The sequence below is a fragment of the Papaver somniferum genome, chromosome 2 (assembly GCF_003573695.1).
Source record: "Papaver somniferum cultivar HN1 chromosome 2, ASM357369v1, whole genome shotgun sequence".
Lineage (NCBI taxonomy): Eukaryota > Viridiplantae > Streptophyta > Magnoliopsida > Ranunculales > Papaveraceae > Papaver > Papaver somniferum.
In genome coordinates, this window is record NC_039359.1 from 117,900,753 (window position 1) to 117,972,841 (window position 72,089).

Consider the following 72,089-nt stretch of genomic DNA (forward strand, 5'->3'; position numbering starts at 1 on the left):
TGAAAACAAATTTGATGTGTCTGATTCCATACCTAAGTCACAATATGCTATTTCTTCTGATGTTGATTTGAGTACTTCGGACAATCATGATACCGAGCTAGGTCTTGATATTTTGTTCGATGAATGTGAGCATGATTCACCTATTTCTGATTTAAGGAAAGTATGTGCTGGTACTATTGGTCCTATACATGAAAATAACTTAGAAGTACCTACTTTCTTTCATAAGTCACAGATTGAGATTATTCCACCCAACCTAGATTTGGTTTGTCACAAAAATTTTAAACCAACTATTCTGAGAGTCCCTAACCTAGGATTGGAACTGTGTTCCTCCCAAGTCCTTTTGGACTATTTTGCATCAAAATACAATACTTTTTAAGGAGCCACAATTGGAATACATTTCTTTGCCCATCCCGCAAAAAGTCCATTTTGAGTTAGACCTGGTGAATCCCGAACCCCCAAAATTGCTAGATTTTGTGCTTAAAAATAAATCTGTTGAAAAATTCAGGTTTAGGGGTGATTCATTCGGTTTTTCACTCTCACTCGCATTTCGGGCCAACTATAGTTGTTTGAAACTGTCTATGTTTCAACATTTTGTCTTTTGGGTTGATCCTCAACTCTTTAGACTGTATGTATATAGTGAATTGTTTGTATATAATCTAATAGGTAATGTTTAGTGGAATCATATGTTTCTTGTATATATTGTGCTAACCCAATGTGAATTCAATTGAGTTACTGTTGGGTTTTGCCTTGAATAATGGAGTTCAAAACTTGCTTTCGCCAATATCCGGTAATCTCTTTCCTTTTTCTACACTTAGCATCGTTCTCATGGTATGTGTTATAATCATGTTTATCTTTTGAAACATTGAGGACAATGTTTAGTTTAGGTTTGGCGGAAAGTAGATACTTTGATAACATGCTATAATTGAAAACAGAACTCTTTCTTTTTGGAAAAAAAAAATGAAAAAATCAAAATTAAAAATTAAAAAAAATTCGAAAAAAACATAAAAATGGAGCTCATTTACCTTGAAATGTTGACTCTTGTGCATGTATGTAAACATAAGGATTCTTAGTCTAGATATTTAGGCACCCTGATTCTAGCACAATTCACATAGTGATAAGAAACTTGCACGCGCACGATCTACCAATACATGTATAGCCTCATCCTTGAGGTGTTCTATCGGAAGTCACAATTTCCATTCACTTTAGAATACTGAACGAAACTTGACTAGGTTGTTCTTTGGTTGGTTGGGATAGAAGGTGGAGGTTACATTAAGAAAGACAACCATCGAATTTAACTGGGTGCATCAAAAAGGGCCACCTCTTGCAAAATGTCATGTAATTTTTTTTGTTTCTTTTTGCTTATGTATCAAAAGAGTTACCATGTTGTAAATAATGCTCTCTCAAAAAAAAAAATCAAGTATTTATCAATTCCATCCTCTCTTGTTCCAAAAATAAAAGAGAGTAGTCAATGTAAATAAGAGTCATGTAAAGAGTCATCTTTTGTGTTTTTGTGTTATAAGCAAGGAAGGGTGTATGCCATTGATTTACAACGCGAGTAATTGTGAAATACCTCCAACTCATTCACAATTCACGTAAAGTCCGGACAGCTAGCTAGATTTCGACCTCGGTTCTTAGCCTGAGAAACTATCTCTTGGTGATTAGTAGTCATAACATCCTATCTTTCTTTACACATGTGTAGATACACTTTACACTCTTATCACATGTCTTTATTTGTTATCAGTGCTAGGATTGTGCCTTTGATAGCTAGATTGACATCTCCATTTTGCTGTGAGCTTCTACTGTCTTGCACATGTCACATTTCATGGAATCTGAGCTTATATTGTCCTAGAACTTTGTAGGTACGTTCTAAGCAAACCTTCACGAGACATCAACTCGTACACTAGGGACACTTAGTGGCTTAAAAGGCTTATTGCATTCGCCAAATGCAATCGAGAGACCAGCGACAGTGGTATAGGTAGGATTTCCTTAGTTTTGTTTTACTTGAGGACAAGTAAAATTCAGGTTTGGGGGTATTTGATGAGTTCCAAATATTGTATATATTTGCACCTTTTTATTGGCATTTAACTCATCATTTGTGCACTAACGCTCCATTTTATCCCATATTTTGTGTTTTCGTTGTTTTCAAGAATAAATACTTTTCTCAATTAATTTTGCATTTTTAGGTACTAAATAAAGCCTGGTTAAATCACGGAGCGAAAAGAGCAAAGACACGGGAAAAAGCCGAAGGAAACTCTAGCGGAAAAGAAGTGAAGAATGCGGTATGGAAGACTCAAGGATGAAAATGGGCTTAACAAGGAAGAAATTGTTCTTAAAGAAGAAGTGGGCTCAAGATTACCTAAGCCCAAATCCATTTCCTAAACCCAAACCCATATCCTAAACCCAAAATCCGAACCCAAACCCGCTTCTCTCCTTAGCCGTCAGATTGGATCTATTCCATCATCTAACGGTCGCTTCATCAGAGTATATCGAGCTTTGATGTTCCTGTCTAACACTATAGCACCTAACTCCATCTTGGACCGTCAGTTTTGATGCATTCCATATCCGACGGTCGCTCCACATCCACTTCCATCGCGCCGTTGGATCATTCTCTCATTTTTTCATCCAACATCTTCCCTTCGCTGACATCAAAATTTGATGAGCCCGCTCAACACCATAACCTAGAATACATATACCCCAAAACAAACAGCCCCTAACCCATTCTTCTCTCGAGCTCTTCTTCCCCTTCTTCCCAAAAATTGCAGAGCCTGCAAATCCCTCTCCCCGACACCACTAGCATCTTCTCCACCATCTCCCATCCCTCGAGTTCCACCACCACAACCACCCGACAAAAACCCATCTCCCTAGTTTCCCCCTCTCTCACTCCTAGCATCATTCCTGGATGCTATGAATTAGGCAGTGAGAAGCTAGGGTTAACTAGGAGCGTAGAGAAGACCAAGAAGGCATGGGTTCGTAGCAGAAGAGGAAAGGAAGGACGATCAAGAGAGCAGAGGAGACAAATTCAGAGAATCAGTGAGTGAATTCTCGATTTTCAAAATTCGGGTTCTTTCAAAATTAGGGTTTAGAAATTAGGGATTTCATGTAAAACTATAAATAGAAGATGGTATTGTGTGTGTGTCAGTATGCCCGGGCTAGCCGGAGCACCAAGCTCTTAGTGTTCTGTAATTTTACTATTTCATCTGTTTCATCCAGTAGTATAATTTGATCATGTTTTAGTTCACTAAGTTAAGGTTGAGATGAAACCATAGCTTTGTACTATGTTATTTATGCTGTTTGTGTGATTCTTGAATGCTTAAAATGTTGTATGATAGATTTAATCTCAGTGCATCAATACTCTGCTCTCACAATGTATGTCAAGCATCCATTGTAGTTAGGATAACATTGTGTTGATTGAACTGCAACTCATGTTTGATAGATTATTGTTAATCCTTTGACTAGTTGTGCTTGATTAGACAATTAGTGCTCCGGGTTAATACTTTAGTTGCGATTGAACTATCCATTGGTGAAACACCTTAGGTAAGTGATGGACTTGACACTTCTTCCTTATCTGTTACAAGGACAAGAGTATCATACTCAGTTGAATGCTTAGTATAGGGCTAGAGGTGGATTCAAAGCCTAGCAGTCCCTCCCATATCCCAAATTCCTTAGTCATTATCATTGTAGGTTAGAAATTAGTTAGGAAAATATTAGAAAAACAACATCAGTTCCCTCCTTGTCCCTGAGGACTTACCCTGCTTATTTACTAGCTATAACAGCCTTGTATACTTGCAGCAATACTAGAACATAGTTTTAGGTATAATTTCTTAGTTATCAACCGAGCAGTGCTCTAACAATATATGCTTCTCAAACCCGATCCCTCAATCTATAATAGCAAATCCAATTAAGAACCTGGGAATATAAAAAAGTTTATCGAAACCAGTATTCGTAGGTTCACAGCATGTCTTTCTGAAAAAGCGGGGGTACAACAACCACACCCAATATTTCGCTTAGCAATCTGTATGGAAAAACTCCAATATACTTTTAAGAGGATCAACAAGACTCAATCTACAAAATGTATATCATAGAGTTTTATCTCTCTTTCTCGATTCAATTCTTTCTCAAGCAAATAGAAATCTGCGAGTCTAATTGAATACAAGAGAAATAACTTGAATGGTACCAAAGACCAATGTTCAAGAATCAATCAATTTCAATCAACAACCAAAGGTCGGATTTCCAATTGATTGATTTAAACGCACAACTTGTGATATTTCAATTATATAACAAAATGTAATGCATAATAGAAATAACACAGACCCCAGAATTCTGTTAATGAGGAAACCGGAAATGCAGAAAAACCCCGGAACCTAGTCCAGATTGAACATCACACTATATTAAGCTGCTACAAACACTAGCCTACTACTAACTAACTTCGGTCTGGACTGTAGTTGAACCCCAATCAATCTCACACTGATTCAAGGTACAGTTTTGCTCCTTATGTCTCTGATCCCAACAGGATACTACGCACTTGATTCCCTTAAATATAATGATCTTGCCCACAACTAAGAGTTGCTACCACCCAAAGTCGAAGACTTTAATAAAAAAATCTGTATCACAGAGAAAAGTCTACAGAATAGATAAATTTGTCTCCCACAGATAAACCTACAAGTTTTGTTTTGTCTTTTGATAAATCAAGGTGAACAAGAACCAATTGATAACCCGGACTTATATTCCCGAAGAATAGCCTAGTATTATCAATCACCTCACAATAATCTTCATCGATGCCGCGAAAGAAGATATTGTGGAATCACAAACGATGAGACGAAGATATTTGTGATTACTTTTCTATCTTGCCTATCAGAGATATAAATCTCAAGCCAACCGTTACGATTGTACTCAAAACGATAGAAGATGCAAGATCAAATCACAAACTACGAGAAAATAGTATCGGTCTGGCTTTACAATCCCAATGAAGTCTTTAAGTCGTTAACCTAGTTTTTAAGAAGAAACCAAAGGTTAAAGGAGAATCGACTCTAGCTAATACAACTAGTATCACACATGAGGTGTGGAGATTATGCTTCCCAGTTGCTAGAGTTCTCCCTTATATAGTCTTTCAAATCAGGGTTTGCAATCAATGTTAGCTTGGTAACAAAGCATTCAATATTCACCGTTAGATGAAAACCTGATTAGATTCAAGATAATATCTTTCAACCGTTGGATCAAAAACTTATCTTGTTACACACAAATGAAATGTACTATTTTGGGTTTATGTAACCGTACCCAAACATGAACATTTGTTGGTTCAACAATAGTTAACCAAATGGTTAGCCATATGAGCACTTTCATATCAACCATGTTCTTCTTCACCATAACTAATTCAAACGACTCAAATGAACTAGTTAGAGAGTTTTTCAATTGCAAGGAAATCTTATGTAACTACACAAGACACAATCGAAGCAAAAACGATTTGATTCACTCGAATCGGTTCATGAATTATATAGCCACGGTTTGCATTTAGCATTCCTTAGTTAATATAAAAGTTCACACACAAGCGTCTTTAGATATAACTAGCTTAAGTTCGCAGACTTAGTTCGCAGACTTAAGTTCCCGGAAGGAGTTCTCAAACTCCAGCAGATTTTCTCGGGTCGAGAACTTCCGCCAGTTCGCGGACTGGGTTCGCAGAATGAGTTCGCGGACTGAGTTCACGGCTCTTGTTCCGGTTCTCTTGATCAACAAAGTTCGCAAACTTCGGTTCAAGGAAAAATGACTTATCCATATATGTGTTGCCACACAATTCTTATATCCATCATTGGTTATTTAATCTAAACTCTCATTTCAACAATTGAAACATTCTTAGAGGACATTTCATCAAAGTAAGCAATTTTCAAGGTGATTGAAACGTGTCATGACTTTCGTCACTAGTTAAAGATGAACTAGGCCAAAGCAAAAGCTTACCAACACATATTTCGAGAAATAGATAGGTGGGATAAACTCGGCTCGAAATAACAAATGTGTATAATCAAAGTTTATATAGCAAAACGACTTTTGTCTCAAAATAGGAGATATAGTAGATAGACTTTTGAGCGATAGATAAGTTCAAGTCTCCACATACCTTTTAGTCGATGAAGATCCACCAGTTCCTTGAGTAGTCATTCGTCTTATATGATGATTGCCATGGAGTTCTTGAGCTCTGAAAAAGCGGGGGTCTAACAACACCTCCCAATATTTCGCTTAGCAACTGTATGGACTAACTCCGAAATACTTTGCTAGAGAATCAACTAGACAGTCAGACTCAATCTAGATAAAAGTATCTCAAGGATTTAATATCTCTCTCTTGATTTGATTTTTACTCAAGCTAAAAACAATAGCAAGTCTTTATCAAATACAAGGAACACTTGGACCGTACCAAAGACCAATGTCCAAGGATCAATCAACAACCAAAGGTTGGATTTCCAATTGATGATCACGAACGCACAACTTGTATTGTTTCAATTATATAAAATATAATGCGGAAAAGAAATAACACACACACCAGAAATTTTGTTAACGAGGAAACCGCAAATGCAGAAAAACCCCATGACCTAGTCCAGATTGAATACACATTGTATTAAGCCACTACAGACACTAGCCTACTGCAAACTAACTTCGGACTGGACTATAGTTGAACCCCAATCAGTCTCCCACCGATCCAAGGTACAGTTGTACTCCTACGCCTATGATCCCAGCAGGATACTGCGCACTTGATTCCCTTAGTCGATCTCACCCACAACCAAGAGTTACTGCAACCCAAAATCATAGACTTGATAATAAACAGATCTGTCTCACACAGAAAAGTCTATCAAAGGATAAATCTGTCTCTCACAGATAAACCCTAGGTTTTGTTCCGTCTTTTGATATAAAATCAAGGTGAACAGGAACCAATTGATAATCCGGTCTTATATTCCCGAAGAACAACCTAGATTAATCAATCACCTCTCTAGAATCCTTCCTGACTACACAAGCGGATTGTCGAGGAATCACAAATAGTGAGACGAAGATGTTTGTGACTTCTTTATCTTGCCTATCGGAGAACTCTCACGATCTTAAGTCAATCAATCGACAACTACGATAAAGTAGTATAGGTCTGACTTCACAATCCCAATGAAGTCTTTAAGTCGTTAACCTGATTTTAGAGAAGAAAATTAAAGGTTAATATAGATCGACTCTAGCGGGCGCACTAGTAGCACACGGACGTGTGGGGATTAGTTTTGCACAATAATAGAAGTCTCCTTTATATAGCCTTCAAATCAGGGTTTTTCCTTAGTTACAAAGCAATCCTTATTCACCGTTAGATGAAAACCTGATTTAGATTCAAGCTAATATTTCTCAACCATTAGATCGAAAACTTATCTTGTCACACACACTTGGGTAGACGTTTACTGGGTTCGTGAAAACCATGCCAAAACGTGTACGCGTATGTTGGTTCAACATAGTAACCAAAAGGTTAACCATATGAGCATTTCATATTAACCTTGTTCTTCTTCACCATAACTAGTTCAATTGACTCAAATGAACTAGTTAAAGAGTTGTTCAATTGCTATGAGATCTTACGTAACTACACAAGACACAATTGAAACAAAGATGATACGATTCGATTGAATCGGCTCATGAACATTATAGCCACGGTTTTCATAAAGCATTCCTTAGTAATTTAATATTTCATGTTCAGAGCACATCTTTAGATCATAACCTCTTAAGTTCACAAACAAGTTCGTGGACTTAAGTTAATCGGTTGAGTTTTCCAAACTCAGCAGAAATTCTCGGAAAGAGAACTTCCGCCAGTTCGGGGACTGGGTTCGCGGACTTAGCACACAAACGAGTTTTGTAAAATCCAGCAGAAATTCTCGGTCGAGAACTTCTGACAGTTCGCGGACTGAGTCTGCGGACTCGGTTCGCGGACTTGGCAAGCCAATTCCACAATCCTCCCGATTTCTCTTGATCAACAAAGTTCGAAAACTTCGGTTCAAGGAATACATGGTTATGTAATCTAAACTCTCATTTCAATCACTGAGACATTCTCAGAGGACGCTATGTAGACGTTATTCACAGACCGATTCACGTCAGAGCAATTCTCAAAGTGATTGAAACTTTTCATGACTTTCGTCACTAGGTGAAGATAAACTTGATCAAAGCGAAACGCTTTACCAACACACGATTTCGAAATAAAAGATAAGCAATGAATGCTCAGCTCGAAATGTCAAATGTGTATGATCTAGTCTATATAGCATATGACTTTTGTCTCATAAGAAGTAGGATATAGAAGAGATAGACTTTTGAGTGATAGATAAGTTCAAGTCTCCACATACCTTTTTGTTGATGAAGTTCCATGGTTCCTTGCATAGATCTTCGTCGTTGTATAATGAATCACAATGAAGTCCTTGAGATCAACTACACTTTTCTATCCTAGTCCGAGACTTAGCTATGTAGGCTAGAAATCAAGACTTATAGTTTTGATCACTAACCTTGACAAACATGCTTGAGATAGCAACGCATACGAGGTTGACCGAGCTATGCTCTAACAAGCTCAACTCCACTTTATACCCTAGTCCAAGACTTAGCTATAGTAGACTAGAAATCAAGACTTATATTTTTGATCACTAACATTGACAAACATGCTTGAGATAGCAACGCATGCGAGTTCTACCGAGCAATGCTCCAACAATCTCCCATTTTGTCAATTTTAGTGACAAAACTATCAATACATATGGAATACAAAAATAAATGAATTAGCTTTTGTAGCTCCCATTCCACATGCCTAATATTCAACATTACTCGAAATCTTCGTCACTTCCAGGTACTCCAATGATCTCAAAGGTTGTAAGTTCAGCATCATCGTTGTTGAAAATCCGTAGCTATAACAACGAGAAAATAAGAGTTCTCAATCATTGTTATACATAGCAATGTGTAATCACAATAACGACTATTCCAAACTCTAGTTATTCTTCTTAAACAAAACAAGAAAATAGAAGATTTACTAGACAAATAACAAGCTAAAACAGAATTAGACTCCTATGCCAAAGCTGGACACGAACTGAAGTCAAATAGATGGTTCAGAATCCTCATGAGTCTTGAGGTCTTTGAGCTTGTGAACGACAACATCCTCTGCAACATTGGAGAGAATATCCTTATTGGGAAGTTCTTTAACACGGGTCTTCATGAGAACAAGGTCAGAATTAAACTTTTTCAACTCAGTTCTTACCACATCAAGACACTTCATTGTATCAACAAGCTGTTGTTTTGCATCCTCAAAGTTTTTGAGAAAGTCAAGAACTACTTCAGACGAAATCTCTTCAACCTCCTCAATATCCGAATAGGAATCAAGAGATTGAGGAAACGATCCTTCAACTTCAACAAAGGTTCCCTTCTCTTTATCGAAATCGAAATATACCGTATTATCAACGAAGACTTCAGGTAAATCCCAAGAGCAGGAAGGAGAAGCCATTGTCAACAGAAATCCTGAAGGAAATCGGCTTTTTCCTGATATTTTGTTCACATTAAATGTATCATTAACTTCCCTTTTTAAGATCGAAAGATTCTGATCTTCTCTTAGATTGTTAAGACATTTGTTCTGAGTCAGAGCATTTAAGGAACTCATAGAACTGCTTTCCTGGTAGGATACACATGATTAATATTGAAACCAATTGGTTTAGACATATGCAAGTCAGTTATTCCTTTGAATATTACATCAAAGGTGGTTTGAAGATGAACAAGGGAATTGTTACTCAACCTAGAGTTTCTTATTTGCCTGAACGGTCCTTTTGAAACATGACAAGGACATACTTTATGAATGTTATAAAGTCCTATCTTAACACTCTGTGAGGATTTCCTCTCTTCATGTGATGTGCACCATTTTTTACAAGAGGTTATAGGCACGTCTTTTACACAAGAAGATGACACTGATTTTTCTTCTGGATTTTCCTCAGTTACAGTAGTAGTTGATGACGAAGGTCTAGAGAACTTTTTGAAACATCCTTGAATTGAGAGCTTGTTCAAGCGATGTTTAATTTCCAAGATATCCCTTTCAAGATTTGACTTAAGAAGAGATAAAGGCAAAGTTTCAGAGTTTTTGGAATTATAGTCTCTTATTTCTCCAAGAAGAATTTTGACATGTTGTTTCAACCGATCAGCTTGAACTTTAACATAAGTTCACATTCTTTGGTTGTTTCCCATTCAATTAGAGAGAAGGACTCTTTTGAAGGGAAATCGGAAAAACACATGTCAGAGCCTGTTTGTCTAGTTTGAATACAGGGTTCGTCTATATTTGAGATTGAGGAATCTTTCTTTTCAATAAAAATAGACGAGATAGAACTTTTATTTCTGGTGACGCATTTATCAGAGATAGTACTCTTGTCCATACAGTTAGATCGCTTACAAACATAGACTGATAAGGTCTTTAAATGTGTTTGTCTGCTCTGATACCAATTGAAAAAGCGGGGGTACAACAACCACACCCAATATTTCGCTTAGCAATCTGTATAGACAAACTCCAATATACTTTTAAGAGAATCAACAAGACTCAATTTACAAAAAGTATATCAAAGAGTTCTATCTCTCTTTCTCGATTCAATTCTTTCTCAAGCAAATAGAAATCTGCGAGTTTAATTGAATACAAGAGAAATCACTTCAACAGTACTAAAGACCAATGTTCAAGGATCAATCAATTTCAATCAACAACCAAAGGTCGGATTTCCAATTGATTGATTCAAACGCACAACCTGTGATATTTCAATTATATAACAAAATATAATGCGGAATAGAAATAACACGGACACCAAAATTCTGTTAACGAGGAAACCTCAAATGCAGAAAAACCCCGGAACCTAGTCCAGATTGAACATCACACTATATTAAGCTGCTACAAACACTAGCCTACTACTAACTAACTTCGGTCTGGACTGTAGTTGAACCCCAATCAATCTCACACTGATTCAAGGTACAGTTTTGCTCCTTATGTCTCTGATCCCAACAGGATACTACGCACTTGATTCCCTTAAATATAATGATCTTGCCCACAACTAAGAGTTGCTACCACCCAAAGTCGAAGACTTTAATAAAAAAATCTGTATCACAGAGAAAAGTCTACAGAATAGATAAATTTGTCTCCCACAGATAAACCTACAAGTTTTGTTCTGTCTTTTGATAAATCAAGGTGAACAAGAACCAATTGATAACCCGGACTTATATTCCCGAAGAATAGCCTAGTATTATCAATCACCTCACAATAATCTTCATCGATGCCGCGAAAGAAGATATTGTGGAATCACAAACGATGAGACGAAGATATTTGTGATTACTTTTCTATCTTGCCTATCAGAGATATAAATCTCAAGCCAACCGTTACGATTGTACTCAAAACGATAGAAGATGCAAGATCAAATCACAAACTACGAGAAAATAGTATCGGTCTGGCTTTACAATCCCAATGAAGTCTTTAAGTCGTTAACCTAGTTTTTAAGAAGAAACCAAAGGTTAAAGGAGAATCGACTCTAGCTAATACAACTAGTATCACACATGAGGTGTGGAGATTATGCTTCCCAGTTGCTAGAGTTCTCCCTTATATAGTCTTTTCAAATCAGGTTTGCAATCAATGTTAGCTTGGTAACAAAGCATTCAATATTTACTGTTAGATGAAAACCTGATTAGATTCAAGCTAATATCTTTCAACCGTTGGATCGAAAACTTAGCTTGTTACACACAAATGAAATGTACTATTTTGGGTTTATGTAACCGTACCCAAATATGAACATTTGTTGGTTCAACAATAGTTAACTAAATGGTTAGCCATATGAGCACTTTCATATCAACCATGTTCTTCTTCACCATAACTAGTTCTAATGACTCAAATGAACTAGTTAGAGACTTGTTCAATTGCAAGGAAATCTTATGTAACTAGACAAGACACACTCGAAGAAAAAACGATTTGATTCACTCAAATCGGTTCATGAACTATATAGCCACGGTTTGCATTTAGCATTCCTTAGTTAATGTAAATAAGTTCACAAACAATCCTCTTTAGATATAACCAGCTTAAGTTCGCAGATTTAGTTCGCGGACTTAATTTCCCGGAAGGAGTTCTCAAACTCCAGCAGATTTTCTCGGGTCGAGAACTTCCGCCAGTTCGCGGACTGGGTTCGCGGACTGAGTTCACGGCTCTTGTTCCGGTTCTCTTGATCAACAAAGTTCGCAAACTTCGGTTCAAGGAAAAAGGACTTATACATATATGTGTTGCCACACAATGCTTATATCCATCATTGGTTTTTTAATCTAAACTCTCATTTCAACCATTGAAACATTCTTAGAGGACATTTCGTCAAAGTAAACAATTTTCAAGGTGATTGAAATGTGTCATGACTTTCGTCACTAGGTAAAGAAGAACTTGGCCAAAGCAAAACCTTACCAACACATATTTCGAGAAATAGATAGGCGAGATAAACTCGGCTCGAAATAGTAAATGTGTATAATCAAAGTCTATATAGCAAAACGACTTTTGTCTCAAAATAGGAGATATACTAGATAGCTTTTGAGTGATAGATAAGTTCAAGTCTCCACATACCTTTTAGTCGATGAAGATCCACCAGTTCCTTGAGTAGTCCTTCGTCTTATATGATGATTGCCATGGAGTTCTTGAGCTCAACTACACTTTATATCCTAGTCTAAGACTTAGCTATAGTAGACTAGAAATCAAGACTTATAATTTTGATCACTAACATTGACAAACATGCTTGAGATTGCAACGCATGCGAGTTCGACCGAGCAATGCTCTAACACTTTCTCCAGATACTAAACCCTAATTTACAACACTAGATTGTAAGGTATAAGTGCAGTATGGTGAAAGACCTTACATAAATAGTGGCGCAAGTAGTAGAGTGGTTCGCCGCCTCAGGTATTAGTATAATATCATATCGGCCTTACAGATTCATATACGATGATATTAGTGACATTGAGCGATACTAACCAAACCTAATCGATACTAACCATAATCAACTGATACTGTGGATTTCTGTCAAATTTAAATATTGTTGTCCTCCATCATATGGATTTACATATATTAAACGTTTAATACCATAACAATATATGATTGAACCATTGAATCCGAAAAATGTTGTATCTCAAGTACCGCATTAGATATGACTAAGCATATCTCATTGTTCCCATTGGTCATAACAATAATGAGAAAAGATATATTAAAGTTATTGTTAATTTCTTTTCCAAAATTTGAATAACTACAAGATGGTTGGTTTCATTCTTTTAGCTAATATTCGGTTGTAGAGAATATGTGCACGAACTAGATAAATCTTCGTATGATCCTTTTCGTCTATCATGGCACTCATACATTGGATATTAACACTGTTGATTGAAATTTCCTCAGGTATTCCATTCTGAAAAAGGATTAATCCTTCATAGCGTGTTTGGATACAATTCTGCTTCTGACTTCTGCTTCTCCAGAAGTAGAAGTCATAAGCATAAGTCAGAATTCCAAATATTTTGCTTCACAAAAAGTCGATTTTTCTGCTTCTAGAAATCGTTCTGAAATTCTACACCCAAACTGACTTCTTGCTTTTTGACTTCTAGAAGTCCAAAAGTTACTTTTGGATGTATATTCAAACGCGCTAGTAGTATCAAACTGTCAAATCTTGAATTAAATTCCATTGAGATCCCATTTTGAAATAGGATTAATAATTGAGCAATATTATATCCATTTACTGGATTAAATTGACAAATATCGAATTATATTCATCATGCGGATAATGAGACTATGTATCATCTTGTCAAATCTGGAAGAAGAATCTATCACATGACTCAAATTTCTATGTCAATTTGGATAAAGATTAATGCGGACCAAAATTGGATTTTTGTTAAGGGGAAAGCTGACTTTTGGTCAAACGAAGTTGACTATGTGATAACTAGGGCAGAAATAAAATAAATTAAGAAATGACTCGATTGTTTTCCATCCCGATACTTCAAAAAAAATAATTTTTATGTTATACTTGGGAACCACTATACATGATGATGCACGGCATCGACATGGTCACATGAGCCAAAAGGGAGAATACGAAAGTCGGGAAGACCGAGGAGTATTTCCCCTTTGATTGTACTTTCTATGTGTAACATGAGGCCTTGATACCATGAAACTAACGGAACTGGTTACTGGAAAGCGAAGAATCTCTACGTCAATTAACAGAGATCGAAGAATCATCACGACAATTACTAGAGAGCTAAGAATCAATCATCAATTTTTGTCCACCATTTAGGTATGTGGGGCGACATTTAAACGATGGCGCGATCATACAATATCTAGGTTCAACCATCTGATCAGTTGATATAAATTAATTATTGTGGTATTAATTTATCTGGCTAAATTGGGGCCTAGGTTAATTAATTTGGGCCTACACTACATGATAATTTTTTTTTATTAAGAGATGAAATTACCAACTTATTCTTTATCAAATATTAATACTACAAATGTGTCCCCATTAAATCCAAATCATAAAATTAAAAATTAAAATCAAAACAATTAAACTCAAATCATAAATTTAAAAATCAAAATCAAAATCATAAAATTAAAAATTAAAACTAAAATCAAAATCAAAATCAAATTTATTTTCATCTCCACTTCAATTGATTCTTCTTCTCAATCTAAAGACTAGTTTGGTATTGCTGTGAGTTTTACAAAAGTGTTTTTTTGTTGTGCTGTGCTGTGCTTTCAAAATAAAGTAGTCAGACGTTTGGTAAACTATAATATGTAAAGTGTCGTGCAACCAACAAACAGTAAATTCTGTTTGGTAAATTATCATGTTGAAGTGCTTAGGATGTGGCTAATGACGAAAACAGACATGGTTTAATTTATTTTTTTAAATTAAATCTATTAATAATAAATTATTTTTTTTATTTTGAATATTATTTAAATAAAGATAAAAAAAATTCTTATTCATATTTTAATCATTTAATATCTTAATTTTATTTTAACTTTTACCTTTAAATACTATTATTATTGTTGTTGTAATTATTATTTTATAACAAATTAATAAAATTTGATTAGTGAAATAATTGTACATAAATAAACATTTAAGGGTAGATTTTGTCTTTTTAATATAATAACAAGGTTAAAATAGAGAATCAATTAATTAAAATTGAGTGGGTCTTTTACTGCTTTTAAAAGCTACTCCTAGGTAGCTTTCAAAAGTTGGACTAAAACAGAAGTGCTTTTGGAGAAAAGCGCTTTGAAAAAAGTTTACCAAACACAATTTTCCTAAAAAGTTTGTTACAAGTTGGTTACAAAGTGCTTTTGTAGGAAAAAAACAATCCCAAACGGGGCTTAAACTAGGTTTTAGTATCATGCAATCGCTCAAAAATTGAAAATTTTGAAATTAAACTTTTCCGGGTTTCCCAGAATCGGTTAACGTTAATATACATGTGATCCGATTGCAAATAGAAACGGTTTATGTTCATGCCCACAAAGACCAATTGTCTTGGATATGTTTTGTGGTTCGAGAAATTTGAACATGTTAATGTCCACATAGCCCGATTGTCTACCATTTGAATTCATAACTGCTTAGCCCATGATCGGATTAAATTAACACTTATAAAAACTGATTATTGATGTATAATGCTAGAATCATATTTTATATGTGTGTCGAGTAAACCGATTGTTATTCACAATTTTTATGGATCTTTTTTTGTTAGAATCGGATTACATGAGCACTTTTATAAACCGATACCTGTTGTGCAATGTCAATAATCGGTTTTTATGTGTGTATCGTGTAACCCGATTCTGATTATACCCAAATTGAAAATGAGTATGAGTATGATTTTAAACAATTTCAAAACGAGTATGATTTCATACTCGATCTCAAAATGAATATATAAATTTATACGCGAACTGAAATCAAGTATAAAACCATACTCATTTTCAGATCAAGTATATCATGTTTGATTTTTTTCTTTCCCATAATCGATTTTTTGTGTACATTTGTAAAAACCGATTCTGTTTTTTCTTTTCTTTTGTGAATTGAAAAAAATCAACCCATAATCGATTTATAAGAGCACGAACATATACCGATTCTGGTTTGATTTTTTCAAAAGAAAAAAAAAATGAAAAATTCACGTTTTGATGAAGAATCAAGATTAGTTAATTTTAGTGTAATTTGATTAAATATCAATTAATCACCCGATTAACGCTAATTAATCAATGAATAAATTAGCCATTTTTTCAAATATTTGGATAAGAGGTGGCTAATTAGCCACCTCTTAGTTAATTTTAGTGTAATTTTTTCAAATATTTTTCACTGTTCAATGACCTTTTTTTGTCATCTAATCATAGGCCTAAATTAATTGGCCTGGGCTCCAATTTAGCGAGGTTAATTTAGCTTACATGGAATAAAACTTCAAAATCCATATTCTTGCAAGGAATGGGGATTGGTTTTAGTTATTCCAGCATTCTAGTGGTTTACATGTAACTTGATCCAAATGGGTATAGATAAAAGTGGCCTTGTTTCAATATATTATTCATGAAAGATCGGATCACTAGTGAAAAATACTATTAATTCACGAAGGAGAAATGTATGAAGATTTCATCATGGAAGAGAAAATATATGCGAGAGGAAGAGGAACACTGAACCACGGGCGGTGATTAAGATTGACGATATTGAGATTTTTTATTTCTGTCCCAGTCAATATTGTTTGACTAGAAGTCTACTTTCCCCTTAAATGATTTAGCTTTCCCTATAACAAAAATCCAAAATTGATACCGGGTTGCATAAACATATCGGCAAATACGGCCACCGAAATTTGTTGCCTTGTACCAGCGCTAAAAAAACAGCGTATTTTTCCCTTTAATACAACGATCCATAAAAATCTTGGTTAAACCTCTCTTCTTAGCTCAAAACTCTCATTCCTTCTTCAGTCGCCTCTTTCTTTCCGCCACCACTATTGCTTCATCACACAAGGTACCTATCTTTTCGTTTCAGCATCTCTACTGCATCAATTATCTTCTATTTTATGTTTCAATAGATTTTTCGAAGCTGTAGTTTTGATTAGGGTTTTGATAATTGAGAAACCCTAGTTTATTCAAATCTATTAATGTCTTTTGATGATTGTTATGACTTGTTTAGATGTATATAGAATCTTAACAGTAGGTTATAATCGTTTTATTGTAGTTAGGAAGAAGATAAGGCGCCTTCGCAATATATTGCCATGTCTGTAGAAACTGATATGATAACCACAAGGAAAGTTCCAACGAGGCGGAAGGCCCGTGTTAACAAAAATGATAAGGGGAAAAAGGGAGGAGGGAAAGTGTTTCGGGGTAGTGCTGATAAGAAAGTTAGGGTAGACAAGCAAATGCAAAAACTATTTCGTAAAAGGGCGAGACAGTACAACTCAGATGAGGAGGAGGAGGAGGAGGAGGAGAAAGAGTACGAGAAGCCTGCACATAAGCGAAAAGCTTCGCCTATGGATAGAAGACCTGTTAACAATGAAGTGGCAGCTTCAGATGGGAATTCTAGTGGAGATGAAGGTGAAAATGGTTCAGATGCTGATGATGAGGTGAAAGGGGATTCTGATGACGAAGGCGAAAATATAGAGCCGGGAATTACAATGTTCACTGATGGTTGTAAAGCTTTTAAGATGGCTTTCAGCACAATCATTGGGAAGAAAGTTTCAGACCCTGAATTGGTAAGAATTGAGAAGCTTGATCTTTTGGAGTTTCTTCTTGGTAAAAGAACTTGTCTAAGATTTAATCTCAATGCAGGGCCCTGTTTTGTCAGGGCACAAGGAGCTTGTTGCTATGAAACTTGCTGAAGAGCTAAGCGAAAGAAAGGCCAAAGGGGAGGCCAAGAAGGACAAACATATGGTAATTTGCTGGTTGTTTTTCAATTATTCTGCTTGAAGGTAAATGACATGTTTATAGTTGGTCATTCTAATTTAAAATTGGTAAGTTTAACAGGAGCGGGAGAAGGGCCATGCGAAGCTCGCTGCATATTTAGACTCACACGACAAGTTTCTTACAAGTGTTGCTACTAAAGGAGGTATTGCTGTGTTACCCTAATTTAGAAATTCTCATAAAATGTAGTTGGCTTCATTAACTTTCTGCCTTGCACTAATCAATTCCTATTTCTCGTGTGCGCTATCAAATTTCAGTGATCAAGTTATTTACTGCGGTAAGTCCGTTTTCTATGCTTATGCGACGTTTTTCCTCTCCCTTCGAATCGAAAAATTTATGTCTGTATTTTGCGAACCAACTTAGTAGTTGCATATGAATTTGTTGCCTGTTGTTTTCAGGTCAGCAAAGCGCAAAATGCTCAGAAAGGACTAAATCCATCAAGGGCTAAAGACGCCAAAGGTATTTCAGTTGCGCTTACAGTAGATGTTAGTCTTGTTGAGCAATTTTGATATTGCATACAAGCTAAGAATCGGGTACTTATTTAAAGTAGGTTCTTCAGAACTTCTTTTGGAATTATCCGTCTGATGGGAAACCTCCCTGGGAATTTGAAAAAACTTCCATAGTTTAGTTGAAGGAGAAGTCATGTTTTCCCGCTCTTGTCATCATAGTATTTCAGATTGTCATCATAGTATAGTTTATGCTCAGCTAGATCTATGTGCTTATGTTTGTTCAACCTTGATAACACGGGAAATGTACCATTCTTGACAGCAATTGCTAAGCGTAGGAGACAGACATTCTTATCAGAAATACGCAGGAGAAGTTCACAACCAGCTGAAACTTCGTCCAAGGTGGTGTGTATCTTTCTTTTGTTTTGTTTTCTCTATTCGAAGGTTTTATCAGTGTGTAAGAATAGAGAAGAATTGAAAAAAGCTGGTGACGTGTGTGGCATAAGTTATTGAGTTGGGCAGAGAGACAATCAAAATCATCCCTCGCCAGCATGCTGTTCAAGCTTTTGTAAGCTTGTATTTACAGAGTTATGAGATAGATGCTGTTAAAACAAACTTGCCTGTTGTGTAAATGATACCACCAACTAATGTAAATCGTAGGTCACAAATACTTGTTTTTCGTTGGGGAGATTGGGGAGATGGTGTAGGAAAGAAGGGGTTTAAGGAAGTGGTCAGTTGGGTGATAGGTTCACTTGGAATGTATGGACTATGACATAAAGCATCTGATGTTGCTTGGTGTAAGTCATAAGTGGATTTAATGAATGTTTCTTTTTACTTTCCCGTTAAATTTGTTCCAGTAAAAACTGAATATGCCATAAGATGCACCCAAGGACAAGCATATTTGAAGATATATCTATTGAGTTTTATTCATAATTCATAATCTCCAATCTAATTTAATTTCGTTTGATGGTGTTTCATTCCTTCAAAACAGAACAAATAACCTTCTATGCTAAGAAAACTTTGCTCTCATCTCAGTCGTGTCTATGTTTGTTTTCCTCTTGGCAGGAATTGGTACATTTCATAGAATATCTTATTCAGGATTTTAAGTGTTTTTCAGGCTGACAATGAACCTGGATGGGCTCCATTACGTGATAGTTACATGCTATCAAATTCAAAGTTGAAGAACTGGGATAAAATGGAGGTAAGAGCATGTCTCGTGTGGTACTTCTTGTTTCTTTGCTTGTTGGATTTTTACAACTCCGAACTTTGCAAATACTTCTATTATGTCCTCCAGGATTCAAGTATGGCACGTGATACCGGGAATATGACTCAAGAGAGTTCTGATGATGAAGATTGATTTCCATACGCCAGACCCTATTTGGTACATGTAATATTTTTAGCTCAGAAATTCCTTGAGAATTGGGAATCTTCATGTTGTAGGGCCTTCTTGCCCAAGGCATGCTAAATTTTTTCCTGTCTGAATCTTTCTGTTTCAGGTATTTATATCATAGTTTTAATCAATTTTTAGATGTTTCAGTAATGAGTTATAGATAAAAAGATTATATCATAGTTTTAATCAAATATTTAGATTTGCCAGTAATGAGTTATAGATAAAAAAAGACAGTCTGCGTGTTATATATATTTTTCTTTCTTTCTTTTTCCCTTTTTCAATTGCCCCCAACAACTGTTTTCCAATGAGTAACTGACAACATATCCTAAACCATGCTTCAAATGAAAAAAATTCAAAGGAATTTCCAACTTTATTAATGAAATTTTCAACTTCGTTAACAGAACCATGCTTCTCAACTTCATTAAACAAACATCTGCCCCTCTTCCTTTCTGTGCGCCAAACTCCTCCGATTCCTTCATTTACATTGAAATAAGTACCCGCAGACTACTGAATCTTCATTTTGAGATAAGACTGGAGGAGCTCCTTGTCCTATCAGTCTCATCAAGTTAGCAATGTCCATCACAGATGTTGGGTTTTTCTTGTATAAGATGTTCCAGCAAGAGCTGACAATTTGATCCTTAATTTTTTCCTTCTTGATGATTGCCAATATTTAGACTTCAAGGAAAAAGTTCTTTAGAGTATCAGCTGTTGCCCACTTGTCTAACCAGAAATGAGCCATCGCCTATGTTTGTTGTTGAAGTCTTTTCCACTATGCCTGTGCTTTTGAATTCCTTTCCACAAGCCTTGTCCTCGAGGTTTTGGAGAATTTTTCACCCAAATATCACCCACTTGCCTTTCCAATTTTTCTTGAATGACCCTTCTCCAAGGTGTATGTCTCTCTGTTTGGAATCTCCATGTCCATTTTGCCAACATTGCCTGGTTGGTGATCTTGAGATTTCTTAAGGCCAACCCCTCGTACTCTTTGGATCTGCACATTCTTTTCCGAAACTTGCTGATGATGTACTCCAATATGACAGTTTTGTTTTAGCTCTGTTGCGTCTTCGAGGTCCTTAAAGTCTGAATTATATTTAATCGGAGATTTTATAAGGCTATTTGATTGAACATGGAAGTCCTGGATTACATTCATAGTCCGTACTGAAGGAAAAAAGATCCATGAACAGATACCATAAAATTGGTAACTTTTTTATTGTCAAAGTATTTTTGTTGGACATTCTAGTTTTCTTGTAAGGTTATTTGAGAAGCAAAACTAAACTATAAGACCTTTAGCAACTGGACCTCAAACACCAATGGCTCATTTGCATGAGAAAGAAGGCTTCGCCGAGGCCCAAACTGCAAATCAACACCCAAAAAAACATCACTAATAGATGTTAGAGAATCAATTTTTTCATGCTTGGCTTAGTGCCACCGCGATGTGTAGTTTATAAAATGAAAAAACTAGCAAAACCAAACCTCCTCAGGAATTGGTTTTAAATTTTCATTAACATATCCGGCTGATGGAGGTATCAATGCCCTTCTCTTCCCTGCAAGAAATACAAACTTACTATCAGTTATGATGTTACATTTCGGTTTACAGGAGAATAATTACTAATAGGGCAGTTGTTTCATCCTAATTTTGTTGTGGCATCATACTACAGTATGGATTATGAACTGATAGATAGAGCTTAGAGATCTGTAAAACCCCTTGAGTTACCTCCAACCTTCATACCAATCAGGACCTGCTTCAAGCCTCTAATAATCTGTTTGTTTCTTGTAAAAGAAAACAGAAAATTAATGAAAATGAAAACATTTGTGTTTGTTAAGACACTCAGCTAGAACTATGAAAAACGAAGGAACATGAGTAAACCAACCTGATTATCATCAAGGGGGAGTATTACAGGTTTGCTTTCTCCGTTGAACTGATCCACGGTGCTAAAATTTGGAACACACCACCATATAATAAGTTAAACAAAAAGCTAGTTCCCAGTCTCCGTAATTGTACCTAATGCCTAATTACACACCCTTGCATAACTAAGAGACAAAGGGGATGATTGCTACTTTACCTGTGAACGAAATAGCCGTTGGAACTTCGACAGACGTAGTTAAATTCAACTAGATCACCATCCTGTGCTTCAATCCCTATTCCGTCAACCACATCTTGAGGTACATAATATAAGACGGTAAGTTTATTTTCTACATTTCAGATTGAACTTCTAGCGTAATTCCAAAGTACAGGAATTCAGTAAGATGGTTGCTGTATTTTGATTTGCATCCTAGGAAAAGAAAGACAAACCTTGAATTATTAGTCCATCAGCCTGCCTTCGAGTCCTGTGTACTCCAAATTCAAAAAGTTGATTGTTCAAACATATAAAATCGATAAAGAGCTTCACATCACAAAAATTACCTGACTAGTCTCAAATATACAATTCTAAGAAATGAGGTAAACAAGCTGTCTAAAGATCTAACCTCATCCACATTCCCGATTATGAACTTGTACTGATTTCTTTTCGGTTTTCTCCAATTTCAGAAATTTAAAGGCAGAACAACTGATAATAATTGAAATATGACATGCCGTAATCTTACCGGAGTACTTCAGGTTCCATTGAATCCGGCATCGGTGCAGACAACAGGATGAGCCACATATAGTAATGCAGTAGTGAAACCTATAGTATCCAAAACTATCCTCCTAGTCACTTTGCTCTGGAAATCGAATTGGATGCCCAGCCTGGTGTTATTGTCTTGCTGCTGCTTATTTAAGTTTCCAGATGTGAGAATGCATTGACATTGAGTTAAGTTTCTGAAAGTGCAGGCTGCCATATTCAAACTGAGAGAAAACAAGATAAGGAAAAGGCTTTGTGTTGTTTGTGCTTTCTGGTAATAAAAGTAGGAAAAGATAGGATTCTGTATTTCTAGGATGATGCATTTCTGTGTACATCACAGTGCAAGTGGTACTCTGACTGTGACTTGAATTGATTTGACTTGGAGTCTTGTACTTTTCAAAGAGGTGCTCCACCATTTTTGCCAGCTGCAACATCCTTATACTCCCCAAAAGCCACGGTTTCATTAAAATTCGGATCTCTTCTCTAAATCCCTACAGGTGATGTTTTCATTGTCAAGACCCGTCTGATACCTAGTATGACACTCCTCGAGAGTTTTTAGTTGAAAAGATTATGGAAGACAATTTCTCTCTTGTTTTAATTCTATCTACAAGGTTTTTGGAATCTCTCCTGCTAATTTCACATTTTCTCTTTCTTTCTCGCCGGCTTAGTTCATTAAAACCCTAAATTTGATTTGATTTATTAAAAACACTCAGCAGTTCCACGCCAGGAACAGGTAAATCATATTGCCTTTCTTTTAGTTTTTTTAAAAATTAGTAAAATAACCTAGTATACACCAAGGTGGAGCAAGACTCCAAGAAATACAAAGATCTTGGACTACATTAACACCCACACATATTCATACAATTTACTAATGGACTGTAACAAGATACAGGTATTGATTCAACTAATTTTAGGCGACGTATCAAAAAGAAAAATGGGTCTTTTACAACTGGAAATCAGAAATTCTTGACAGCTTCCAAAATTGTGGAAGCTAATTGGCATGCCTTAGGCGGTAGGTCTGATCCAGGTAGTCTCTGACGTATTAGTGTTTCCATAATAAACCTCTTTTGAGGATACATCCCAATATGCCTGCATTTAGAAAAAGCATAACAATTAATGAAACAACCCACACAGGAATTGGATGTCTTAAGGCTTAATGAAGTCTGACAAACAGATGTGTGAAATAATGCTTTATATCATTAAAGAAAACTAGGAAAGATTTTTCACAGGGTGAATTCTTATCCGGGCTGAGTTTAGCTCATATTGTTGATATTGAACGCAAGAGTTCCTTTTTCTTGTTCTTATTTGTAAGATACCAGGGGGTTTTAAGTTTGCAAACTCATAATTATAGTTATCATAATAGAAACCTCAAAGAAAGTTAACTACGTGACTATTTGTGCAGACGAAAGAAACAAAGAGTGACAATTAATATACCTGCCATCCAGACGGTAGATCCCTTGAAAGTTCCACTAAATCAGGCTGCTGTTTTCCATTCGTAGGCGCTGCTGCAGTTTCCACAGCTTCCTTCTTTGATAGCGCTCTCTTGCGCTTCACCCGTTCACGCCTGCACAATATAACAAACATAATTTAAGGTGAATATCATAGATTGGTTATGAAGAACTTATTCTTTACGGTCATACTCTTCATTATTTATAAATTTTAAACTTTCATTATGTTTCTTTTCATCAATATGGGCAAGAAAAGGATTTTCTCAGAATGATTTCAGTAGCTTGAAAACATTTGACGGCCAACAACACCAAATACTATTAATTAATTACCAAAACTTGAAAAACATTGATCAAAGTAACCAGTCTAATACTTGCACTCATTGAAAGACATTATACATCCGAAGACATTCATCAAAATTACTAATCTTATCATTTTATATGTAGAAAAGCAGATCAAGGTGACACAAAATAAACTATGAATCTAGGTAGATCAATGAACCATACCAATCACCACCCAAAGGCTGAAAATTAGCATTATCTTTAGCTTCTCCACTGGCAATTTGACGTGCACGCCATTCCTACAAAGAAAAGTTGTAAATGCAACAGAAGTAGGAACTCAATAATAAGTAGGATGAAAGTGGAACAATTGCATTCATGCACACCTCTATTTCTCTTTGTTTCTTCTTCTCCAACATCTCATAAGCATTTTCGGGCTCATCTTCATCATCCTCGTGTAACTCCTCTTTTGCAGCCTTCCACTGATAACAAAATATGTTAGAAAATTTATCCTAAGACGATAGATAGGTATAAGAAAACAATTAAGGACTAAAGAAGGAGCATTTGGAGTTGGCTTAGTGCTAGTGGTTGAGAAGAGCAAGCGGGGTATTACTTTGGATTTATTTACGTTTTGGAATTGGAAAATTTAATTATAAGTGGAATTCAATTTCAAGTCCAACAACATGGGAGCCCAATTTTCATTCCATGTATACATACTCCCTCCATCCATATTATAAAGGCGGAGTTTGTAAATTTTGTAGTCCCATTAGATAGGCGGAGTTCCAATTTCAAGGTTGTTTTTTCCTCATATGCCCCTATTTATGATGCATGGTTATCATACAATTTAGATTAAATGCGAGATGGAGATTTATAGATTTATTAATATATAATATTTGTATTGGGAAAAGACGAGGGTATATTGGGAAAGTAAGAGAAAATTTATGAAAACTAAACTTTTTCTTATTCTAAAAAATAATCATTCTCCGCCTATATATATTGGGGACGGAGGGAGTATAAGATAAATCATAGTAAGAACGTACCTTGTCTACTAGACTGGAGACCTTCTTATTAGACCGCAATGTAGTTGCAACTGCGACTGTTTTTTTCTTGCTACGCGCAACTGAAGCAGACAGATGTAAAAATCAGGCAGTAAAATTAAAGAGAGAAGACGAATGGGGAAGCATAGGTAGCCTGTGCTTAATATATGTATCTGTTTTAGGAAATCATAAATCAGGAGCACATTTTTGGCACATTAAAAAACTAAATGGTGACATTGATATGATTGTACCCATCTATGTGTGCTAAAATCTGCTTACTGATAATATACCTTTAGTTTGAGCTTTAGACGCAGCTGTTGATAAGGCAGCCGGTGCTGTAACAGTTGCTGAGGTTGCCGGTTCATCATCTTTCAGCGCAACAGTGGCTGCCGCTTGGACTGTTGCAGAACAAGGTGGAATCTGTAATGCCGCGATATCAGACTTTCTGGAGGAGGAAACATCAAGCTCAGCATTTATTACTGGTAATGAGCTGTACTCAGACTTTCCACTGCCCTGATGAGATTGATCAGAAGCAGCTGTATGCGCGTAATTTGAAGCACCTGATCCGGCATACACATTTGAAGGCTGGATAGTGCTAGTGATAGAGGGTACCGTTCCACTTGGATCATAATAAACAATAGGCTCGACAGGATTAACCATTATCGAAGCACATTCAGAAAACTGATTTGACACAGATTCATAACATTGAGATGGTTGTGACACATCGATCTGGTTACCTTCAGTATGCGTATAATAGTTAGTGCTTGAAATTGGAGGAACAGATGGTCCATAATACCCATAGCCGGAAACAGGATAAGAGAAATTGTAATGCTCTGTGAAAGAGAAAGGTGGTACACTTTCAGGATATGGTGGGTGAGGTGTATAAGAAAGGATAGGTTCATCTGGTGGGGGTGGAGGAATAGGTTCATTATCAGGTGGGGGTGGAGGGATAGGTTCATTATCAGGTGGAGGCGCAGGAATCCAATCTTCATCTGGAGGAGGGACATTAAATCCTTCTTCGTGCTCGGAATGTGGGCACTCCACCAGAGGAGAAGCTGGATGAACAATATGATCTCCATTTGACAGATCACCAGAAGTTGTATGAGTTGCAGTAATTTCATCATCAACTTCCATATCCACATCCATGTCCATTTCTTCGTCAGTGTCCGGCTTGAGTTCAAGAACAAACTCAGTTGGATGTGCAGTCTCTTTGATTTTCTCCATGTTCACTTCACTTCCGCTGACATGTTGAGTAGGATATCCAGCGGCCTCTTCAGTTTCGTCTTTTTCGCTATGTAGTAATGTACTGTTCATCTCTGCTGACGCAATATGTCCACTCTCAACTTCACTCATCTGCTCAGATTTAGTGAGTTGAGAAATTTCATATCCAATGGCTTGTTCAAGCGCTTGAAGTTTCCCCTCAGAATGTACCCAAAATGGAAGCAGAGAAGATTCACAATCCATTAATGATTTGAAATCAGAAAGTCTAATCTCAATTTCCAGCATACACTTCAGTATCCGATCTTGCCCTTGATAGTGGTAGTCGTTTGACCTAATAGAAAACATCATCAGAGATGAGTTTACAAGGGAAACTCAAGAACAAACAGATAAGATTGCATAAAGTTACTTCCTAGCAAAACAAAAATTGCAATCATGACCTCCAAAAGAATACATGAGAAGGCAAAAACATGCATAAGAATATTGTACCTTTCTACAGCTTTCAGTCTCTCCAGCAAACTTTTGCCATACTCAACAAAACGAGTTGTAAGAGCTGCTTCATGTTCATTGGCTATCCTCTTGTGGTCATCCTTCTCATCATGACCCGAGGTAGTTGGAACCCCAGAATCTGAAATGACAAACTAATCAGTACAAAAAAAAGAAAACACACAAGGAGCGATCTTGCACTCTTTATTTATCTATAAGACATCAGTAGCTAGATACCTCTTGGTTCCATATGCCTAACTTCTAGTTCCAAATTTTGAGCTTCCTGATCTTCATTTGCATGTCCTCCACAGCTCAGTTGGTGCCAATTGTCGTACTTCTCGGCAGCACGTGTCATATTTGCTGTAGAATCAACAATGACAGGAATGCTTGTATACACATTGGCTATAGCAGCACTCCCGTCTTCAGTACCAGAAGGAACTTTCTGCCCTTTAGCTGTCTCAGCTTTCTGAACAAAAACGCCGGGTACTTCCCATGAAGTTTCCCCTGTTAGTGTGTTCCAGTAATAATATTGACCACTCTCTTCATGCATCACCAATTTCCAACTAGAGCTTCCATCACCACTTATTTGTGTTAAGGAGCTTCCGGTATCAGGGATTTGTGTGGTAGGCTCTGCTTCATCCGACAAAGAAGCGCTACTTTCTCTAACTTCATCTCCATCCAAGTCCTTGGGAGCTTCTGAAGAAAGAAATTCCTTCTCCAACTCCTCCAGGGTGGTCTGAAGAGCATCAGACTCATCTGCATGTTCTTCCGCATCCTCGCATCCTGTACTTACAGGCTCCTGTACAATTCAGAACCATCACTCAAATTAAGATACGAGGAATTTCCAGCAATTCATGTAACTATTCTAAAAACCTTACACGTATACAGCACATGTCTATCTACATGTGACCCAGTTCTCAACATAATCACCATATGCAACAAGAAACAGATCGCATCTACTCTCGATGACTTAAGGCTGGAAGAAGTGACAGACCAAAGACCAAACAAAAAGACAAGTGGACGATACAAACAGACATATGTTAGCCTATGCAAGATAGGCTTCAACCTCAAAAGCATGAGCAGTTCCTAAGCATAAACATGAACATAGGGAATAAATAGGAGCACCTGGCACTTTTGTTCGATAGAAGAACTCTCTGAAACGTCATGCTTGAGCCTCTTATGCTCCTCATCATTTAATTCATCGTCACTATATTGCCCAAGTAACAGCAAAGGATTGTCCTGATGTTTGCCTGAAAACAAATATCAGCTTGTCAGATGCCATATTTCCAACCAATAACAGTATAAGTGAAACGAAGACAATGATAATATTGCTCACACAAACAGATGTGATAATAACAGGCAATATATACGTCGCCATAATCAATTTTAATAACAAAATTAGTGGCTGAGTGAATCTATAATTGCATTCTACATAGAGAAATCTGAGCATCACTTCGAACTTGACCACCTGAACACAATGAAGAGAAACGGTTAGAAGCACAAATCAAATAAAGACAAAGACATACGAACCGAGAAAGAAAAATTTATCCTGCGGAGACCTCCGGAATGCTTAGATGCTGTAGAAACGGCTTAACAGGTTGGGAGTCATTCAATATATTTCACTGTGGTCCAGCCCAACTTGATCTGAGCATTGAATGTTCCCAAGACCTCAGCCATCCTACAATCTGAAAAACCAAATTCTCGGGAAACAAAACATTTTCTTGCACAATATTTCCACCAAATTAATGTTGTTCAGGCATGTCGTCTCTACATAGTCCTTTCATGCAAGAAAATGACGGAACCCACCTGAAGAAGATGGTAGATTTGTATCTCCAGCACTCTTGTCAACACCACCATCAACTTCGTCATTTCCAGAGAAGGCTCCCAAATCTCCTATAAAATGTTAAGGAACTCTATGCATTAATGAAACCACTATAAGCTCCACAATCCCATAGGAAACACATAAGCTCTCAATAAAAGAAGTGGCTGAGTTGTGGCAATTAGGTTATCGAAAAATTTATCCCCCGAAAAACAATTTGCAAGGTCTAGTATGAGGAATTAAGTATTGATTGTCATGTTAGGTTTTACCATGGAGAACTGATTAGAACAGTTAATCAGATGCTTATAGACAAAAAAGGAATTACGAAAGAAAAACATAGATTGGAATATCTCTAGGGGTTCTAAGTGTTCGTTAATAATTTGTAAATCTAAAACCAAATTAAGCAGCAACGGAACCCTAAAAAGAACAAATAAGTAGATTACCAGAGGGTTCCGCAAAGAGATCTAGCTTTACTCTTCGACCAGTTGCGTTTAAGGCCGCGAGACGACGCTCCTTTCTTTTCCCCATTGAAGAAACCAGAGAAGAATCTTAATCCAAAATATGAAACTAAACCCTGTTATTACTAATGCCTAACTTTGATATTTTTCTTTATGGTTATTTAAGAACCCTAGTTTACAGATTTTCGAGTAGGAAACTAAGTGGTGCACGATATATAAAGATTCATGGATTCACCGCTTCGGAAACCAGAAGAATTCTTTTTGATTTCTATGGAGCTTGAAACAAATTTGTTTTTGTTATGATACATTCAGCTGGGCTAGAAAACCTAACAAAAACAAACCTCAAGGCCCAAGGCCTAACCCAACAAAAATACACTTCCTTATTCTCATCATTTACCAAAATCTGCTCAAACTCAGGAGTCAGCACTAAACTGCCACCAACCCGATCTCACAAAACTTTGGTTATGAATCTTATGATGCAAACCGGCAAGTACATCAGCAGCTTGATTAGTTTATTTTTTTATTTTTTTTTTGAAGCATGCATTTTATTATAAGAAATTAGTTTATAATTTGTCGTGGGTATGTGGTACCCACGGAACATGAAATAAAATTTGGCTAATAATAAATGGGATTGCCTGGTCCCAGATTTTGGTTGATGAGTTTCCTGTTTGACTTTCATCCGCTGCATGATTGGCCAATTCGTCGGTTGCTTGGTTTTCTTCTCTGTAGTTGTGCTGAATAGCAATCTGCGGGATCTGTTGAAAACTAATTTTTATTTCCTCAATCATTTATGCTATGTGCCAAGGTGGAGGAGCAGAGGAAGTGATGAAGCGCAATAAGTTTTCTGAGTCGGTTTCAAAGAGAACTCTTGGCCATTGTCTTTCTGTTGTTGTTCTTGAAGCTAAAAGCATGGCCCAAGTTTCCGCTGTTAAGGTAGTTGCAATTCCTAGTGGCTGAGATAGAGCCAATAAAGTTCGTGCGTCTGAATCTCGGCAGATGAATCATGCCCCTGCGAATCCTGGATGTCCTCTGGATGCTCCATCAGTGTTAATCTTGATCCATTTGATGTTTGGAACGGACCATTTTACCGAAATTGTTGATATCCTTTTATCTCTTATTGGATGGTTGAATATTGGTGTATCTCCTGGAATGATTGGTGGTGAAGAGTGTAGATCCCCGTAGTATTCTTGTTGCACTTTTTGTGCCCAGACTAGGATTTCTTCCGAGGTAGTTTGTTTTTGTTGGTATATTATATTATTCCTAGCCAGCCATAAGGTCCAAAAAAGGAAACAGAAGGATGATATTACAGATGTTGATGTAGGTTGTTGGAGGATTTGGGAAATGGTTGTTTGGGGCGTTAGGATGAAATTTTGGGTGGTATTGGAGTTTGGTGAATTAGTAAGTTGATTGAATAAGGTGTTCCAAGAGTTAGTTGTCGTTGGACAATGAATTAGAAAGTGACTTGCCAATTCTGGATCTGTGTTGCATCTTGGGTATATGTCTGAGTTGGTCAAATGAACGTGATGTAAGAGAGAGAAGGTTGGTAATCCTTCATTGATGGCTTTCCACAAGAAAGGCCGAATTTTTGGTAGAAACGGTAGAGTCCATAGAAATTTGGTTGGTGGTAGAGGGGTATGATATGGTTGACCCTAGGTTAGACATTTGTATCCTGAAGAGGCAGTGTAGTTTCCAGTTTTTGAGTGTGGTCAGATAACTTTGTCCTGGGGACTATTTTGGGGAAGGTGGATGTTTATGATTTTTTGGATAATAGGATTAGGAAGGGTGTTTAATTTTTCATGGTTCCATGAGTGAGATATCGGGTCGATGATATCTGTTACCATTCGGATTGGGTAACATTGTGTTGGGTCTAGGTTAATTGAGTGTGGAATCCAATTGGCTTCTATTGGGGTTGATAATCCATTTCAAATACGATGAAAAATTAGATGTTGCGTGGTAGGAACTATTGATGTCAGTTGTCTCCATTGAGGGCTGGAGGAGGAGGGTATCGAATCAATGCCTTGTAGAATTGGTTGTTGATCATGGTATTTTGCACTGAATATACTTCCGCAGATAGAGTTAGGTTGTTCATGTAGATTCCAGATTCTTTTCATGAGGAGTGCTTTATTATGATCCTTGCTCTTCCTTATTCCTAATTCTCCTCCTGATAATGGTTTTGTTACTTTATCCCGTCATATAGGGTATAATTTTTTGGTTGTTGAGTCGTGTCCCCAGAAAAAATCTCTGGTGATACGATCTATTTGTTTGTGAATATTGGTAGGTAGGTTTTGTGTTTGCATGATGTGGTTTGAGGTTGGAATTAGGGAGGTTTTTATTAGAGTGAGTCTTCCAACTGGAGTTAGGCATTTTGTCATCCATCCTTTAGCTTTTCAAGCTAATCTTTGTAGGAGGGGGGAAAAGGTTTGAATGGATGTTCTTCCATGTTTGAACTGGACTCCTAGATAGATTGGTGGTTTTGGTGTAGCCGACATATTGGAAAATTGTTGGAGATCATTTATCTTGGTTGGGTCTAGGTTTGGGTGATGAATGATTACTGATTTGGTAGTATTGATTATCATCCCAGGAGAAGTGCTATAGGAGTGGAGTAGGGTTTTTTTGGTAGTATTAGTTTATCTATAACAATGACTAATATCAACCCTTTACAAATGCATTGCAATAGAGAGAAGACTTTATAAAATTTTGGTTATGATACGAATCGGCAAGAGCAAGAATATCAACGGCTCGATTAGTTTATCTGTAGCAGTGACTAACCTCAACCTTTACAAAATAATACAAATGAAGAATAAACTTTCCTTCAAATCCGGATGATATTCCAGGGGTTTAGGATCCAACTTCTTCAGTGTCCCAAATTAAATATGGATGGCCTCTAAATTTTAAGCTCCATAACAAGCTTCAAATCTAACTACACCCTGCAATTCGTGAGTAGCGACAGAAATGGTTTGAAATTGTAGAAATTAGGTCAAGTTCTATGAAAAGAATTATTACCAAAGATAAGTTCAAAATTTCAAGAATAAAAAAACTAAACATTTTAACCAAGGAATTAGCTAAGATTTAACAACTCGCAAGCGTGTAGAAAGTTTGCCTTAAAATCCAAAGAAGAAGAACCAATGAGCCAAAAGATAGTAGAGTTTTGTACTAGCTCATTAAGCTTTTAGGTTCATAACCAATAAGAGTCGTCAAGTCCATGAACCAAATAAAGAAAAAAAAACTTTGCCTTTGTAGGTTCACAAACCTAGATGCTAAAAGGCTACATGATAACATTATTATCGTTAGGTTCGGGAAATCACCACTTTAGGTTCACGAACTCAAATATTCAAAAGTCTCAGGAGCACAAAACTTTGTTAGGTTCGCAAACTTAAATGCTCTCAAGTCTCAGGAGAATTTTCTTTACTAGCTTCACGAAATCACTTATATAGGTTCGCGAACTTAACTGACATTCAAGCTTAGGAGAAGTTTTTCTTCTATAGGTTCGCGGACTCAAAAGACAGATAAGAGAATTTCTCTAGAGTAGGTTCGCGAATTCACCATATTAGGTTCGCAAACTCAAAGACTTTATTTGCCTTATATTTGAGTTCTACAAGCTTATTGATTCATAACTTAGTTCATAGTTTGCGAAGTCAAGTGATTGAAAATCATTAGTCGTAAATTACCGAACAAAACCTTAGAAACTCAAGAATGAATTTCTAAGCCTATAAATTTTCATTAACACTTGTGTTTTTTTTCTCAAGCTTAGTTTCAAGTTATAGACAAGCAAGTGCTTGGAAGTCGTTATATCACTAAATTTACCAAGAAGATGATATGTGATATGGTCTTCTTCGAATTATGATCATCTACTAAATTCTTTGACTTTTGCTACGATTGATGGATGAGTAGATATGTACAAACGAGTTCAAAAAAGAAAGACTAATCTTTGTTATTACCTCGATGAAGCTTATTCAAATTTGATATTTTCATGTGATCTTCAATTCTTCATTCGTGTTTCACACACATCTGTTTAACTTCCTTGTTAGAGCATTGCTCGGTTAAACCCACAAGCGTTGATATGTCAAGTTTGGTTGCAAAATATAGTTCCAAAAATCGAAGCTGCTTGATTTAATCACTAGAGTCAATTTTGTTAGGTTAGGTCAGGAACATTGAAAATGTCGAGACTTGTTCTTGTTACTCGTTAAGAACCTGAAGACATATCGGCGTCAAATAACACATCATCCGTCAGTTCAAGATTAGTAACAACAAACTTGACTTGTTACAGTTATATCTTTGTTATTTCAAGTCAGAATTTATTAAAAACATAACATACGAAGTAAGGTTTTTTTAATCGACTACAGTATTGATGAGTTGGTCATTACTATGACCAAAGTATCAAGGAATGATATACTACTTGTTTTATACAACTTGAGTATATGGAGTTACGAAGTATAGTTTATCTATGGAGTTCGTGAATTGACATTACACTAGTTGGTAACTTGTTGTTATTAAATGTATTGAACTTTCAGATGAATTCAAACCTTGTAATTATGTCTGAAAGTAATTTCGTAAACATAGTTTAAGGAAGGGGACTTACGACACTTTTTTGTGTGGTTAAAAGTGGATTGAGGACCGATCTCAGGACAAATCTTAGTTTTAGGACCGATCACTAGTAGTAAGGACCGATCCCAGGACGAACCCCAAGTCACGACCGATCCTAATAGAGTTCAGTCTAGTTTTTATATTTATGATATGTTTTTTATCTTCAGTTTTCTGCAAACATCGAGATGTATTATAAGTGTTGGCATGGTGATTTGAACATGTTCTAAACTTAATGCTTTAGTATTTTCCTTTGGTACTCAATGCAAGATCCATAAACCTAAATTTCAATATCTTTTAGATATTCGAAAATATATGATTACCATTTCGCATAGGTTTGCATATTTCTAGTTACTATATTAGTAAAGTATATGAAAGTATGCTAGCTAATATTAGTTGTCAACTAAGAGTGAGTTCGGTTTATGAGTTAATTTACAGTTGGTGTTTGTTAATTTCGGAAATAATGTACTTTGAAAACTCATCCCTTGACATACTTCTTAACCGTTTGTGTGGGAAGACAACTCGTTGATATAGGAGAGTAATCTAATTAGGTGAAATCTCTTGTGTTGCCTTCATTTAAAGTCTTATTTAGATCAAGAAGCTTTTAGTAGTACCGTTGGTGGGAACTATATTGTATTATTTTAATTTCCAATTATGGATTTGGTTAACTAACGATATAGTTATCCTCGAACTTTTAAACTTGTTTATTTTATGGTCCTTATCTTCTGATATAAGGACACTCAAGTTTGTTTGAGGATTGACTATTACAGAACTAGTGATTCAAGATCTATATACAAAAATATTGATCACTCATTGTTAACAAACTGCGTTCTGTGTGTGATTGATCATTATGAGAAATCAAGTTTTCCATGCAGCAGTTACTTTGAAGATTGAAGATTTTTCTTTTTGGTATTCTGATCTTTGTGATTCTTCTTGCACAAGTGATTCTTTGGGATCCAAACAAGTAGCTTATTTAGATAAACTTAAGACTTGTTTCAAGGATTGAACAAACTTTTAGTTGTTTGTCATTGTAGAGTTGCTTGGATAGAACTTGTTCACTGAGATAAATTATTTCGTTAATGTTTGTCCTTTTTTGATTTTTGACCAAAGGAGTTTATATTGATCAAATGGAAGATCATTTGTACTAAACTTTATCTCTAATCATTGTCGGGTTTGGGAGATTAATATGTGAAATGGTTACCAAAAAGATTTAGTCCTTTGCTATTTCAGGTTACGATCCAAATGAGTTGAGAGTGGAAGTCTCCACAACAAGTGAAGCGACTTAAGATAATGGGTTTTGTCTTGGTGCGAAGATACTGAGGGGACTGGGTGACTAGGATTATTTTACTTGGTATCAACTAGACAAATTTTTGGTTGTCAATTTGTTTACCGGCTTAATTCTAAGCGTATTCAAAACTGGACAAGGACCCGAGTTTTTCTGTCCAGCAGTTTTATTCGTTAACAAAATCTTGTATATATGTGTGATTACTTTTATTTCTAGAATATATTTGTTATTATAATTAAGTAATCATACTCGTATATTAACCAAACTTGGTACAATCCCAGTTGGTTCAATCTTGAACTTATATTATATACCAAGTTACACCTTATTGAAATAACCTTTTGGAAGTTATTGTTTCTGTAAGATTTATATAAGGTGTGTTTGTAATAGGTTGATACAAAAATATTGCGGTGTACTTGTGACCCTCGTCATTTCAATTGGTATCAGAGCAGGAAAATACGATAAGATATAATAATATGTGTTTGGTACTATCCAACCTATCCACATAATGAATTCGGTTTCATACGACTCAAGTTCAGTTAACGTACTGTTAAGATTTGATGGTACCAACTATATGTCGTTGTTAGAGCACTACTCGGTCGAACTCGCAAGCGTTGCTATCTCAAGCTTGTTTGTCAAGTTTAGTTGTCAAAACTATAAGTCTGAATTTCTAGTCTACTTATATCTATGTCTCGAATTAGGATAAAATGTGTAGTTGAGCTTTAGACTTCACGGCGTTCATCGATTGAAGACAAAGAACTACTAAGGGAGCTTGTGGAACTTCATTAAAAAAAGGTATGTGGAGACTTGAACTCATCTATCACTCAGAAGTCTATTTGTATTATATCTCCTATTGAGACAAAAGTTGTGTACCTATATAGACTTTACTTTATACACATTTGATATTTCGAGCTGAGTTTAACTCGCGTACATATTTCTCGAAATATGTGTTGGTAAGCTTTCGCTTTAACCAAGTTCATCTTTTATTCTTGACGAAAGTCAAAAGATGATCATATGAAACTCACCTAGTAACATCTTACATGAGTTGTATGAGACAGTTATTTGATGTAGACTCAGAATGTTTCGTATTGATCTATTGATCACTTGAAAATTGCTTTGAAGTTAATAGTTTGTGTGAGACAGCTATTCCGGCCTTCTAAGAATGTTTTAGTGATTAAAATGGAGTTTAGAACGATTAACCATTGATTGGATATAGTATGCATACTTGTATGCTAACTGTTGCAAGTTATTCCAAGTCCGGGAACCATGGTATGCATACCCGTATGCGTACTGGTTTAACAGTTGAAGTCCGAGAACTTATTATGCATACCCGTATGCGTACTGGCTTAACAGTTCAAGTTCGAGAATTTAGTATGCGTACCCGTTTGCATACTAATTCAACTGAGCTCGGTCGTGAACGACAGTATGCGTACCCATTTGCATACTGGCGGACACACCAAGTTCGGAACTCTAGGTATGCGTACCTGTTCGCATACTTGAGTGAGTTAAGTTCTAAAATCGGTTTATTCGTGAATAAATACATTTATATAATAAAGAATGCAATATTTGCAAACCGTGGCTATAATGTTCATGAATTGATTCGAGTGAATCAAAATCGATTTTGCTTCAATTGTGTCTTGTATACTTCTATGAGAATATAAAAAATTGAACAACTCTATAACTAGTTTCATTTGAGTCATTTGAACTAGTTGTGATTAAGATGAACAAGGTTGATATGAAAGTGTTCATATGGCTAACTTCTATTAACTATTTTTGAGCCAACTAAGTGTACACGTTTAGGTACGGTTACCCATATCTAAATGTAGGTAAATTTCATTTGTGTGTAACAAGCTAAGTTCGATCTTACGGTTGAAAGATATTAGATTTAATCTAATTAGGTTTTCATCTAACGGTGAATATTGAATGCTTTGTTACCAAGGTAACATTGATTGCAAACCCTGATTTGAAGACTATATAAGGGAGAACTTTAGTAACTGAGAAACCTAATCCCCACACCTCCCGTGTGATACTAGTTGCGACTAGAGTCGATTCTCCTTTAACCTAGGTTTTTCTAAAACCATTATAGGTTAACGACTTAAATACTTCATTGGGATTCTGAAGCCAAACCCAACTATTTTCTCTGTAGTTGCGTGTTCTGATCTTACTTTGTTCTATCGTATCGAGTACTATCTTCTCTAAGATTTGCTCGAGATTCAATCTCTGATAGGTAAGATAAAAACTAGTCACAAACATCTTTGTTTGTGATTCCACAATATCTTGTTCCGCTTCCATACGGTTAAGATCATTGTGAGGTGATTGATATTACTAGGTTGTTCTTCAGGAATATAAGTCTGGTGTATTAATTGGTTCTTGTTCACCTTGATTTATCAAAAGATGGAAAAAAAACTCGTAGATATTTCTGTGGGAGACATATTTATCTAGTCAATAGACTTTTCTGTGTAAGACAGATTTGTTTATCAAGTCTTCGACTTTGGATCGCATCAACTCTTAGTTGTGGGTGAGATCAGCTAAGGGAATCAAGTGCGCAGAGTCCTGCTGGGATTCAGAGACATAACGAACGCGATTGTACCTTAATCAGTGTGAGATTGGTTAGGGCTCAACTACATTCCAGTTCGAAGTTAACTTGTAGTAGGCTAGAGTCTGTAGCGGCTTAATACAGTGTGGTGTTCAAATCTGGACTAGGTCATGGGGTTTTTATGCATTTACGGTTTCCTCGTTAACAAAATTTTTGGTGTCTGTGTTATTTCTTTTCCGCATTATATTTTCTATATAATTGAAATATCACAGGTTGTGTGTAGTTCAATCAATTAGGTTGTCCAACCTTTGGTTGTTGACATAAATTGATTGACACTTGAACATTGGTCTTTGGTACCGTTTAAGTTGTTTCTCATATTAATCAGGCTTGCGGATTTCTATCTGTTTGATTTGTTGATTTCATTGAGAAACAAAGATATAACTCTTGGATGTATTTTCCTTGATTGAGTCTGACTGTCTAGTTGATTCTCTTGGAAATATATTGGAGTCAGTCCATACAGCTTGCCGAAACGAAATAATGGGTGTGGTTGTTAGACCCCCGCTTTTTCATTCGTGGAAGTCTGCAATGAGATATTTTCTTCAATCTTGTGACTTTAATACTTAGGTATTAGTTGTGAACAGATATCTACGACCAAAAGTGGAAATTCGAAAACTGAGTTTAAGATCTTAAAATCATACAGTGGAGGGGAAATGAATCTGGCCAACCAAGATTCAGATGGTTTGAATGCCATAATACATACAATAAGCTTTCATGATAAGTAACTAGTCGATTTCGATTCTAATTTGGATTATTGAACTTAGGTAAGGATTCCTCTGCTTATTCGCTTTCTAGAAAAGAAAACTAAGTGAATTTTGATTTTAGTTTTTTCTTATTTAAATAGGTACAATTATATTTTTACAATTAGTCTAATCTTTAGTTTTGTATAATTAGTTTAATCCTTGTCTAATACAATTGAATCATGGAGGCTTCCAGAGTTTGCAGTATTCAGTGAATGCTGCATTCATAACACCTCTTTATGTCGATTATATAAATGCAACATGTATGCCTGGATGGTATTGCGGATAAGAATTAACTGCTGCAAACGATCTCCAAAAATTTTCCACTTCCCAAGTTTATTACTCCCTCCGTCCTAGTTTACTTGCTTAAATTAGGCATTTTTTTGTCCTAATTTAGTTGCTAAGTTTCATATTTTTCCCTATTTTAGCCTAATTTACCCCTATGTTGGAATCAGGTAATTCTATTTCCCATGCACATCTTAAATACTCATCTCTCTACTAGACCAAAAAACTAGATGCATCTTAAATACTAGTGTAGGGGTAATTTTGGAAAAAAATCTCCTCTCTCTACTTTCCTTAATCTGTGTGCAAAAACCATTTTAACCAAGTAAAGTAGGACGGAGGGAGTATATTCTTTGAGCAAACCCAAGGAGTATGAGCTACATCGTAGGGTATGGCAAGAAGTACCCGCAGCAGGTTCACCACAAAGGTGCGATAATATCTTATGATGGTCATAAATACTCTTGCAATAGAGGATGAAAGTGGAGAGACAACCAGAACTCTAACCTGAATATTATTACGGGAGCGATGGTTGGTGGTCCTGACAGGTTAGATGGGTTTCAAGATTCACGGGCTAATTACAACTACACTAAACCAAGGTGTTCCCTATTTTTCTTTACCATGTTACCCATTTTCTTTATTTCTTCTGAGTGGAAGAAAAATAATTTACTTGTAAGAACTGTTATTTTCTAGACATAAACTAATGAAAAATATAGATCTGGATGTTTTTATGTAATTAAGTATTAGTCAATTATACAAAAATAATACTCTTAGGGAAACTCGTAGAGGATCGGTCCTTACATAGAGGGTTTGGCTGGAAAAACCTCATAGTATCACTGAAAGTCAGTTATCATTGGAAAATGTTACCAATTTAAGTTAATGATAATACAATAATAATTAGTCTTTTGCATAATTTTTTATTTTATTTATTTATGTTAATTTTTAATTGAAAGAACTTGATAAGCGTGATAATACAAATTATCATTCTTAATAATCAAACTTTAGATAATCTTTTTTTCTTTGTCTGTTTTATGTGTATGCTGGTATGCGCAGTAGATTGACCATGTTTCATTCATTTTTAGTTGCCTCCGAATTTCAAACATACCATACTCCTCAAGTATGATAATCAAAAAAAGGTAATTACATTTGATCTTGCATGTGGAGCCAAAATATCTTCATTTACAAAAATGCGGCAACACACTTTTTTCACCAAAACCACAAGGAAAATACTCTCGACAACGAAGAACTAGGTGAATTATTAATATATGGTTATTATCCAAAACGGATGCTGACATGTGTCATCTTTAATAATTGTTTCAACAGATTATGTTTCCAAAAAAATTAAAGATCAAATATAATCAATGGATGCACAAGCTCAGAGAGATTTGAGGTTAATTTATAGTGAAAAATTGAACGACTAACATGAAAAGTATTACTTCTAATATTTATATTTTTTTATGTTTTTGGTAATATTACTAGTATTGCTCTTAGGTTTTTCGTGTTACTAACAATAAGCATCTTGTATGGGTAACATAAGAAACATCTTACGCAATACAAGTCTCATACAATTTCATGTATCATATATGTGATTCATGTGCTACTTTTTATATTTAATTATGAAAGTAAATATGATTCATGTGATACTTTTTGCATTTCAAAATGTTAAACACTAGATCTTGTAATTGTGTTTGAATAATGCAGTGTTTTTCTAGATTTTTTTTGATATTGAGTTTCTGATTTAGAATCACGGTTTATTAGTTTGTATTATTATAAATATGTTGGAAGTTCTTATTAGAAGTTCCAATGAATCTACCCATTTTACTACTTCTACTGCTTCGGAACCTAATATGATATGAAAAACTATTAAAAATTAAAGATAAAGATAAAAACACAAACCAATAGGTTCCATCTCATTCGACAATTAGTTTAATGTCATAAGTCAGACATGACACTCAATCACATTACTCCTCTTAAGGGATAAAGTTATGAAACCTAAGCACTTCCATATTCACATGAACGATGTTTTCACAGTATGGTTTCAATCTATGGTCGTTGACCTTAGAAATTGTCCCATCCCAGATACTAGTGAATCTTGTGATAGGCATGTCAACGAACGAACAATCTAGGTGCTCAAACTTAAATGGCACTCACACCAGTTCTCACCGTTGAGATTTTTGATGTGATGGGAATTGACTTTATATGATGATTTGTTAATTTGTATGGAATTTTTTGTACACTTTTTATCGTGGATTAAACGCTATTTGGTGTGTCTCCATGTCGGTTGTTTATGGAAAAGTTTGTCATTTACCTGTTGAACTTGAGTATAAGGCTTCGCGACGATAAAGATGTGCAACACAGAGTATGATGAAGCATGAAAACATAAGAAGCTACAAAATAATGAGCCAGAGGAGATATGTGTAATAATGCTTACGATAGTTCCCGCATATATAAGGAGAAAACTAAACTTTTCCATGACAATATGATTTCTCAAAAAAATAAAAACTTACGAAACAAAAAATTCTTATATTTCATTCTTTGTTCCACTATTCCACCATTAAAAAATTACTTTTCATAAGACCAAGCAGTTTTATGTTTTTTTATTTTTATTTTTTTTCTTCGTTTTTTCCACTACTAATGTTTTTTTGCTCTTGGCTATATTAATCACACGGTGTATTATGTGACACAAATGAATGAGAACAACTATTGTACAATGACATTTTGGTTGGTGCTTGCTTAATTTAGCCTTTTCCTAATTGGGATAAACAGTTGGAGTGTAGCTGCTAAACCATTGTTCCACATGATAGCAGTTTTTGACTTTGAAAATGATCTTTATCACAGATTTCAAGAACTCCAAATGTAATCTTATCTAGTTGTACTCTTGTAACAACCGTATAATATTCCTTTGGGAATTGAGCCCAAACCCAACTCGTATGGCTAGTATTATGTAGTGTACGCATTCTGTCGAATGCTTATAACCGTGGAGAATGCCCAAATTAGGCCATCCCTTAGTAGCATTATTGTGCATGAATATCATATGCTATGGAGAAGTCTAGAAATTCTGAGCATGTCTTGCACGTGTCTAGATAAGAGCAGCTAAGGATATCTTTCATATATCAACTCCGACTCATGTTTTTCTTTTTCTTCTGTGCTCCACCATATCCTTGTTCCCTTTTATTTTTCTTCTACCTCCATTTTCCACTCAAAATGAATCTTAAGAAAAGGAAACATTTGTGGCTATTAAATCCGAAGTCGAGCTCAACCCATTTTTCCGTAAACGGCTGCATTTCTCTTGCAGAAAGGTAGGGGTGTTTTCTTTTCTTTTGAACTATGGTTTTGAATTGTGCTAATAAATCTTTTTATTGATTCTATAATGAAATTTTTGATTGATAATCTGTGATTCTTAGTGGAATTTTAACCAGTAGGGGTTTTCTCTCCCAAATTTTCATTTGATGTCTACTTTGATTTAAGGTTTTGTTCATGCACAACACCAATTTCATTTTGCTTTTGTTTCAGATTAAGACTCTGATTATTTCAAATGATTTTCTTAACCTTGAGTTGATAGATTTTGTTCATAAACTCTCTTTAAAATTTTCCTTTCGGTTGACGATTTTATACGAGATTCAATTTTGTTTGAAATTATACAGCTTTGGTGTTTAACTCTTGATCACTGAATTATGCATGGGTTTAAATGGTAGGAATGATATTTTTTTTAAAGGATTGAACCATTTGCAGCGATGGTTGTCACATTTCCCCATTTCAAGATTAGATTTTATATGGTGTTCCTGAACTTTCCCATGACTTGTTTGCGAAAATGATTCATTGAACCCTCATTTTTGAATTTCCAGTATTAACTAAAGAATGAAAGATTGGCATTGTTTCATAGATTTTCTTATGTTACTTTTTCCACTGAGATTTCAAGTAAAATGTACATGAACTTGTTTTTCTTGTTTAGACTATGGGGTTTATTCATTGTAAAGCCGTTTGATTTTATTTTTAAAATCCCTGTTGATCAGCAAGCCACTTAACATTATGCTGCCATTCATGTAATATTTGCTCTAAGCTTTCATAATTGTCTTAATCAAGCACCGGCTTTGCCAATAGTTTATTGGTACATTTGGTAAGGCTTAGTGAAATGATTTGTGAAAACAGCCAAGTGGATGTCTTACGTTTTGTCCTTATGAATTGTTAATTTGCTGTGGTAATTTTGTAGATGTTTCCTTCTTATGACAAAGTACCATAGGAAACCGGTAGACTCTACTTTAGGACTGTCAGGCCCACTGGGGAACCCCACCACCTCGGTGGCTACCCGGAAGAACGTTCTGAAAACGGTGGCTGGTAACCAGAACTACCTTGTAAATAGTAGAGTAACATTTTTAAATTTACAACTCTTTATTCGGTTATGAATTTTTATTGTGCAAAGCTTTACATTTTCGTATATTATTTCAGCTGCTGCTCTTGTCTAGTCAAATATATTTCCCGTAGGCATTACGTTTTTGTCGTTACGACTCCTACTGAGCATTCGCTCACCCCTTTGTTTTGTTTTCTCCCCACAGAGTACGAAAGGAACCTAGAGTAGTAAGCTAGATCGAGATTATAGCAAGCTTTTGAAGCTTGAAGTGTTAGTATTTTCTTCTTCTATGATGTGTATAGCACGAGGATAATCTGGGGTACTTTATTTTCGACTTTCAATCTATGTTTCATAGTATTTGCCGTGTACTAAATGCATTTTAAGTAAATGGTGTACTTGTTCACTGTGTATACATTATGCTTATCTCAATTTTTAAAAGACATGTACTGAACTTTAACAGCTATGTATACCCGTTTTCTTTAGTTTCTTTGTGAAATTCCTATTGACGTTTTTGCAAGCGGATGTTTAATTATGTTGGAATATTTTCAACACCGCTTACCAAAGGGGGGTCCTGGGGGGCAACGCCCCCGGAAGAATTTTTTGAACTGACGGTTTTATTTGGCCGATAAAAGCCTGTTCGAAAATTTCGAATCCAAAAGACACCATTGATGTCTGTTGATGAAGGAACCCGACGTTTCGTGAATAGAAACCTGTTGGCGAATAAAAACCTATTCCCAACAGGTGCAAAACCCTTTATAAATAGCTTCTCCCAGTTTCGTTTAAACATATAAGAAAAAACAATCTGTTTTCTCTGTTTCAAAAAGCATCATCAGAAATCAGAAATCTCTTTGTGTGTTCTTGATTGAATCAAGGGGTACAAACCTTGAATTCAGTTTTCGTTGCAGGGCTTTCATTGTATCCTGAAGGCAATATTTCGCATACCTGTTGTAATCGCCAATTGTTATTGGGAGGGTAGAAATATTTGTCTAAAAGAAATTTATACAAGCCTTGAAAGTTTTGGAGTGCAACACTTTCTTCTCTGATTCATTCATCCTTTGTGAAACCCAATTTTTTCCAACAAATTATTGTTCTAAATTATACTTTTATTTTCTAACAAAAGCATTGTCCCTCCTATATATATTGAAAGACATTTTTGATTTTTCACATTGTCAATGCATCGTTTTATTTTCTTGAAATAATAGGAAAATGGGTATTGTCCCTTTTTATTTTAATTGGCAAGCGTGTTTCTCCATCTCTATCGCTAGCCTTGAAAAAAATTCTATAATTCTATTGTTAGATATCTGAATTTGGATATATATATATATATTATTTTAGTTTTAATTTTCAAGTGGAAGACGGGGAAATTGGCCTTGCTAATGGGTTGAAATCAACTTGTTGGAAGGTAAACTCCCTTGTCTGTTACAACTCTCATAAACAACTGTACATTGAAATCAGTTTTACATAATCAACAATTCCAAATTTCAAGTCTTTCAAAGTATCACTTTTACTGAAGTGACTTTTCTCATACCTATTTTTCTAAAAAGGTCTCTCAAAATCTCGAAAAACAACAAAGTTTGAAATCTAAATCTAGCAACATGGTTGTTTCTGTTATTCATAAGAATTCTCGATCCAATAACACATAGTTTTAGAGAGTCCAATAACACAGAGTTTTAGAGAGTTGAATACACTTAAAAGAAAAATCTTTATCTATTAACAAGGTAGCGTAAGAGACCCTCTTTGATCTCTATTGATTACCAATAGATTTGGAAACTTTCTAGAAGTCATTCAAATTCTCATTTGATTACCCCTGTTAATTTATTTCCTGAAAAGCTAAGGTCCCAATGGATTAGACAATATGTGTCCACTAATATTTTTCCTCGTGGTGCAGTTGGGATCTAAGATATCAAGGTTTATAAAGGGATAACTGGAACTGAAAAGCCTATACAAACAATTCTCTGTTTACTTTATTTTTTTGAAAATGTCATTTCAGAGAATATTCTTATCCTTTTTTAGTTGGCAGCATAATTATACTTTCAGAGATTTCAAGAATAGAGTTGTTTGATTTCCATGGATAAGCATTGATCGATATGACTAATTTCTTCCTGTCAAAAAAGAAAAACAAAAAAATGACTAATTAATTGGGGTATACCTAATGAGACAAAATCTGGGTCATTTTGAAGTAAAATAGGACACCTCTTAACCATGTATTTTCTAAATGACTAATATACCCTTGTTTAATTAGAAGGCGCGATTGGGGGATACTTAAACTAATTGGGGGATAGAGGAAAATGACAAAATCTGGATTTAATATCAATCACGGTCACCCCTTATCTAAATATTTTAAATAATTCCTAATCTATCCCTCACTAATCAGGTTTAGTGTTTAATTATAATTAGGAAAAATCTTAAGTATTTGTTAAATGATTAGTGTGTATTATTATTTGTATTTGGGTGAGTGAGTTGAAAGTAGAAGGAGGGAAAAAATATTTGAGAGGGAACTTTTTTTGGTGAAAATGGAGGATGATTGTGAAGAGAGAATTGCTGCTGCTGAATCTTTAGCTCAACTACAACAAGGAGCATATCTTCAATTTTCTACTAATGACAACAACTCACAATTGCAAGTTTTTGTGGAACCAACACCCTTGGATCATGATTTTTATGAGAATGAAGTGTTTCGTGAAGAACCAACCCAAGAGATTAAACTAGTTCAACATACAAGCACTCCAAATACTCAGGTAAAAGTGCCAATGTGTTGAAAATTTGTTTTTTTTTTTCTTTGAATCCACCATTGTTGCAGCTGAAATAGCTCGGTTCCGGCATGAACGTGGTATGAATACAATCGACAGCAACATTCCCGGCATTGTATTCATATTACGTCCATGTCGGTCAACAATATCCCCCATTTTGAAATGTAAGCCGACATTGTATTCAACCGAAAAAACCATGCTGGTACAAAAGTTACTTTTTACCTACCACGGAATATTCTACGGAATATGCTACCGGCATGGTTCAATTCTAAGGTTACCATGCCGGTAACGCTTGAAAAACATACAGGAAGCAGTATCTTCCAAAGCTAAATATCGGCGTGGTTGATTAATTATCGGTCATGCCGGCACTTTGTACCGGTGTAAACGTAGGTAACGAGCATGTCGGCACCTAGGTTTCCGACGTTGATTTCAAATAAATTTTTTTATATCGGAAACATTTCAAATTTGGTCTTCAGTTTCGGTTATGTTCAACCATGCCGGAACCCTGGTCGAGCATGCCGGAACTTTGGTCCCGCACAGTATTTTAATTTTTTTTTGAACTAATTTATTTTCTTTTCATTCGATCCTTAGGTTGTGACATATATTGATCCAATAAATGCAAGACCACTTGGTCAGGATACGTCGAAATACTATAAAATGCCTACGGTATGTTACCAAAGAATACTTTTCACCCAGTATCTTGAACTTTACTAATGGATTGCTTGTAATGAACCTTATAATCCCTCATTGTTGTCCTTATGTAGGGAATAAAATATAAAGAGGAAGCAATTGCTTGGGCTAAAGAGACGACTCTTAAGAACATATATGTGTTGGTAAGGAATACCCAAGGTTCAAAGATCTGTTTTGAGATGGCTTGCGAGAGAAGTGGGGAATACAAGGAGAAGAATAACCACAAGAGAAATGGTTATGCATATCCAAAAAAGACTAACAGGGTATACAAGACTCGCACGAGAAAGGATAATTGCCCCTTTAAGCTTGTATTCCATTTAAGAGACAAGGACAATGAATGGGATTATACGGTGTGGTTCGACCGTCATAACCACCCGGATCCGAAAGATTTTGTTGGTCACTTCCTAGTTGCGAAACTAAAACCTCATGAAATGGAGGATTTAAAGAGATTGACCAAAGCATGTATCAAACCGAGACAAATTCTAAGAGGCTTCAAGGAAAAGGATCGGGCGAACATGTCTTCTTTAAGTACAAATTATAACACACAAACAAGTATTAGAAGGGTGGAATGGGAAGGGAGGAGCGTTATGCAAGAATTTGAGAAGATTGTTTGGGATCACAATTACACGCGTATCATTAAAAGAGGGACGAACAAGAAGCCCCTTCAAATATTCATTTCGCATCCTTTGCTTGCAAAATTGGATCGTACATGTTTTGGTGTTCTTATGATGGATTGTACCTACAAGACAAACAAATACAATATGCCGTTGTTCAACATCGTGGGGAAAACATCGGACAAGGTATCATTCACATTGGCTTGGTGTTTAATGGAAAACGAGAGGAATTACAATTGCAATTGGGCATTACGACAATTGAAATTACTCTTTCCGGGAAAATCATCTGATAGACGCATTTATGTGTCTATTTTGATCTTTTTTATGTATTTTATTAGTACCCATTTGTTCTCATTATGGTGTTTTTATGTGTGTTTAGGTGTTTTTGGAAAAATAAAGTTTTGTGGAGAAATTGGCTAAAAGTGCGGCATTCGGAGCTCCGTTGATAGCGTACCGGAAGTACCCCGGAGGTGTACCGGAAGTACCCTGGAAATGTCCCGGAGGAACCCCGAAAAAAATGCGGAAAATATCCCGGAAGAATTGCTAAGGGCACCCCATGGTTATTTACACCCCAAAATGATGTTTACACCCAAATTGTTAAGGGGACACCACTGTTTGCTAAGGGGGAAACCATCTTCACGATTTAAATTTTGGTTTTGGCGGGAATAATGGTGACAGATTTTAGGGTTGCATTTGAAGGCGATTCAAGGAGATTCAATCACTGGATTTTATTTTGATTGACATGTTTGGGCTAAACAGGGATTGTATGGTTAATGGATACGATCCAGTTGGGCTAGAATATCGTATCTTGGCTAAACAGAGGCAGAGCGTGATATCAGGGATATCATGGCTGTGGCTGTTGATACGCGTGAATATGGAAGATATACGCTCCTAGGATTCGAACATATCAAGTTAGGAAAGAATATGGAGTAAACCAGACGCATGCAGAATATTTCCAAATATTTTCCCGTGACTTTTAGGAAAGAAAACAATATTTTTCTTCTCGTGATATCAGCGCCGTGAAGAGAAGATTTTATGAAGTTATGATGAAGATATCGATGTTGTTGGGTATATAAAGGCCTCTAGGGTCATCAGAAGTGGGTGTCGAGAGTTGGGAGGAGAGAAGGAACGCTGCAGAATCGAGAACCATGATTTCTCTCTGCTGCTGCTGCCATTGATGAAGATGAAGAACACGAAGAACGGACCCGCAGCAGCAGTCGTTTACCAACAGTGAAAGAGACTCAAGGCGTGAGTCGTAGGTGTGGGTCTTAGAGATTCAGTAACAATAGCACCTCTTCTGTGTCGTTTATTTTGGACGCCTTCTGTTGGTCGCAGAATCCTGTTTAATACTATTTAATTATCTTTCTCTTCATTGTAAAACACTTTTGAGCATCAATGAAATTCTTAGAGAGCATTTTTACTATGATGAGTTAAACCCCAACACTGGGGCGACGGAGGAGGCCGAGCTTCATACATGGGTAATTTTATTAATTCTTTTTAAGACTTTTGCATTAAAAATTAATTGAAATATGATTTGATTAAATTGGGTGTTATTTGATTAGATGGGTCATGCTTAGCTTAGGTGATTTGATGTTCCATGCTTAACATTTACAACCAATGTTTTGAGAATCGACTTTGGCAAAATAAGAGTCCATATATCTTTTGAGCGATTATTGTTGAGAATAAATCATTAAGCCTTATGTTATGAAGATTGGCCGAATCATTAGTCCCAGTACCTCTCTACCAATTTGTCACTATTTTTGTATATTTTTAATTTTTAATTTTTTTACAAGTCCGAGCAACGAACTTTACTACCACTTTCAAAACTATAACATCATCTTCCGAGGGTGATCATAACCGATCAAGATAACACATTAATGAATGCAATATCCGACGTCTACCCAGATGCACAAAATTTCCTATGTACATATCATATACGTCAAAATGTCGTAAAAGCTTGTCGCGTCTTGTTTGAACCCACTAAGGCGGATATTAAGAAGAGAATGATTGTTCAACTAGAGGAAGACGTTCGCAAGAACAAACTATCACCTTAAGAAGAAGAAGATGAAAGAGGCAAGATCAAAGAGCGAGTGGACAAAGAACATGAGGAAAATCATAAAAAGTGGTTGGAATTTCAAATAGATTGGGAGAAAGTTTATTGGTCTCTTACCGAGGATACGTACGAAAAGAATTTGGACAAGTTTATTTCCAATTGGAACGAAGTTTATCCTACTGACGTCTCGTATTGTAGGAATCAACGGTTGGATAAGTTCAAGGAAAAATTTGTGCGTGCATGGATAAACTGGTATAAACACTACGGGAATGAATCAACTAGTATAACAGAGTCCTCTCCTGGGATATTTAAAGATCTCATTGATTCTAGCCAAGTAGACGTGGTTACGGTCACCGAGGCAATGGAGCAATACTTTAAGAGTGATATCGATAGGATCAAGAAGGATTTTGAGAAAAGCTCAATGGAAAGATGACTTCATATCTTCAATATGGTAAGTTGATCCGAGTAATAGAATTCAACGTCTCTCATTGGGCAATAAAAACATATAATGAGACAAATGCAAAAGGAGATAAACTACGACAAACCGGGTGATGTGTGTATTTGTCCCGACATGTCTTCATTGGGGCTTCCTTGTCGTCATATGTTTGTGAATTATAAAGAAGTGATACCTATTGAGGTTATTGATCTGTTTTGGAAGCAACCATCTTTCACCCCTCCCCCTACGGAAGCTCCCGGACAATCACCATGGGATACGACCGAAGCAAGGGAATTCTTCGAAGCTTACTCATGTGGAAACTCGTCTAACCAGCAAGTCTTGTTGAGCCAACTAAGGCTAATTACTCGCCCATGGATAGCACAAAGTGAAGAGCCAACAAAGGGAGATCCTCCCGGTAGACCGCAAACCAAAACGGCAGGGAGAAAACAAAGGAAAAAATTAAAAGAAATGAGTCAACGTGAATGTGAATTCGAGACAAGTAAGAAACGGAACCCCAACCGCTTGTGAGGTTTCAGAAGCAAGGTTCACGGAAGCGCCGGTTCCATAAAAAAAGGGTAGGCCAAGGAAGGAACCGTTATCAAGTCAACAACAAACGGCGGATTCCGTATCCACACCAAAAGCCGATGGATCATAGGTTCCAAAGAAAAGGGGTAGGCCGAAGAAGGTACCCACATCGATTGAACAAGAACAACAAACCGAGGAAGCGGATGCCATACCTAGAGTTGATATAGCGGAGGTTACAAAGAAAAAGGGTAGGCCGAGGAAGGTATCCACATCAAGTGACAAAGAACAACAAGGTGAGCATTCCGAAGGCACACCCATTGTTGATGAGGCGGCGGTGCCAAACAAAAAGGGAAGGTCGAATAAAGAACCTACATCAAGTCAAGTACATCAAGGTGAAAATTCCGAAGCCACACCAAAGATAAGTGATAGTAAAGGTAAGCGACCCATATCTAGTTAATAACAACACGATGGTGACAACTCCGTAGGCACGACCAAAGTTGATGTAGTTTCGGTTCCAAAGCGAAGGGGTAGGCCAAGGAAGTATCCACTCTTATCACATATTGAAGATATTGGAAGTGTAGAGATTGCAGAGGATGGATTGGATATAATTAAGCTAAAAAAAAGGTAATATGAAGATGTTTAAGGATCCCAAAACAGGTAAAACTTATAGACATTACCATACCAAAATAGAGTCTTATGTAGAGCAACTTCCTGAGGTTGTTCGCGAGTATACTATATATACGGATGATGTCGATGGAGATGGAAATTGTGGCTATCATTCCGTGACTGAACAATTAGGAATATTTGAGACGGTGGTTAGTAAAGGGATGACACCATGCCGATATGCGAGAAAGAGGATGACCGAACAACTTATAACTTATGAAAAAGAAGAGATTTTATGAGCAATTGCTTGGTGATGAAGAAGGGTTTGATAGTCTGTATGCTCGAATCTTAGGACCCGAGAACGAGATGAAGTTCCTTCCTACTCAATATTGGATGGGAATGGCGGTTTTCGTGCATCTAGTGGCGGATACATTTAATTGTGTTGTTCATTATTTTACCCCCACCGTCCAAGCAACATATACACCAAAGTGGCAAAAGTGCGAAGGATCCCTTAAGTAGAGAATAGTTGTTTTGGCGTTCGTGAACGTGAATCATTTCATTATTTTGAAACTCAAAGAAAACTGTACATTGCCACCGGTTTTCCCGTTGACTAAAAACAAGGATATAGCTCCCAATCACTCGGAGGAATGGATGAAATTGTATGAGGAGAAACACCAACTTTGGGATGCGTTGTCTCTATCAATTACCCAAGAGAAGATACAAGTTCCTATGTGTGGAAGCGATAATGAGTAATTTGGGTATACGTGGTTCACTAATACGCAACATTTTGTTTTTTTGGAAGTGTGAATTGTAAACATTAAATCATATTTTGATGACAATGCCGGCATGATTATGTTTCAATACTACAACGTCGTAAGCCGGTGCCGGCGTACAACTAAACTTTTGAAACACTTCCGGAATTTCAGAAAAATATCCAGAGAAATTAGTAAATGTGTTGGCATTGAAATTAAATTACAAAATGTGTCGGTACTCCGATAAAAATATTTTGCGTTCGGAAAATGCAAACTACCGGCATGGTATCAAAAACAATTCCAATGTCGAAATTCTGTAATTTCGTGATTTTGAAAATTCAGAGTGCCGGCATTGTTTGTACCATTTTCGACCATGCCGGTACTGTCAGAAAAACTCTGAATTGTGCTCTTGAAAATTCAGAGTGCCTGCATTCCCAATATATCCGGCAAAGAGGTAATTTGACACTGGTTTATCAACTAAATAAATCAAATAACAACACTAGATTGTTTAAAAAAACCATCTTTAAAGTTAAGATGTTCCAAACCGAAAACAAATCAAACATAAACCAAAATAAGAAAATAGTTTAGCAAACACACACAAACAAACACATATTCCACATTTTTCAAGACACACAAACAAACATAAAGCAACACTAGATTGTTCAAGACTTAACTAATACCATAGAAGAAACATTAACAAACATCTTCGATCACTCGGTCCTTGGATTATTGTGTACCCTCTTCCTCCTTTCGCCTCACAATTATTTTGCCTCTGGATCTTCAATGTTGTCTATCTTTTTCTCGACCGTATGTATTTCTTTCGGGGTCAGCACATCTCCTTTCTTGTTCTTGCACTTCAAAAACTTTCCCAATTTGCGTAGCCGCTGACGTTGTTGTCATATTTTTCAACATGTACTTAGTATGTACAATTATACAAGTTCATAGATGTAGATTAAAATAATAGGAAGTTAACAAGAAGTACGTTCCAACAACATAAGGGTCTTTTGAAGTGCTGGAACAGTTAATTCATCCGGAGTTGTGGAGGGAGGTTCTGGTTGCGGAGGGACTTCGACGGTAGCCGACGTACAACATAAGGATGCGAGTACTTCACATGACTTCTGAGGAAGTCTGATTCGGACTCATAACCGTTTTCCGCCAATTCCCAATCAACCATATCCAACACAAATCCTTATTATTCTCTTTCAATCCAATGTACAGTAAGGGGATTTGGGTGGGAAACTACCAGAGTATGCTTTTCATTTGCTTGGCATTGAGGAAACTCATGAGAGAATTTCCAATAAGATGTATCCGTAAGACTTTTCTGCTTGTACCCAAGTTGACGCATTACGCGACAAGAGTTATGCATGACAAATCCTTTCGGATGAAATAACGGTCCGTTGTAAAATGAAACATTGTCACGCCTTGCAAAGTGAATCCCTCTGGCATCCCTATATAGGTCAAACACAACATCTTGGGCAACGAAAAAGTCCAAAGCTACTCTCACGGCGAATAAACGTTTCTTGTTATTGGGCTTCAAAGCATTGTTGAAAAAGTATTTCTGAGCTAGAGGCTGATGGGGTTGATAATCATGCGTTAACTTCAACCTTTTGTGCCTCGTGAACAATGTTGGGAAGTGTTCATAAGCCCACACCTATGCCAATGAAATATTGTTCCAATGAAATGTATAAGAAAACAAATAATTGGAAACTAACAAAATTAATGACAATGATCACAAAATAACTAGTTCACTATACCTGAATTACAGTGAAATTCCCAATAAATTGACAGGCGTTCGCCTTAGAAGCTCTACGCATCTCTCCCAAAAAATGTGCCAAGAAATTAGTGCCCCATGAATACTCATTAACCTTATCCAAGGGATCCAAGTATTGTATGCTGTTCATATGCACCCTGTTACCACCAGCGTCAGGGAATATTATGGTGCCCAAGGTGAACAACAGATAAGCAACTGCAGTTTGCTGAATTTGTTCCGGATTCAATTCCTTGTCCTTCGTATTCCCAAACAATTGTATGAGATTTACGAATTTGATAGTCTTTGTCCAGGTACGCTCTGTCCTGCACATATTTTCCATAGTCGTTTCCTGGTCCCACCCAAACAACTTTTGAGTCAGCTCATAGATCTTGGATCATTCTAGGTCCTTATAGTTATCTCCTTCCTTAACGGCTTTCCCAAGAACCTCTAGACCTAGTATTCTTTCGAAATATTCAGGGATAATGGTCATCTCGCCAAAAGGAAAATGCATGGTATTAGTTTCACCAAAAAACCTCTCCAAGAAGCAATTCGTCGTAATGGTATCAACGGCCACATAATTTTCTACCGCTGGATACAACCCAGATGCTATGACTAATGCTTGAACATCAACACACTCCCACTCCAAAGGCCATATATCCATCGATTGATGGCGTCCAACACGGAAGGCTTTCTCGTGGTTCTATAAAAACACACCAAACTAACTTAAATACAACTGATCATATATAAATAATATAATAAAAAGATGCAAACGCCTTACATAAGTTTGATAGATCCAACGAGCCCAAGAGTTCTTGTAGTTAAATAAGAGTTGCGGCTCCAACGGCTCACCCCACTGTTTGCCGTCATTGCGGTATGGAATCATGTCATATCTTTTGGGAAGGTGGGATTGGGGTCCCTTTTCCTTTTTCTCACTGGATTCAACTGCAGCTTGTCCTAAGCCTTGTGAGGATGAGCCACCTGCTCGGGATGGTTCAGAAGGCACAAAATTTTCCCACTCTTCATCATCATTGCTGCTTGTGTCCCCCGTTCGATCCCGAATGATGATCTTAGCACGTTCCGGATCAGATCGACTACGTCGAGGCCGAGAAGACGTACGTTTACGTTCTTCAACAACTTTTCCCTTTCCTTTCTTGGTTTGTACTGGTCTAGACCTACGTCCAAATATGTCAACTGAGTTATATACAGAAATCCGACATGGATGGTAAACATAAAATCTGTCCCAGTAGAAGTGTCGGCATAGTAAGCAACTGAATAACAAAGCCGGTAATATGGGAAATTTGCACAGAAATTTAACAAAAGAATAAAATCAAAACCGGCATGGATAGTAAACAAAACGACACTGCCGGCATCTGTGCCGGCGTAGATATTTACAGATTAACTATGCCGGTAATTTGGGAAATTTGTACAGTTTAACAAAAGAATGAAATCAAAATCGGCATGGATGGTAAACAAAACGACACTGCCGGCATCCGTGCTGGCGTATCTATCGATTTACAGATAAACCATGCCGGTAATGTGCGAAATTTGTACAGAGATTTAACAAAAGAAGGAAATAAAAAACGGCATGGAATATACAAAACCACACTGCCGGTATCTGTGCCGGCGTATCTATTTACAGATAAACCATGCCGGTAATATGGGAAATTTGTACAAAGATTATACGTCTTTATTAAATGTACAAAGACATATAATCCGGCCATGTTCAGGCATTGTATGCAATTTTATTTCTATGCCGGTATTTCCATGCAATAAAAGGGGGATACAAGACATATAATTTGACATGGTTTTCAAATTGAGTTCTACGGCGAAACAAACTTGTAACTGAATTTCAATTAACTATATTGCAATTTGAATTTTTTCTTTTAGTGTAGTAGAAATACTAAACAAGCAAGTTTAAATTTGTGTTTTCTAGTATGGGATAAACCCTAAAAATGCTTCAATTCAACATAGACATCACTTACCGCATCATATTTGCTATTTCCTCATCATCATCTTGTTCAAGAGTTGCTTGATTTATCATTACTTCGTGCACTTGTAGCGCTTTTGATTTCGATTTACCACCATCATCAACAGACTCTTCAGGATTAGGTTTAGGTTTTTCAGGAGGTTTGCGACGACCCATTCTTCTTAGATGAAACAAAATAAGAGAGTTTAGTGGTTTTGGAAATTCCTTTGGAAGAGCCGAGAAGTAAAAACAAAGAGAGATGGAAAGATGAAATACTTTCCTTTCTATAACCGTCGCTTAAATAGAATTAAGGAGTTTGTAATCGACACATAAATGGAATTAAGGAGTTTGTAACCGCCACATAACTTAAAGAGGTTGTAACCGTCGGAATTCCGACATGGAAAGATGGTACAATTCAATACCGACATTCTGACACTAAGTTTAAATTGAGACCAGGATACCGGCAATGTATGTTGATCACACTTCAACGTCGGCAACCTTGTCGGTATTGTCTTTGGTTATTATTTAATGCCGGCATTCTGACGATCAATTTAAATTGAGTCCAGGATAGTGCATCGTATGATGATCACAATTCAATTCCGGCATTTGTACCGGTATAGTCTTTGGTTATTTTGCGATGCCGGCTTACGCACCACAAAAAGAAGTATCCACCAAAGGTTTAAGCAAGGAAACTGACCCAAACTGGCCTTCATATTAATCTTACGGAAATAAACTTAAAAACATTAACCACATAAACAACGTTCCACATAAAATGAAAGATCTTAAGCTAATTGTAACTAACATCATTTATTGGAATGAGATTCAATAAACAAAGCATCTTCGAAATGCCTAAAAGGCTCTTTTCTCCACTTGGTATATGCGTCCTGAGCTTGATACATATTTCCTCTATATCTTGCGAGAAACTCGTTGTATTTGCGACATAATTTTATGAGCGCAATTGTTCGATTCGATACAAACTCATCCCCGTAATCCATTTTGTGTTTCTTGCACTTACCGTCCACAAACTTCAGCATATAAGGACCATCCGTAACAAGACCCCAAAAAAGGTTTAAAGGGCGGTGATCTTCCGGGAGATCCGATACCATGTAGAAATTTTTAATCCATTCGGTTTCTTCCTCAATATCCGCTTTTATCTTCGCTTGTTTTACACGTTCGTATATCTCTTTAGTTTCTTTGAGATATTTTGCTTCTACTGCTGCCTCTTTTTCTTCTTCTCTTTTCCTTTTAAGTATCTCTTCTTCCATTGTGGCAATTGACTTGGTGGTTTCTTCCTTCCTTCTAAGTTTTTCTTGTATAATGGTAATTGAGTTGGTGGTGGATGATAATTACTATCAGAGTGGATAGTTTGTTCTTCTTAAGTTTTTCTTTTTCCATGGCAATGATGAAATCGGTAGTTGGTGATGGATTTGCCATTAGAGATATGTGTTGGAGCTTACTTTTTTTTTTTGAGGTATCAAGTGCAATGGGTGTATCCATTCCTTTAAATAGATGAGGACACAACGGTTTTTTTCCACTTTATCATTCCGGCATTGTCAGTAACCTAAAATACGCGCCGGCAGTTCCCTTTACTGGTTTACGGTTTAAAAAAATAGTCGTTGGGCATTGAACTATGGTTAAACATAATGCCGACAACAACTGCCGGCATGGAGTCGTGTATAAAATCAATGCCGGAATAAGGTTTATTGTACACAGAAACCATAACATTTTGACACTCCATCCCGGCATAGAGTTATATATAAGATCTACGCCGGCATGGTAACGACATTGAATTATGTTAACATAGTATGTCGGAACTATAATTTATTTCAAATGTAATCCTTGTCGCAGGAAGCACGGATGCACTTAGTACGTGCATCAAGCCTTTGAACCACTTGATGACCCAAGTGGACGAGTTATAGTCTCGTGAGGGTTTACATAGAGATATAACCACAAAACCTTACCAAAAACTACCCTAACGACCTAACCATAAAACACTAAACTTATCAATCTTCTTACGAAGAATCCGTCTCCGATTCACCCAGTTGGTGGTACTCTGTGACTTTGGTTACCATGTGGTTCACGTTTTCATCAAACATGAATGCTTCCCCCTTTTCCTGTAAGAAACGCGCTTTCACGGCTTCATGCTGACAAAACAACACACAAACTTAGTTTGTTACATAAAAATTGAAAAGAGTGGACTGTGTCGAATTAAAATTAAAAAGATACTTACGAGTTGTTGAGGGGACATTCTATTGTTGGTAGCGTGCGCGATGCGGTGTTTGATTTTTAAAAACTCAACCACCACATCTAGGATGTTGTCGTGTCGTTGCTCGATTTGTTGAGAAGTTCTTCCTTTCGGGTTCCCATAATCCTGAGTAAATTTGTTAAAATTCTTCAACCACATGGAATCCCCATAACTGTTATCTATAGTTGAAGGATGAGTTTCGGCGTACCATGCTTGGGTGATTGTTAAATCTTCCTAGGAGTCAAACGATGCCATTTGTTGTATGTGGGAGTAGGTTCTATACTAATCTATTTATAGATGTCTCTTAGGGTTTAGGGTTTTATAAGAGTCTCAAGAACACACGAGTTTTGGTTCAAGTATGAGCTCTCTTTAAATAGAGAACAACCTCAACGGCTAGTTCTTTTTGAAATTAGAGGATCCCGACATTGTAGTTAGTATGGAACCGAATGCCGGTACCAAGTTACGGTGTTGACTACTATTCAATATTCATGTCGGTACTTGATCTTTTTTTACAAAGATTCGGCATAATCTGCAGTAAATGCCGGCATAGTATCAACACCAACATACAACGTCGATGTCCGCTACCGGCATTGCGTATATTTATGCGACCATGCCGGCATCTCGGAAATTCAACAAAAAAAAACGACTAGTTTTTTGAAAAATAAGACCGTTGGAGCTTCATTCTATATAATACCCCCCCATTCCTTTGGAAAAATTTACAGAAAGCACCCACCAAATAACAAAAATCCTTCTCTCAAGAAAGCAAGCCTCAAAAAATAGATCAAGCAACCACGGTTCTAGTTTCACAAGTGATGGGAGATTCATCAACAAGCTCTATTTGCAAACCACAATCAAGCTCTACCTGCAAAGTAAGGAGATTCAACATTACTAACAATATATAGAAAGTTAAAATCTTCTCTACTAGGACGTATCACTAATATAATCTTATCTTACAGACTCATCATTGCAGCTGTCAAATTTGCAAGTCACCTTCTCATCTAGCCACGGATTGTCCTTTTATTAATTCGAAGTGTAGAAACTGTGATGGGACACGCCGGTTTTGGATTGCAAAAAATGATGATGCTAAAAATGGAAGAATGTTTCTAAGGTGTTTGAATCACCCAAAGTGCGATGAGTTTCAATGGTTTGACAAAGCTGTTGCAATAGCAGAATCAAGAGAAAACCACAAGGGCCAATGCAAGCCTATTGATGGGTGTGATGGGTGTTATATGAAGGGAAAAGAATATGTTGAAAGAGAAGATGAACCAATGAGGATAGTCCTTGACACCGAACTCCCAGACGATGTCTTCGAAGATATTCACGAAAGGCTCAAAGGAACGTAATTGTTGAAAAGGGATGGAAATAGATTATGAGATCATTTTGAACCAAAATTACTCCATTCCATGTTTTTTAGTATGTTTTAATTTAAAGTTTCAAATACAATGTAATATATTATCTATGAAAGAAATAAAAAGAGCATTCGTAATAGATCTATAATCAATCCCGGCATTGTAGTTATAAATTCTGAAGGGTTTACAGAGTGCCGACATGGATAGATATCTTAATTACCATGCTGATTTTCTGCAAAACTATCCAAGTTTAAAAAAATCAGAATTCCGACATGGATTCCTATAAATATTTCTATGCCGACACAGTTCAAAACCTATACAGGAACTTGGACCCTTTCATCCCCACTTTCCGACATGGTTTTATAGAAACATTTCAATGCCAGCATGGAATTTTAATAACGTATCTACGTCGGAAATATCTTCAACATAAACCAAACAACTGAATTGTGCTTAAATGTTCTTAATCCAGGTATCATAACCAAAAGTAAACCAAACCGCTAAAGAGTTCCTCATGAGGTACAAACAATAACAAGTTCGAAATTGTTCAAAACGTAACAACCACCATCCAAATAAAGAAACACAACTAGAGAGTTCATCACTTGTTCTTTTTCTTCTTGGCGAGCACCTTCCTCGTTTCCCCGAACAAAGATTTTGCACTTGGGTCTTCAATTTTATCAAGTTTTTCCTCGACTTTCTTCATTTCTTCAAGGGATATCACCTCTCCTTTCTCGTACTTGTCACCAAACATCTTCTTCAACTTGCCAAGCCGACGTCGCTAGTTTTATACATCCAACACATAATTAGTATATATATGCTAATATAAGATTATGTGTACATTAATTGACTAATCAATTAACAATACTTACTAGAAATCCAACGGTCTTCTGAAGTTCAGCCATCGTAGGTGGTGCCTTTGTAGGAGTTGGAGCGGGAAGGTTTTTCTGGGGTGGAACTTCGACGTCGTCCGGGCGCACAACAAAAGGATGTGACATTTCCAGGTAATAAAACATGTAGTCGGGGTGGGCTTCATCACCGTTTTATGCAAGCTCCCAGTTACTAATATCTACCAAACGACGTGGTTCCCTGTCCCTCCAATGTGTTGGTTCTGGAATTAGATCATACTCTACCCTAAACTTCAGCTTAGTTGAAAAGCTCAGAGGACGGTCAATTGCATACCTTTCAAAAGAGGATGTCTCGGGATAAGGTAATTGCTTATATCCAAGTTCCCGCATGACACGTCGGGGATCAGCCATAACGTATCCCTTTGGGTGGAACAACGGTCCATTGTAAAATGCAACGTTATTATACCTCAAAATTTGGTGGTTCTCTCTAGCCTCCTTGTAAGGGTCAAACACAACCTCTTTGGTAGTCATCGCGTCCAGAGACAATCTCTTATTTGTCAATCGACGATTATTATCGGGCTTCGGAATATTGTTGAACTCGTATCTCTTAACTCTATGCTCCTCGGGTTCGGAAAGGTTTTTGACTTCAAGAAGGGGTATTTTGTGAACAATGTTGGGAAGTGTTCATAAGCCCTCACCTATACCAATGTGGAATGATACATATAAGAAGCAATAAATTTTATTTCTAAGTTCATAATAAGGGTACATGTGAACAATATGAATTTAAGTTATGAAATTTTGTTTTTGATTGAACTTATGTGGGAAGATTTTTGATGAAAAAAATTTGTTTAAAGAATATTTTTTGCAACGGAAATGAAAGCACGCTACCCAAATACTTCTAAAAAGGGGATTGCAAAGCTCTTGTAAGAAATCATACTTAAAATTAAAGAAGAAATCGACACTTTCAGTTCTGAAAGTATGAAAAGTCGGCAGGGTCGACTAATGAACACCATGCCGACTAAGGTTGGCCGGCATGCTTGTCTCTAAAAAACAATGTCGATTGTATTATATTTGAGACACAGGAGATTGTGTTAAAGCCTCACTAGTCGGCATCTTATTGATTTATTACCTTACCGGTTATCCCAAAGTCGGAATCTAATTAATTTCTCACCTTGTCGGCCAAGGTATAGTTGGTAAGGTAATAATGTTACTACCTTGCTGACATTTGGCTATACACAAAAGAAAATAGATTCTTGAAAGCTGTAATTTACTTTATTCATGCAATTTTTGCTACTACATTGATTGAAACATAAAATCCAACTCTTTGTCGTAGGAATAACGAATGCACTTAGCACGTGCATCAAGCCTTTGAACCCGTAGGCAACCCTAGTGGACGAGTTATAGTCTCGTGAGTGTTTACATAGAAATCTACCCACAAAACCTATATAAAAACTTTTAAAACCGTCAATCTTCGTCGGAGGAATCCGATTCCGATTCACCCACCATCATCTCCGGGGCATACTCCGGAATCTTGGATACCATGAAGTGATAGCTTGCATCAAATTCGAATGCTTCCCCCTTTTCCTCCAAGTAATGCGCTTTAGCGACTTCATGCTACAAAACAAAACACAAACTTACTTTGTTAGTGGTTTTTATTAGGAAGATCAAACAACATGGATTACGTAAAATAAACCACAAAAATACTTACAAATTGTTCAATGGACAAGTTAAAGTGGATAGCGTTCAAAATCTGATGTTGGATAGCTAAATAAGCAAGTATCACATTTTCGATGACTATGTGCCTATCATGGATTTGTTGAACACTTCTTCCATTCGGATTCCCAAATTCTTGACTATATTTGTTATATACTTTTGCCCAAAAGGTTTCGGCATCTACCCTTATGGAGGACTGATTTCTAACTCGAGTTTCGGCGTACCATGCTTTGGTGATGGATAGATCTTCATTTGAATCAATTGATGCCATTGTTGTATGTAGAGGTATTGAGAGATTTAGAGAGATTAGATTATGATATGAGCTTTGGAGAGTATATGCAAATAGGTGTGTGTTGTTTTGTAGAGAGAACTAGTGTATTTATAGGATGGTTCCCAAATTTGGATGTTAGGGTAGTCAATCAATGCAGTTGTACTTGCAAAAATTTGAATTTTGAACTCGCCGGTAAGGTTACTGTTTCCACAGTATGCCGACTAACATACCGTCGGCAGGGTCGTAATTTTCTTACCCTGCAGACTATAACAATTTTCATACACAGGAAATGTCATAATCTGCTGCATATGGTCTGCAAGGTATTTGTTTATTACAATACCGACTGTTATACCGTCGGTAGGGTCGTAATTTTTTCACCTTGCCGATTTTATGATTTTTGTAACACAGGAGAAGGTCATTTTCTGTTGCATATAGTCGGCAGGGTCGATAATTCATTTGATTGCCGACTGTTATACCGTCGACAAGGTATTAATTTTTTTACCTTGCCGACCCTGGTAACTACACCATTTCTGTTGTCAGGGCCGGCAGTCTTTCAGTTCACAACCTTTCCCCTGGTTTAGTCGGCACTGTAACTTAACAAAACATTCACTCAAGACCCTGTCGGCTGAATTATTGAAACTTAACATAACTAAACAAACCATTCATTCAACAACTAGAAATCCAACATTTGTCCAAAATAAGAAAACATATGTCCCATAATCCTTAAAAAAACATTTGTCCAACCATTAACCAACATTTGTCTACCACATAAAGAAATAAACTAGAAATGCATTCATTCACGACCACAACCACTACCACGACCCCGTTTATCATTTTCACGACCACCACCACTACCACTACCACAACCACCACCACCACGGGTACGAGGCCTATTTTTTCAGTATTCCTCTTGGCTTGTGCTTCCCTCTTTAGTTCAGCATTAGCTTGCTGGAACATTTCAGTGGAATCTTCATTGTCAACATTGCTAGCATAGTCAATGTGCTTAGTTTTCTCTTCAATCGACAAAGGCTCTCCTCTTTCTCTCGCGCAACACATCATCTTCACAAGGGTCTTCAAATGCTCCTTCTATTTTCAATTACACAAAAAATAATTAATGGAATGATTCGATAATGTAATCATAAAACAATAAGAGCAAGTCTAAAATACTTACAAAGTTCTTAAGACTTGTTGTTGGGTCTTTCGGTGGCATCTTCCTCTTACGAGCCGGTTATTCAACATTATCTTCCCTACCCACAATAGGACGAGAAAAATCCAAGTACCACGACATGTAATCTTCATGATCTTCATAACCCTCGGTCACCTCGTCCAAAAGACTCGTATCGATTTTACGGTCACTTTTATCGTCCCAATGAGAAATCACTGGTGGTGGAGCGTAACGGACGTCAATACTTTTTTGGGACGTGCTGCACTCCTCCCTTACCACTTTAAAGAACGGATCATCACCGAGATGAGGTACTTCTTGGATGTAACCCACTTGTCGCAAAACCCGTTGTGGATCGTACATTGAAAATCCTTAGGGGTAAAACAAGGGACTGTAGTATAATGCAACATCATCTCTCATTTTGATTATACCTTCATTTCCATTATCTCGATAAGGATCAAATATTACCCCATCCTCAGTCATTTTGTCCAAGGCGACTCGCATGTAGATAAGCTGTTGTGGCGTATCCTTATCCTGAGCACCAGTAAAACTGTATCGTTGTCCTCTTGGCTTGTGACTCGCAAGCTTAGTGTTCACTTTGATGTGGGGGTTGTCTTTCACCAAAGAAGGGAAGTGCTCATACACCCAAACCTATGCATACACAAAGTTTAATAAGAATCTTATCTTATAAGCATTTTGCAAATATAAATGATTTAGACAATTGGATTACCTGGAAGAGACATAGATTTCCGTTAACTTGTTTAGTCAGTGCCGTTGAACCCTTTGTCAACTCTGCATTCAAGAAGGCAACCACCACAATACCCCAAGAATACATATGCATCTCATGAAAGGGATGCAATAGTTGAAGATACGTAGCGTCGACCAAGCTTCAGAACTGTCGGGGAAGATACAGTTTCCCAAGATGTATAGCAAATAAGCTGACGCAGTAGCATTGATTTGCACCGTGGACACACTTCCTTCGTCATCAAAGATTTTCTGGGTCCCAGAGTATGTGTCCCGCAACATCTTCAGATTTAACTTCCTTCTTATATAACCATCCTTCTTCACAATCAAAGACTTGGACTGCTTCTCATCCAAATCGAACAAGATCTTGGTCAATTTGAAAAAAAAATCCCAAGAAATGCCTTCTTCGTAGCCATCACTGATTGCTTTTCCCTCAACCTCGAGGCCTAGAATTTGATGAGCATCATCGGGAATTACCGCCATCTCACCGAATGGGAATAACATTGTATCAGTCTCTCCGTAGAACCTCTCACATAATGCAGATACGGTAACTTTGTCATACTCAACAATCGAACTCTCCACCGTAGGCCACAACCCGGAGTTCTTGACAATCGATTGCACCTCAGCACATTCTTTGTCAAGTGGCCATAACGTCATCATAGTGCTTGAAGCTTGGTGCCTCAAAAGACGGATGACACGCTTGTGATCCTAAGTACCAAAAACACAAAATTAAAACAAATACAAACACTTGAAGCAAATTTAAGATAGATAAATAGATAGATACACTTATATAAAAACAAAGTTTTATTGAGATTACTTACGATCGCACCATGGATTTCACGTGCCCATGAGTCTTTGTATCCAAAAAGAACATGTCCACCAACTTCTGGGGTCCCTAGTGGAGGCTGACCTGGTTTCAGTGTGATCTTCAAGTGAGGGGGAAGCATGTGGGAATCAGTTGGTTTAGTGATAACCCTCTTCGGTCTTCCGATTGCGTATGCAGTTGCAGTTCCAGTTGCAACTTGAGTTTGTTGATCATTACCAGTTTTTCTCCACCTTCTTCTTCTTCTTGCTCTTCAACAATTTCACGTTGTCCATCATTATCTTTATCACCATCACCATTACCTCCTCCAACAGGTGGTATGTCTTGATCATCATCATCATGCTCGTCAGCTCCTCCAGCAGACGGAGTACTTTCAACACCAGCTGATTCATCTGAATCACTGGGTTCCGTTGAGCGGAGTTCTTTCAACACCATCATGATCATTACCTCTTCTACCAGATGGAATTGATTGGTCTTCATCTGGAGTTTCATATGAATCACTGGGTTTCGTTGGTGGTTGAGAATCATTCCGTTCACGGATCTTGAGCGTTCCCCGCTGAATGTCGCTCGATGTGTTGCAGTCAAGAGTTTGTCACTAACACGAGGAGGTCTTGAAGGAGGAGTAACATTTTTATTCTTTCCCTTTTGCAACCTAAACAAGAACAAATTAAAAAAAAAAAATCAATAGTCGGCAGGGTCGACAAGTATAAACTACGCCGGCTAAACAATAGTCGGCAGGGTCGATAACTGTAATCTATGTCGGCTAAACAATAGTCGGTAGGGTCTTATTCAACTAACCTGCCGGATTATAACAACTCTGAACACAGTAGATATAAGGATTTTCCAAATAATTAGTTGGCAGGGTCTATAACCCATACAATGTCGGCGAAATTGCAGCTGGCAGGGTGGTATTCAAATACCATGCCGACCTTTATGACTTTAGGCATCATGAGACACCAAAATTTTTCAAAACACACCGCCGGTAGGGTAAAAATTTAAAACCCAGCGACTGTAAGAAACATATATCGCCGACAAGGTATTAAGGTTGAATACCTTGCCGACCCTGTAAAAAGCAATTACAGATATTAACAGCCGGCATGATATTCAACCTAAGAGCTTGTCGACTAACCCTACATATGAAAAGTCGTCAGGGTCGACAATCAGAGACCCTGCCGGCTAAATAACTGCAGATTCACAAATTTGATTTTTCTGACCTAATTTGACATGCAAACATAAAATTGAAGTACTAGAGTGAGTTTAAGTAAGCCCTTACTTTCTCAATCGCGCCATTTCTTCGGGTTCAGTGGCGTTGATCTCTTCTTCTTCGACAGTTTTTTTACTCAGTTTGTGTTGAATAAATTTGCAATTCCAGGGTTGTATCGATTAGGTTTTCTATTTGTTTGTTTCATACGACTAGCCCTCGGCGGTTCCATGTTCGAAGATTAATCGACGATTTTTCAATCGGTTTTTGATGAAGGAGACCAGTTTCAGCCGGTATGGTGGAGGAGAAGAAGAGGAGAGAAGATGAAATGAAAATAAAATGAAAGGAATTAAGTTTAGTTTTAATTTTAATTTTAATGCATAAGAGAATTTTTGTAACTTTGCTCATTTTAACATCCCCTAGCCCTTCAAATGAGTCCCTTTAAAATTAGGTGTACACCAATTAATCTGGGTATACCCCAATCTCGCCAGGTAATTTCTTCGTGTCAAAAAAGAAAAAGAAAAAAATGACTAATTTCAGCAAAAAAAATTGTGTTATGAATAATTACACAACAACTCAAATAAAGACTATTTTTTAGAGTAGAGTACATTTGCTATTATAGATATGATAACTAGTGAAACAAAAGGATAAAAGATATACTGTGTCATCTGACAGACTTCTCAAAATAGTTCCAACCTTTAACCATATAATGCACGCCATGGTTCTTGGGATTCCTTTGTTTTCTCCGCAGGGCTCCAGTTCACTTGGTCTTTTGAGAAGTACAAACATGTTTTGCTTGCTAAGTGCTCTCCCATCTCATATAATACCTAATGAAAACAATGTGATGAGCAAAAGGTGTGAAAGGCTGAAAGCGCATAGGTTTAAACCAAAAAAATATGTAGATAAAGTTCCAAAACAAAACATATGACTATATGATTGCTTCCTAGATTTACTTGATCATCATCCATCAATTCTTACTGCTTCCAGACTGTTTAAAAGAAAAATCATAGGAATCACAGGATAACATTTTCTGCAAACTAATGTCAAAGAAGTACCTCAAGATCTTCAGGAATAGGTTTCTTGATCCGATGTCCACTTCCTAGTCCAATGAGAAGAACAGCCGGCAGCTTCAATACACGGACTGAATGAAGCAAGCATGCTAGAGGTTCATAATCAATCTGCAATGAAGAAGGGGGGTTCTCTACTCCAGCAAGCATGGCCTGAATGAAGTCTGTTACTGGGCCTATTTGGGTACAGTAAAGGGTCACCTTTTTGCTAATAAATGTTGAATTTGTGACTTCAGAAGAAAGCTTTGCTGTTGGTACAAAGAATGGAAGTATGATTGTGGGGTAAGATGATGAATCTTCCCCTCTGATTAATGCTAAAATTTCACTAATGACACAAGCAATAACTGGTGTCTTATAGTTTTGTAGAAGTAGGACGGACACCTGGAAGAAAAAAAAAACCAATAGCTTAAATAAAATACAAGTTTCAGCACAGTGAAGAAATAATCTGAGCAGACCTTATAAGAAACTAACTGGGACAGGGTAAAGGATGCTTGGTGTAGTATCGAGCTACACCAAAGGCATGTAGCATGGGGGTGTAATACACTCTGGAAGTGTGCCTCATTGTTGTAGTTTAGCCATTACACAGTGACTATCTCATGTACATCTATATGCTGCAAGACACATGGAACTATACAAACCAAATGGAATACAAGTGTGTTTCTTGGTTGAATGCAGTTCTACCGGTTCTGTCTCTACCAAAGTCAAGATCGGGATGAGTGGTTTTCGCCTCTTTCTTGTACTAGGAACTGATGGTTTGAGTTTTCTCGTGGCAAGGTCATTTTGATTATCTGGAATAGGCACCTATAACATAAGCCAGTTCCTCTTACTGCGTACCCATAATCTAAACCAGAGATCTGATAATTAGTTATGGACTGACAATGTCTTCAGGCATTTGGTTCTCTTAATACACAAAACTAAATAATTTTTTTTTCATATTTCATCTGATTTTGTAATATCGCCAAGTTTTACTACATAATTATCTATGGTACACACATTTGGTTCCTCTTGATGCTCAGAATTGACAACCATTTAACTGATCAAATAAAAACATAGATTTCTAGTTTTCGCATAAACCCTAATAAAATTGATAAAGAAAAAAAACACAAAGTTATGTAAGTTGGTAATGAAACGCAAAAAAAAGAATCTACTGTAAACTGATAGCATTATTATTGATTTTATATAGTTTTCTAAAACATAACATTACCTGATAGGATCCTTGATTATCAATGAAATGGGAGAGATCAACAGAAGCCTTGCAATCTCTAATTCCATACTTCTCTAACGATATCTCCAAAGAAGTTTCTCTATAAAGAAAATTAAATATATGGGTAATTAAATTGAAGATGCGAGTGCTATTAGGGTTTCACATAAGAATGATTTGTAATGGAAATAAAGTTGAATATGAAAGAGAGAGAGCTTACTTCTTCTCAAGTGGAAAATTAGGGTTAGGTTGAAGAGCTTCAAACATTGCAGGGCCAAAACCTTTGTCATCCCTAAAGAGGACGATTACCTTTGGAGCTACTTTCATCATCCCGAATCTTTCTTTCTCAGGGGAAGACGAGTTTGATGTTAGAACTGGCACACTGTTAACGGCACAAGTGAGACACGAAACGTCCCAATCAAATTTGTGAGTCCGGTTTCTATGCCTATGGCAACTATAGAAAGTTTTGATTTGGCATGGGAGGTGGTCTGGCAAACTAATCACCGCACTATGGGAAAACCATTTATCGACAAGTGCTAACGAGCGACGTAGAGTTACCATAGCCAGCGACAGAGTGTTGATCGATGGCGTTAGAATTTCTATTGCTCGGTTGAGAGATTCTGTTGTTAACGCCCCTATTTTCGTCGTGCATATACACCTCACTAATTTTCATTTATTCACACCTATTTTTACATAAAATTTACATTATTTACATATTTTTTGTTTTTATTTTCAGCTTACTTACTTTTAATTTCATAACCAGTGGATTATTTTAATTGCATATGGTATGATTTAAATCACAACAAAAAAAGCATGTTTGATATTGCAACAACTTAATAATGAGGCAAATATAGATAGAGAAATAACCAACACTGTGAAACTGGTATATTCGGGCCACATACCCAGAGTTCCAGAGCCAAAAAATATTCACAAGAAGATACACTATCGAATGAGGGAGTGGTTCCATCAGAAGCTGATGTATGATTATTTTCTTCACGATTATGCGTTATCTAATCAAGATTTCGACCATCGGTTCAACATGCAGCTACACTTGGTGATATAGACTATTAATGAGCTTTGTGAGGTGGAACCTCAATTTAATTATCGATTCGATGCATTGAATATTAGAGGTCATATTCTTGAACAAAAGGTTATTTCGTTCCTAAGGATTCTAGGTTATGAAAGACGTGCGGATTCGAACGATGAATACCTTTCATATGGACAAAACAACTATACACAGGTATATTTCATTGTTTTGCGAAGCAACGATTAGTCATTTTGGTCCAACATAGGAAGATGTTAGAGAAATATTAAGGAAAAATCAAGCTAGGGGATTTCCAGGAATGTCAGGTAGTCTTGGTTGTATGCATTGGGTATGGACGGGATGCCCTACCTATTGGGTTAGTCATATAAGAGCCATTAGCCAAAACCAATTGTTATCCTTGAAGTTGTTGTTTCTTATGATCGTTGAGTATGGCACGCTTTTTTGGGTCTTTTGGGTTCATAAAATGAAATAAATATTTTTCATAAATCTCTTAGTATGGAATTTGTCCCCAAGTACTCTTCACAATCAACAGCTAATCAATGCATTCACGGGTATTATCTTACAGATGGAGCCCATCCAAAATAACCTTGTTCAAGCGTACTGGCACATCGCATGGTGATTTGGGTCGTTCATATAGGTATTTTAACAACATACAAATGTATTTGAGGAAGAATATGGAATGAGCTCTTGGAGCTTTGAAACTGACGTTCGTTGTCATTTGTGGGCCATATCGCGGTTTAAATCGTCCTGAACTGTATACGACTATGCTCACCTGTGGTAATTCAGGAAAATCGATGTAATAAGGGTTAAACTAACCATGATGATCAATATTTAAGGCATGAGATTTAACCACAAATATCATGAATACCTTCAAGGAACTATACACAAATGACTAGCGATATTCAAAACTAAAATCTTCATGACGGGTTAAAAGAAGATATGAAAGTAAATCTTTGAGTCGAGTATAGAAGATCAATCGGGCGTGATTTTTAAGTTTTATTATATTATTAGTTTAAATATTTAATTGCTAAGTTTATTAGTTTATTCAATATTAATTTTTGCAAAAATATTCACTTGTCACTTAGCGGTTTGCGGTTGACCGGGCGACAAACATACTATCGCTGACGATTTGTTTATCCCAATTGCTTCCAACGAATCCCCATTTCAAAATCACAGCTTCTACACCAGCCTTCTACAAAAAAAATATTTAACCTCACTCTAATCTCCTTAATATGGATAATCCTAACTTTACTCTACCGATGACTTATCTCTTTGCAAAAAATATGTCGTATACTATTCGAAGAAGGGTGAAGAACGACGCCAAAATGGTCTGGTCAGTCAGAGTTATTAAGCTAAAGTTCATGAAACCTTTTGCAATGAAACATGTGACATTCACATCCAGGATCGTGCAACATTTCTCTGTTGATTTTTTTGTAATAAGAAAACAAGTTGAAGAAATTATACCTTTAGTTTGGATTATAAATCAATATAGACTTAGGGTGAAACCTATTATGAAATTATTGTGCGATCTCGGAAAAAATCGCGAAGATGGAATCCTCAAGGAGTTTCTCCTTACCCACTGAAATTTTAATACGATGTGATAATGTTATGTGGTTTTTTTATTAAGTAAAACTCATTAAATAGAATTAGGTAAATTTAAGAAAAAAATATTATTTCAAATTCAAATTAAATATAATTAAGTAAACATTTTAAAATTCACCTTGATGCATCAATTATCATTAATTAAGAGGTTATATTTCATCATTTCTATCGTCATCATCATCATCACGAATTGGGTTGTTACGTGTTGGTTGTTGTTCCATCACCCCTTATCAAAATCCATTCGTCATACATATTTTTATTGGTTGTTAATTGTTGTAGTGTCCGCGTTAAGAATCTTATGCTTGTCATAGTCGTAGAGAAATTTGTCTTGAGAAAGTTACATTTTTTTCAACTCCTTATTTGAAATTTTCGGTCAACCATTTTTTCCCTCCACGTTCTTCTGATGTTCCACAAACTCCACCCATGTAAAAACCTTCAGAGTATGCTCCTTCTTGAGCTAATTTTCTCGCCATTCTTGCATTGTTTCAGCCTAATCATTTTTTCTTATTAACAACATTAAAGTTTAAGTTGGCATTTTTGTTTGTTGTGTATCTGGTTGTTTGTACCAAAATTATTTTTAGGTACAAAACACGATTGATTTGATGATAATGATGATGTGAGATTAGGGTTAGAAAAACGAATTCATAGATAAATAGAGGAGACACGGATTTAACATGGTTCGAAAAGTTGTGCTTACATCCACGAATGAATCTCATAGGGAGAGATATTGTATCGATATGAGGATTACTATAATTCTTGTATGGTTAGCCAACCTAAAAATCCATCTCTATTTAGGGTTTAGACCCATGTATTTATATAGTCTATGTAAACCCTAATTCTGATATAAACTTCATATGCAAGCAACTTGGGCAACACGACATGTGGAAACTTCTGGAATCTTCTTTCACGGGATGGGCGGGCTTGATTAGCGGGATTTCCGTCTATTTTATAGACAGTACAAACATCTCCCCTTCAGTTCGTTTTTCTTATGCCTCGACCGTTGATGGCGTAACTCGCCCCCAAACGTGAGTTGTCATTATTGTGGTAGAAAGTAGCTTTCCCCATTGTTTTGTAGAGATTTACAAAGACGTCCCAAACTGTGATAAACATCGGGCGTCGGGCTCGTGGTTGAGACTAGACTTTTTGCTTGCATAGATGCAAGTCTTTTATACTCGCGTGCAATGCGAGATTTTATGATTGTTATAAAAGAAAGAATTAAGTGATCACATGCAAGGTGAGGCTTTAGGTGCTTGCGATATGATGCAAGGATAAATATTGAAGGGTCTAAGAAATCCGTATCTGCAATATCTTTAACGGACCATGTTACTGACGAACCTCAAGCAACAACTCCAACGAACTTTGAACTCGATCATGTTACTATCCACGAACCTCGAACTCGATCATGTTGCTACTTCAAGTACATATGAAACTTTCTAGAACATAGAATTTTCGTCTCCATCTCGTAGAACTTTGAAAGGATATTTCAACGAGCCAAAAAATGGATCAAATCGGACAAGAAACTGAAGTTATCGACAAAACAAGGTCTTCACGAACCACGCGTGTTGACGCTGATGTGACCCGATGACACTGAAAAGTATGCTGATGCTGATGACTAGATTAACATGTTGACATGGCGGACACTGACTTGACCGCTGATGCTGACGTAGCAGTTGTCTCGCTAGCATGGCAATCACCGACTAGAGTGAACTTCTGATGTGGTAACTGGTTGGACCCGAATGGTCTGAATCGAGTTGGACCGAAATTATACCAGATTGACTG

At 36.7% G+C, this 72,089-nt stretch overlaps 3 protein-coding genes, 1 long non-coding RNA gene and 1 pseudogene across 5 annotated transcripts; 2 read left to right on the top strand and 3 right to left on the bottom strand.

The window, feature by feature from the left end:
* Positions 1-16,875: 16,875 nt before the first annotated feature.
* LOC113348932 (RRP15-like protein) lies at positions 16,876-19,940 on the top strand. 2 transcript variants are annotated; one of them, XM_026592845.1, is made up of 9 exons: positions 16,876-16,979; positions 17,190-17,703; positions 17,780-17,881; positions 17,975-18,056; positions 18,169-18,188; positions 18,310-18,370; positions 18,680-18,762; positions 19,475-19,558; positions 19,652-19,940. In XM_026592845.1, exons 2-9 carry the CDS (start codon positions 17,227-17,229, stop codon positions 19,712-19,714), a joined length of 972 nt encoding a protein of 323 aa, XP_026448630.1. In that variant the 5' UTR covers positions 16,876-16,979; positions 17,190-17,226; the 3' UTR covers positions 19,715-19,940. The 2 variants fall into 2 exon arrangements, with proteins under 2 accessions (XP_026448630.1, XP_026448631.1); XM_026592846.1 differs by having other exon boundaries at positions 18,680-18,759.
* A 143-nt stretch (positions 19,941-20,083) lies between these two features.
* On the bottom strand, positions 20,084-22,599 carry LOC113348933 (annotated as a pseudogene).
* A 564-nt stretch (positions 22,600-23,163) lies between these two features.
* Positions 23,164-29,337, bottom strand: LOC113348934 (formin-binding protein 4-like). The gene is made up of 11 exons (XM_026592847.1): positions 29,072-29,337; positions 28,616-28,702; positions 27,935-28,059; positions 27,047-27,608; positions 26,813-26,951; positions 25,396-26,657; positions 25,109-25,188; positions 24,455-24,550; positions 24,297-24,370; positions 23,779-23,908; positions 23,164-23,433 (listed from the first exon to the last, which is right to left on the bottom strand). The coding sequence occupies exons 1-11, from the start codon at positions 29,154-29,156 to the stop codon at positions 23,350-23,352; spliced, it is 2,724 nt and encodes a 907-aa protein (XP_026448632.1). The 5' UTR covers positions 29,157-29,337; the 3' UTR covers positions 23,164-23,349.
* Positions 29,338-41,665: 12,328 nt separating this feature from the next.
* On the top strand, positions 41,666-43,391 carry LOC113353847. Its single transcript, XR_003361570.1, has 2 exons — positions 41,666-41,860; positions 43,115-43,391. It is a non-coding gene; the product is annotated as an uncharacterized LOC113353847 (long non-coding RNA).
* Positions 43,392-65,910: 22,519 nt separating this feature from the next.
* Positions 65,911-68,210, bottom strand: LOC113353848. The gene is made up of 4 exons (XM_026597324.1): positions 67,884-68,210; positions 67,667-67,766; positions 66,451-66,843; positions 65,911-66,222 (listed from the first exon to the last, which is right to left on the bottom strand). Exons 1-4 carry the CDS (start codon positions 67,991-67,993, stop codon positions 66,094-66,096), a joined length of 732 nt encoding a protein of 243 aa, XP_026453109.1. The 5' UTR covers positions 67,994-68,210; the 3' UTR covers positions 65,911-66,093.
* Positions 68,211-72,089: the final 3,879 nt, after the last annotated feature.

Bases quoted from the DNA above. Each gene is read 5' to 3' on its own strand.
- LOC113348932 (XM_026592845.1), top strand. From the start codon at position 17,227: ATGTCTGTAGAAACTGATATGATAACCACAAGGAAAGTTCCAACGAGG. The intron at 17,882-17,974 runs GTAATTTGCTGG...TAAGTTTAACAG, and splicing joins CCAAGAAGGACAAACATATG to GAGCGGGAGAAGGGCCATGC. The intron at 18,371-18,679 runs GTATTTCAGTTG...CATTCTTGACAG, and splicing joins AAGGGCTAAAGACGCCAAAG to CAATTGCTAAGCGTAGGAGA.
- LOC113348934 (XM_026592847.1), bottom strand. From the start codon at position 29,156: ATGGGGAAAAGAAAGGAGCGTCGTCTCGCGGCCTTAAACGCAACTGGT. The intron at 23,909-24,296 runs GTATGGTTCATT...TATATTGTGCAG, and splicing joins CAGCCTTTGGGTGGTGATTG to GCGTGAACGGGTGAAGCGCA. The intron at 23,434-23,778 runs GTATATTAATTG...TTCTAAATGCAG, and splicing joins ATCTACCGTCTGGATGGCAG to GCATATTGGGATGTATCCTC.
- LOC113353848 (XM_026597324.1), bottom strand. From the start codon at position 67,993: ATGATGAAAGTAGCTCCAAAGGTAATCGTCCTCTTTAGGGATGACAAA. The intron at 67,767-67,883 runs GTAAGCTCTCTC...TTTTCTTTATAG, and splicing joins AATTTTCCACTTGAGAAGAA to AGAAACTTCTTTGGAGATAT. The intron at 66,223-66,450 runs GTACTTCTTTGA...TGTTTTCATTAG, and splicing joins CTATTCCTGAAGATCTTGAG to GTATTATATGAGATGGGAGA.